The sequence below is a fragment of the Uranotaenia lowii genome, chromosome 3, assembly GCF_029784155.1.
Source record: "Uranotaenia lowii strain MFRU-FL chromosome 3, ASM2978415v1, whole genome shotgun sequence".
Taxonomy (NCBI): Eukaryota; Metazoa; Arthropoda; class Insecta; order Diptera; family Culicidae; genus Uranotaenia; species Uranotaenia lowii.
In genome coordinates, this window is record NC_073693.1 from 127861004 (window position 1) to 127933092 (window position 72089).

The following is a 72089-nucleotide window of genomic DNA, read 5'->3' on the forward strand; positions in this document are numbered from 1 at the left end:
TATAACTCGAAAACTAATCAAGATATTGGAACCAAATTTGGCACGGGAAGGTAGTTGGTTACGAAAAATATTTCAATGATTATTTGAGACCCCTCCCTCTTTCCAGTATAAAGGGGGAGGGGCCTCTTTCATATTTTTTTACATAACACAAAAACTAATAGAGCAAATGGAACCAAATTTGGCACGGGAAGGTAGTTGGATACGAAAAACATTTCTATGATTATTGAGATCCCTCCCTCTTTCCATTAGGGAGATATAAAGGGGGGAGGGGCCTCTTTTATAATTTTCTACATAACTCAAAAACTAATTATGCAAATGGAACCAAATTTGGCATGGGCGAGTGTTTGGGAACATGACATGTTCAAATGATTGTTTGAGACCCCTTCCTTCTTCCAGCGGGGAGAAAGGAAAGAAGGTGGGGAGTTTCATACAATTTTTACTGCATAACTCAAGAACTACAACAGCAAATGGAACCAAATTTGGCATGGAACGATATTTGGGTATGAATATTTGGCATCCCTCACTCCTTCAAAGAGGTGGATGAAATGGGGGAGGAGAGGTCTACTTAACAGTTTTCAGTATAACTGGAGAGTTGATCGAGCAAATTGAACCATATTTGGTATGTGAGGGTATTTGGATACGAGAAATGTTTCTATTGTAAATTGGAGCCCAACTTTTTTTTTCAGCGGAAAGATATTAAGGCGGAAAGGGGGGTTTCCATGCATTTTTTTGCATAACTCGAGAATTAATTGAGCAAATGAAACTAAATTTGGCATCAAAAAGTATTTGAGTACGAAAAATACTTTTTTTATGTCAAACAATTCCTTTCTTGCAATAGAATGATAGAATTGGGAATATAGGAAGGGAAGAGAAGGCTCACATTTAACTTTTTTTTATGAAATCCGAGAAATGGACAAAACTTAACATGGAAAATCATTTTGCTATGATTCTATGAATATCTGACACACCATACTCCTTTCAGTACATAGGAGACACATAGGAGGAGGGAAGTGAGCCCAATACAATTTTGTTAGCATAAGTTCTCAGTTTCTGCAAACGAAACCAACAAATGGAAATAAATATGGCATGGAAAAGTACTTGGTTACGAGATATGTTTCTACGAATGTTATAGACCCTTACGCTTTACAGTGTAGAGAGGGGAAGAAAGAAGAGGGCTCCTTATAAATTATGTTGTTAAGCTTAAAAACTTATCAACCAATGAAGTAATATTTGATATAAGAGGATTTTCGGGCACGAAAACATGGGTATGATTATTAAAGACAACAACCTCCATTGAGCAGGGGATGATGGGAAGGACAGGGAGGGGCTCTCTTATCAGTTTTTAGCATAAATCCAGAGAATATCAAACAAAAACAACCAAATTTTATAAATTAGATTTTTTGCGTACGATTAATTTGAGACCCTCCTTTTTCAGGGTGGAGTTTAAAGAAGCAGATTAAAATTATCAGATCTGTAACACCAATTTATAGATCAAAATTCAGAAAATTAGTTTTATTCATCTTTGTGTTGTAATTCGAAACTCCAACTGCAGCTCTCATTTTAAAGCGGTTTTAAAATAAAGCCAACAAAACAATAAAAGTTTGAATAATTTCTGAAAATATCATATGTTTTGGAAAGGTGTAGCAAAGCACACCGGGTCCACTAGTTTCTTATAAAAACAAATTGTTTAAATTGCAAAAAAAACAACAATGTTGAACATTTTACACAGCAAAAAAAATTGTAACGTTGGACGATGTAATTTATGATGATGTTAGCAAACCTATATATTTTTATTGATTTCGGTTGAAATATTACATCTAAATGATGAACACAATCCGAACGCGTCATGTTGTGTAATATTCCAACTTGCTATGTAGTATTACATCAAGTAGTCAGTGTTTATTCCAATTGACATTTTCAATAGTTTTCGTGTCGGAAAGTTCGAAACGGATTGTGGAGCTCAGGAGGATTTGTTCTGTTGGTAAGTCATATCAATTTTGGTAATACATCTAAGCAAAACTATTGGTAATAATTTATTAACATAATTTTCCTCTTTTAGGAGTTTTGGCCATCGTTAATCAGTGATACAAAAGAGTTCCGGTGAAAAGGAAATAAAAACAGTTATATTTGAGGTGAGTATTCTGCGTACAAATGTTTATACTCGCTGTAAACTTTTTCATTCAATGTTTACAGAAATGGAAATGGAAATGGACCGTTTGCAAACGCGAAAGTACATGACAAATTGCCTTCAAAAGGACAGATTAAACGGATATGGAACCTAGCCAATCAGTGTTTTTTTCGCGTGTAAATGTCTGGCTGAAGGTCGAATGCCCCCTTTCCAGTTTCCTTTTAAAGTAAGGATATGATTTCAACAGGATTACCAAAGGTCCACCGACGCACAAGTGATTGAATCCATTTTAATGCTTCTATCCTTCATTTGTTAGTTCGTCATATTATTCATGGAATAAAATTATCTCTTTAGTTTTTAATGGTTTGATTTACTCTGATAAAATTTTCTGAACCCATCCTACATACATACATAAGTAGAGGCCTAAATTATGAATCTTTAATTTGAATTGTCGAATTATTTCAACATATCAGAAATCATTCAAATTTTAAAAATGATGATGGTTAGTGATTTTATCACGAGATGTATTTTATCTCTGTACTTGATCATGTCTACTGCGTTACATATATTCAGTGTATTTTTCTACATCCAAAACGGGTAGTTACTTGGTACATCAAAACAATGTAATATTAGATACCTTTAGCGACTCAAGTTATGTGCACGTTTTTGATGTAATATCGCAACACTTTTTTTGCTGTGTATGTCATCGATCCGGCCATTGCTAAACGAGGAGAAGAAGAAGATCATTTTGAAGACATTATTATTATTTATTAATATCAATATCAAAGGAATGTTAATTGTAGTGCCAAACTCCAGGGGCAAAAAATATCGGAACTGGGTCCCGAGCGGAATAATCGCAATCTTAGTGTGTAGATAAGAAAAAATCCTAAATTTTAATTGGAAGTTTGCAGTAAATCTAGTGAAAAATAATGTTGATCAATAACATCCAGTATAAAAACATAGAAACTCAGTCGATCTCTTGATGTTATAGTTGCATGACATGTTTATTTTTAAAATGCTTGTTTCATTCATATTTTTCATCTGATCGCAATCATGCCCTCGACGAAGTTTGTAAGAAATGCACAATCTTTACCTTTGTTCAATGTATCAAGTGTCTTAATTAAATATTTTTAGCAATAATTATTTTATCTCCCATCTTAGTAAATTAATCATTTATTTTTCAATAGAATATGAAAGCTTTTGTTGCGTTGATAAATTGCTTCGAAGACATCAAGTTGCTATCGTTTACCGTTAAGCCGCTATTAATATTGATCGCTTCATTTGGTTCATGAAAAGTAACCTAGCTAGGCGAATATGATTGGTTCACACATTCAAAGAGGGCCCAGCTGAACGATTTTTCTAAGTTTGATCCTGTCACGACTTTGCGGAACGAATGAGTGTGGAACGAATGGTGAAAGAAAGGAGAAGACATTCACAGTCAACATGAAGGTCATCCTCTCCATGCTGAGTACATTTCATTGACTGACGAAGGAGATGAAAGTGACAGCTTTTTCTCTCACATTCAATCCGCTCTCTGTCAATGACTGTGAATGTTTCGAGCACTGAGTAAGCAGTACTCCTGGCGGATTGCTTACTCGCCTCAAATATCTTGAAAAACTACAGCCCTATCGTCACAGTTGCTTTTATTTGAAAGATCTAAGTTCTGAAACTGATCGATCGGATCTTTATAGTTTATTGAAAACCATCAAAGATGAACATTACATTTTTCTCGCAACAAACAATTCCAGGCTGGATCGCTTTGATGAGATGTTAACGGAAATTAAAAAAAATGATTCGATAAAGTTGATTGTCCAGACGAATGCCAATGAAAATATAGGCCTTTTGAAAGAATTTACTGTGATTGAAGATGAAAAAAGTGATTGGGATTCCTTAGACGAATCATGTCAGCGGATATTGATGAAACGAATCGTTTCGTTCCAAAAGCATGAAGTAGAACTGTCTGAATTGCTTCAGCTGAACGATGGATTTCAGAAGTTGTTACAGGGTGAAGTTTTGGAACATATAATTCAAAACGAAACTAGCTTACAAATTGGACCTGATTTACCAGATTTGACAAGCGAACTTTATCTTCCACGAACAATTAGGGTTGATAAAGATGGTTTGACAAGCGAACTTTACCTTCAACGAACAATGAGGGTAGATGCAGATGAATTGCTACGTCAAAAAAAATTAAGAATAGATAGTTTACGTATGGTAGAAGCTTTATCTAATATAGCTAGAATATATGGCAAATTTATTCCTGCAAAAGAAAAACAAATCAAAAATGCAGATTTTGATGAACGGAGTTTCTTGGAACAGATTGCCTCGTTCAACAAACCTCAAGTAATAGTTTTGTCCTCGGTTCCAGGAAACGGTAAAACTACTTTATGGACAAGCCTAGCAAGGAAAACAAAATCCATGTTTCCGACATATTGGGTGCTGTTTCTCAAACTACAGGATTTTGAAGGTTGTGAACAGGATTTCGAAGGTAATGAGTCAGACGCATTAGATCTCAAAAACAATTTTAAGTTAAATAAATTTGATGAAATGTACCTACAACAGTGCAGGATAAACTCCATTTGCAGAATCTTTGTTTTTCTTGATGGTTTTGACGAAGTGCCACATGTTGATAAAGATCAAGTACTGAAGTTTATCGAAAAGCTGTCCCAAAATGCTCACGTATTCATAAATACCCGCGAATATCGGGAAGAAGAATTAAAGGAAAAATTTAAATGTGCAAAATTTTACGATCTCTTTGAGCTTCCCGAATGCGATCAGAAAACAATGCTGGCCTTTTTATTGAATGTAGAAGTAAACAATATTTCTGAATCACTAAAAAAATTCATGGATTCAATTTTGAGCAAGCTTAACAAGTTGAGCCGTTTTTGTTATAATTTCGGAGTCCCTATACTACTCAGATTGTTTGCAACACTTTATCGAGGTTCAGTCGAGAATTTTTAGACGTCTAAAAATGAGGAAATACTCCAACAAAACCTCCACGAAACGATCAATATTGCGAAGCTCTATGAAGAGTTTATATACAGCTCATTTCTGAGCAAAGAAATGAGTGCAATAGATCCGCAAAAAGCGAAAAAACTTTTAAGGAATGAACTAAGCAGAGATGGTCTCAAGTACCAAGTATTTCTTGAAATGCATAATAAGCTAGGTATTCTAGTTATCTGCGGAAAGTCAAACATGAAAATATTCCCTGGGGTTGGAAAAATTTTAGAGCAGTTTAAAAACAAATACGAGCATCAAGATACGTTTCTAGTTTCGAAAATTTCTTCCCAAGCACCAATATTTATTCATCAATCATTTGCAGAATATTTTGCTGCAAGGTATTTTTTCGATTGTCTCAAGAGTATGGATCAAAAAGAAATAGATTTACACTTTCCAACAAACGAAACTGCATCGAATAATACCATACAAGGCATATACACGGATATTTTCATACATAAGGACGTTAATTCATTTACGAGATGGCAGAATTTGATAAAAATGGCATTCCCAATCAATTTATAAACGCATTGATGACCTTACCTAATTGTTTGGTGTGGGCTGGTCAGTATAATTGTACCAAACTAGTACGCCGAATGATTGAAATTGATCCTTCGATTATTAAAAGCTATCTTGGAGATGTGGCGCTTCCTATGGCAGCTTACTATGGAAATAATGACATTTGTGAAATTTTACTTGATAAAGGGGCTCCCTTTGATGATGATGATGTGTATTTTGGCCAGAGTCCGTTATACTTGTCTTCAATGAGCGGCCAAGTTGATACTGTTTCCTTTCTTATTGATCGAGGAGCCGATATCAACATTGTTGACACAGAAGGTCAAAGCGCATTACATGTGGCAAGCATGAATGAAAGAACAGATGTTGTTAAGCTTTTAGTTGAGAAAGGAGCCAAATTGAATCTTACAGATACAGAAGGCAACAGCGCATTGTTTTATGCTGTTGAGAGAGGTAATCTTGAAATTGTTCAAGAATTGCTGGACGGAAAAGTGAAGCTAGATTACAAAATTCTTGAATTCTCATACAAATCAAACGTTGCGGATTTATTGTTTGATTATGCAGTGAAAACTGATCGGCAATTTGCATTTGAATTTCTAAAGAGAGAAAATGAACGTAATAATGACTATGTATTTGAAGTGAAAATGGCATACTTCAATCGTTCTGAATTGAACGAATTTTATCAATTGGCCTGCAAAAGCCGCTCAAAGAAAATAGCACGGTGGATTATATCAAATGCTGAACCATTCAGTACCCTCGAAAATGCGCTTCACTTAGCTGTGAAAATGGGCGATGAGGAATGTGTTCGTGAGATTATCAAGAAAAACCCTGAAATGAATCTTAAAGATGGCGAAGGAAAAACACCTCTACATTATGCGGTGAACTCGATTCATTTGACCAAAATTTTGATGGACAATAAGGCTGATCCTTACGCCCTCGATGATTCCGGCCAAACTCCTCTACATTTGGCAGTTTTAGAAGGGTACATTCATTCAGTTAAACTTTTGTTTGACTACGGAGTAAATCCCTCAATTGAAAATTCAGATGGCAAAACAGCATTACATTTGGCTGTGCAAAAATGCAATGGTGAGGTAGTGAAACTTATTTTGCAAAATTCCGCAGAATACACTGATTTGGTCAATAAAAAAGACAAAAACGGAAACACTGCGCTTATTGTAGCTTCTCAAATCGATTATCAAAGAACAAATTGCATCCATAGTTTTTCCAGTGTTTCTAGCTTGGACTGGGCAGTGATTCACAAGGAACTAGAATCTTTAGAAATTTTATTGAATCATGGAAAGGACCGCAATGACAGTCCAATAGATAGGCATCGGGCCGGGGAATCGAAAGCTTATTATTTTTTAAGGCAAATTTGGAAAAGAGCTGCCGAAGTCACGGAACATATCATCCAGAAACATATGTCCGGCGACAAAACGCTTTTCGAAGCCTGTAAAAAAGATCAACAGAGAGATCGATGCCTACAAATTTTGCTTGAAAACGGAGCTGATCCGTATATATGTGATAAAACAGGTCGAACGGCTTTGCACTGGGCCGTGGATAACAAAAAACTGAAATGTGTGGAAATTTTGTTGAAGTGTGGAATAAATCCCAACAAAGCTTATGCTGAGGATCAAAAAGGTTTGCTCTGGGCTGATCAATTTGCAATTCACACGGGGCATCAAATTACACTTTACAGAGATGTTGCTAAAATAGAAGTAGCTGATACTTGTGTTAACATTCAATTAAATATATATTTATTGTATAGAGCTTTGATAGAACGAAATATTGAAAAGGTAAAATTTCTGTTGAAGCAAAAAATTAATCCGTCTACAAAAAATGTAGACGGAGAAACAATTTTTCATTTGGGTACACAATCAAATGATCCATCAGTTTTATTACATATTCTTAAGCACACTGTTCATACAAAATTTAAAACTGAATTTTTAGACAAAAGTTTTGGAAATTGCATAACAGAACTTTGTGAAGTCTGCAAGGAAAAGGAAGAAACAGATTGTCCTCTGAAAAAAATGTTTATTGACCAAAGAGTTAATCTTAATGAACGCGATAATCTAGAACAAACCGCTTTACACTTTGCGGTGAAGCAAGGAAATCTAGCGTGTGTTAGAATTCTTTTGAAGTACCAAATTGATCCACTTTTAAAAAATAAGTATGGACAAACTGCTTTACATTTGGCCGTAGAAAATAATAATCCATCATTGGTGAAAGTTCTTTTGCAACACACTCGTAAACGCTTTCGAGATTTTATCAACCTAAAGGATAACAACGGCAATACTGCGCTTCACCAAACATGTATCGGAGTATCAAAAATGGAATATGATTGCAGTGAACTTTTGATTAAAGTTGAAACTTTACACAAACGTTTAGAGTGTTTAAAACTTCTCCTGAACCACAAAATTAATCTGTGCATAGCTAACAATGAAGGTCAAACAGCTTTGCATTTGGCAGTTGAATCTAACGAACCATCAATTGTGGAAATTCTTTTACAACACGCTGAGAAACCTCATGAACTCGTAAATATGAAGGATAACAAATGCAGAACTGCGGTTCACAGTACAGTAATGAAACTTCAAAGAGAAAAATATATAGTTGAATGCATAGAAATTCTGCTTTGTAATGGAGCCGATTTAAATGCAAGCGATCAATACGGTAGTACTCCATTGCACTACGCATGGCGCAGAAAAGATCAATATGTATCCGAATATCTTGTGGAAAGGGGAGCAAATTTATTTTTTGCTAATGCAAAAGGCGAGACAGTCTTGCATTGGCCTTGGCTAGGTTTTCAAGAGTTTAGACAATTTAAGGCAATCGCCAATACACAGACTGATGTTGTTAACAAAATAAATATTTATGGACAGACAGCGCTTCATATCGCTTGTTCATCATCGGAGGATACAAAACAGGAGTTCAGGAGTTATGAATTAGAATTCTGGGCAAAACAACTACTAGCCATGGGTGCAGATCCTAATATAAGAGATCATTCAGGAAATACTGCATTCCACTTGGCACTAAAATCATCGGAATTATTGAGAATAATATTAGGAAATCTTCTTTTACAATACGAAGCAAATCCATCTCTTTCTGACGAATTTGGTCGAACCGGTTTACATTTAGCTGTTAAGTTTGATGCATTCCCTAACATGATTGAAGCGATATTAAAAAAAAATGATAAGCTCATTAATCAGAAAGACAATGATGGCAACACGGCACTTCACTATGTAAATGGATTCTTGCTTGCAGAAGCTATGATTGATGTTTTGTTCAAAAATGGAGCAGATGCCGATATACCTACGCAATGGTATAGGTCTAACTGCGTTGGATTCGGCAGTTATAGCGCAGAATTATCTCATTGTCGGATTGCTTATTTTAAAACGTCTATATCCATGCATAACCATCTCTGATATCTCGTTTCTAAGAACTTTGAATTCAGCTGACTTTAAATTGTATTACTATCCAAAGGTGGAAGAGATTTTAATGGAATGTTCAGAACGTATAAAGCACATTAATCAAAATAACGCATTAGGTGAAACAACGATTGAAAATGCGGTGGCAAAAATTGTAGCTGAACTGGAGAAATTGCTTATACCTGCGATGTGGGTTTGGAAACCAAGCCACCCCCCCTTCCCCCATTCCCCCGGTAAATAGATAAAAAAATTAATAAGCTTTTTTTTAATAGTAAATTAACAGCACAGTCAACTTGATTCAGGATTTATTTTTTATAATCTAAAGACGGAAGATGTTGCGGGTCAAATTACCTAACTTTTTTATTGTAGCAGTGAAAAGCTAAAAAAAAAGGATTTATTTTGAATGAGAAACCTGCCAAAATGTTAATCTTGTTTTACAAATCGTAGTTGCAATTTTTCTTTATTGAATTCTAAGCCCGCCTACTTTCTTAAGTAAATAATCATAATAATAATTTTGATCACTACAGTGGTAAAAAGCGGGTAAACTTAGTAAATTTTTACGCAAAGGTGATTGCATATCTAACAATTTTATTGGTAGCCCATTTAAAAATACTTAAACTCTCAATTAATGAAAAACTGCTGCTAGTTGTTTTTTTCATTTAACCCTTCATTTCATGATTTTTTATTTTTCACTAAAAATCATTTTAAACAGTTGAAAATGATGAGTACATAAAACAAATTAAAATAAACTACAATTTTTTACTTTTTCCATACATTAATTGTTGCAATTTTTTTTGCTTTATGAAACGAAGGGTCAAAACCTGAAATTGATTCCACTTTAATGATCCAATCAAAATGCCTTCCAATCTTTTTCGATCAGTTGAATAAAATAATATTTTAAAAAATTCAACACTCGGAGCAGAGAAAAGGAAAATTCTTGATTAAATAAGGCGCAATAATTTAGGTAATAAAAACTTGAAAAACAAAAATTAATACTTTAATTAATAAAAACTTGAAAAACAAAAATTAATACTTTAACGTAGTAAACTACCCTTCCGTGAAAAAAGTGGTCTTAAAAAAGTTGAGTTTTGAACAGAGTTTTAAGTTTTTGTATTATATGTAGTTCCAAAAAGGTTTTTCGCTTCTGAAGGATAAAAATTTCAAATAAAAATCATTTAACTAGCCGCCAATGAGAGTTTCATTTGAAAGAAATTTACCATTTCAAAACTGTTTCTTATAAAAAGGTCTTAAATCGATGTTTTTAATGATTCACGTAAAGATGATTAAAACACAAATAACACGGATTATTCCTAGTATATTTAATCAAATCAGGACGTAATGACCAATTTTAAATTGAACATTAAATTATCATCAACATTTTAGGATTTGACTGAGTAAAAATGTCAAGCAAGGTAAAATGGGGAAAAAGGTGTATAAACCGCGAAGAAATTCAAGATCTTCACTACTACACAAAGCAACTCTATGAACAAATACTTTCCTTTAGTGAAAATGTTCAGAAAACCGTTTGGATGTAAATTCAGAGACCACACAAGCTTTTAAACGGAGTTATGGTTTCTTTTGAACCCCCCATTCCATTATATTTTGTAAACAGTTCAGAAAAAAACTTATTGAGACTTATAAATTCATCAGCCATAACTCCAATTTCTGAAGTTGGATTCCTCGAAAAAAATCACACAAGATACGTCTCATTTTATTCAAAATTTTCATAAACGTAATATTGAATTGATATTAAATTCAATCGCGGTTTATGTGCCATTGTGCAAGGTAATGCTATTGAAATTAATACCAGAACTTGCCAATCAGAATGTCTATATAATTCAAACGCTTCAACAGGAATCAATTGATATTTATATTTGAGCTTTAGGGATTTGCTTATACGTATAGGGAAGAATAAGAAGTCTTGATTCGTCAGCTTTATCTCGATACTGAAATATTTGTATTTTAAAAGGACTCAAAGAAAGGCTTCTATTTAAAAATAAAAAAAAATTGCACCTTATAGTATGCAATGAAAATAAAGTAGTAGACAAACTTCAAGAATTCTATTTGTCTTACACTTATAAACTGTGAAATAAAAACTAATTTGGCCAAAAAAGTCAAAGGAACTTTTATTATAAGATTCTGCATGATTTTTGCCAAAGCTAAGGGTACGCTGATTTTTGTATCAAGTCTTCTTTAACATCAGTTCTTTTAGTCCCACGAAAACGCTTGTAGTAACTTTTGCAGCATATAAATTTGAAATTACTCGCTGTCAAAAAATGCAAAAGACGGCAGTCTGCAAAAATTTCCGAAAAATATGATGGAAATAAGCGAAAAGGGTCAAGTAACCCCATTACCCACTACGTTTTTCATTGTGATGGATAATTTTAAAAAAAACCGATTTAATACTCTTAACAGTGGATTGTAGCCTTTCTTACAGTCTAAAAAATATATTTGGATACACATGACACAAAATACTGAATAAATGATAGATTTATAAATTCTGAGTAATGATTAAAGTTTTCGAACGTGGTGAATCCTAAATGAATTTAAGAAATTAGGATTAAAATTTTTTCATAAGATGAAGGTATTTTGAAATAATTATAATTTTCACATAAATAATAACATAATTGTAGACTGATTCAAAAATTTGGAATGATTGAATTCTGGGATACCTTGTATGATCCCGTTTCTATGACATTATGATCTTATATCTATAAAATAGAAAAGGTCTTAAAAATGAAGAGTATAATTTTGAAAATAGATGCCTAACTATGTGTTTCAAATAATTCAACCTCTCAAGTAAAGGAAGCGAATGAATTGAAAAAAAAAATTAAGTAAATTCGCAACTGCTAGACTAAAATACGATGTTTCAACGTAGATTACAATAATCTATCGAATTAACTATAGATATTAAACATTTTGACAACTTTGAAATGTCAATATTATCAATTTTGTCATTTTGTCAATTATGTCTATTTCATCATTTTTGTCAATTTTGTCAATTCAATTTATTGTAAATTTTGTAAATTTTGTAAATTTTATAAATTTTGTAAATTTTGTAAATTTTGTAAATTTTGTAAATTTTTAAATTTTTAAAACTTTGTAAATTTTGTAAATTTTGTAAATTTTGTAAATTTTGTAAATTTTGTAAATTTTGTAAATTTTGTAAATTTTGTAAATTTTGTAAATTTTGTAAATTTTGTAAATTTTGTAAATTTTGTAAATTTTGTAAATTTTGTAAATTTTGTAAATTTTGTAAATTTTGTAAATTTTGTAAATTTTGTAAATTTTGTAAATTTTGTAAATTTTGTAAATTTTGTAAATTTTGTAAATTTTGTAAATTTTGTAAATTTTGTAAATTTTGTAAATTTTGTAAATTTTGTAAATTTTGTAAATTTTGTAAATTTTGTAAATTTTGTAAATTTTGTAAATTTTGTAAATTTTGTAAATTTTGTAAATTTTGTAAATTTTGTAAATTTTGTAAATTTTGTAAATTTTGTAAATTTTGTAAATTTTGTAAATTTTGTAAATTTTTTAAATTTTGTAAATTTTGTAAATTTTGTAAATTTTGTAAATTTTGTAAATTTTGTAAATTTTGTAAATTTTGTAAATTTTGTAAATTTTGTAAATTTTGTAAATTTTGTAAATGTTGTAAATTTTGTAAATTTTGTAAATTTTGTAAATTTTGTAAATTTTGTAAATTTTGTAAATTTTGTAAATTTTGTAAATTTTGTAAATTTTGTAAATTTTGTAAATTTTGTAAATTTTGTAAATTTTGTAAATTTTGTAAATTTTGTAAATTTTGTAAATTTTGTAAATTTTGTAAATTTTGTAAATTTTGTAAATTTTGTAAATTTTGTAAATTTTGTAAATTTTGTAAATTTTGTAAATTTTGTAAATTTTGTAAATTTTGTAAATTTTGTAAATTTTGTAAATTTTGTAAATTTTGTAAATTTTGTAAATTTTGTAAATTTTGTAAATTTTGTAAATTTTGTAAATTTTGTAAATTTTGTAAATTTTGTAAATTTTGTAAATTTTGTAAATTTTGTAAATTTTGTAAATTTTGTAAATTTTGTAAATTTTGTAAATTTTGTAAATTTTGTAAATTTTGTAAATTTTGTAAATTTTGTAAATTTTGTAAATTTTGTAAATTTTGTAAATTTTGTTTGTAAATTTTGTAAATTTTGTAAATTTTGTAAATTTTGTAAATTTTGTAAATTTTGTAAATTTTGTAAATTTTGTAAATTTTGTAAATTTTGTAAATTTTGTAAATTTTGTAAATTTTGTAAATTTTGTAAATTTTGTAAATTTTGTAAATTTGTAAATTTTGTAAATTTTGTAAATTTTGTAAATTTTGTAAATTTTGTAAATTTTGTAAATTTTGTAAATTTTGTAAATTTTGTAAATTTTGTAAATTTTGTAATTTTGTAAATTTTGTAAATTTTGTAAATTTTGTAAATTTTGTAAATTTTGTAAATTTTGTAAATTTTGTAAATTTTGTAAATTTTGTAAATTTTGTAAATTTTGTAAATTTTGTAAATTTTGTAAATTTGTAAATTTTGTAAATTTTGTGAATTTGTAAATTTGTAATTTTGTAAATTTTGTAAATTTTGTAAATTTTGTAAATTTTGTAAATTTTGTAAATTTTGTAAATTTTGTAAATTTTGTAAATTTTGTAAATTTTGTAAATTTTGTAAATTTGTAAATTTTGTAAATTTTGTAAATTTTGTAAATTTTGTAAATTTTGTAAATTTTGTAAATTTTGTAAATTTTGTAAATTTTGTAAATTTTGTAAATTTTGTAATTAAATTTTGTAAATTTTGTAAATTTGTAAATTTTGTAAATTTGTAAATTTTGTAAATTTGTAAATTTTGTAAATTTTGTAAATTTTGTAAATTTGTAAATTTTGTAAATTTTGTAATTTTGTAAATTTTGTAAATTTGTAAATTTTGTAAAATTTTGTAAATTTGTAAATTTTGTAATTTGTAAATTTTGTAAATTTTGTAAATTTTGTAAATTTTGTAAATTTTGTAAATTTTGTAAATTTGTAATTTGTAAATTTTGTAAATTTTGTAATTTTGTAAATTTTGTAAATTTTGTAATTTTGTAATTTTGTAAATTTGTAAATTTTGTAAATTTTGTAAATTTTGTAAATTTTGTAAATTTTGTAAATTTTGTAAATTTTGTAAATTTTGTAAATTTGTAAATTTTGTAAATTTTGTAAATTTTGTAAATTTTGTAAATTTTGTAAATTTTGTAAATTTTGTAAATTTTGTAAATTTTGTAAATTTTGTAAATTTTGTAAATTTTGTAAATTTTGTAAATTTTGTAAATTTTGTAAAATTTGTAAATTTTGTAAATTTTGTAAATTTTGTAAATTTTGTAAATTTTGTAAATTTTGTAAATTTTGTAAATTTTGTAAATTTTGTAAATTTGTAAATTTTGTAAATTTTGTAAATTTTGTAATTTTGTAAATTTTGTAAATTTTGTAAATTGTTGTAATTTTGTAATTTTGTAAATTTTGTAAATTTTGTAAATTTTGTAAATTTTGTAATTTTGTAAATTTTGTAAATTTTGTAAATTTTGTAAATTTGTAAATTTTGTAAATTTTGTAAATTTTGTAAATTTTGTAAATTTTGTAAATTTTTAAATTTTGTAAATTTTGTAATTTTGTAAATTTTGGTAATTAATTTTGTAAATTTTGTAAATTTGTAATGTGTAAATTTTGTAATTTTGTAAATTTTGTTAAATTTTGTAAATTTTGTAAATTTTGTAAATTTTGTAAATTTTGTAAATTTTGTAATTTTGTAAATTTTGTAAATTTTGTAAATTTTGTAGTTTGTAAATTTTGTAAATTTTGTAATTTTGTAAATTTTGTAAATTTTGTAAATTTGTAAATTTTGTAAATTTTGTAAATTTTGTAAATTTTGTAAATTTTGTAAATTTGTAAATTTTGTAAATTTTTGTAAATTTTGTAATTTTGTAAATTTTTGTAAATTTTGTAAATTTTGTAAATTTTGTAAATTTGTAATTTGTATTGGTAAATTTTGTAAATTGTTTGTAAATTTTGTAAATTTTGTAAATTTTGTAAATTTTGTAAATTTTGTAAATTTTGTAAATTTTGTAAATTTTGTAAATTTTGTAAATTTTGTAAATTTTGTTAATTTTGTAAATTCTGTAAATTTTGTAAATTTTGTAAATTTTGTAAATTTTGTAAATTTTGTAAATTTTGTAAATTTTGTAAATTTTGTAAATTTTGTAATTTTGTAAATTTTGTAAATTTTGTAATTTTGTAAATTTTGTAAATTTGTAAATTTTGTAAATTTTGTAAATTTTGTAAATTTTGTAAATTTTGTAAATTTTGTAAATTTTGTAAATTTTGTAAATTTTATAAATTTGTAAATTTGTAAATTTTGTAAATTTTGTCCTTTTGTCCATTTGGATAGTTGTGTCAATTTTGTGAATTTAATCATTTTTGACGTATAGTTAATTAGCCAGTTTGTCAATTGTTTACAATTTTGTAAATTTGGGTCTCAATTTAGTTAGTTTTGTCAATTTTGTCAATTATGTCTATCTACTATTTCATTTTTCTCTTTTTTCTATCCTAATTTGTCAGTATTAAACTTTATAAGAAATACTATGAAATGAAAGATATTAAATTATAGACAAATAGATTAATGATTGTAATGATGATGATATTATCCAATTGAATGAAAAAACGATTATATGCCAGTTAATTCATAGGAAAAGAACATTTGGAACGGCAAGTGGAATTGAATGATGCATAAACTTATAATCGACAATATTTAAAATATTCATTTTTTGATTTTTGTCTTTAACTTGTCAGGATACATGCTATTGCTAGATGAGTTGATCCTAGTAACACATTATTTTTTCCAATAAGCTTCAATTTTCCCTACCCAGCATGAGAGCAGCAATTTTACTTACTACTTAATGATCCCGCGCCGATCCTCCGGTGCATAGGGCCGTGGTAAAAGACCTCCACTGTTGACGATCCGGAGCCAGCGTCTTCACACTGGCCCCAGTCAAGATTCTCGTCGACAGTTCGGATTTCAGCGGCTAGGCTTCGCCGCCACGAATTTCTGGGTCTGCCTCTTCTTCGATGACCTTCTGGATTCCAATCTAGCGCCTCTCTGCAAATCTCGTTTCATCTCTTCGCAGCGTGTGCCCAATCCATCTCCACTTACGTTCCCGAATCTCGATTTCTAGCGCCTTTTGATGGACACCGGGCGATGTAGTTCCTCATTCGAGATCCAGTTGCCAGGCCACAAGCGCGGATGGATATTCCGCAGGCAGCGGTTTACAAATACTTGCAGTTTTCGCGTCGTCACCGCATATGTGCACCAAGTTTCGCACCCGTACAGCAATACGGATTTGACGTTTGAGTTGAAGATTCGGATTTTTGTTCGTGACCGCCAGATGTTTCGGAGACTCGCAAACGCAAATCGGGCCTTTCTGATCCGGGTTTCGATGTCTTTTCTGGTACCACCATCAGGGCGTTATCTGGCTAGCAGATACTGGAAGCACTTCACTTTCTCAACTTGTTGCCAGCTACCACGAAACTGGAGGGATATTCCTGTGTTGATCTCCATCGACTTGGTCTTTCCGACATTGACTTTGAGACCTGCTGCCTTGGAACTTTCGGTGAGGTCGTCGAGTTTGCTCTGCATATCTGGTTGTGTTTGCGCGAGCAAAACAATATCGTCCAGCCAGGTCAAGGTCGTTCAGTTGCTCCATTGTTGAAGGATTCCACGGCAATCCTCGGTTCGGTGCACAGTCAATCGATCCAATCAAAATCTCATCCATTACGATTAGAAAAAGTAAGCGGTGATAGAATACATCCTTGTCTCACTCCAGCAGTTATCGGGATTGGGTCGGACAAGACACAGTCGTGCAAGACCTTGCACGAAAATGCCTCGTAGATGAGATGGACTAGTTTCTCTGGTACTCCTCTTCGCCTTAGAGCCGCCCAGATGTTTTCATGGTTAATTCGGTCGAATGCTTTTCGAAATGAACGAACACCAGCAGAAGAGAGTCCTGCAATTCGTTGATTTGTTCCAATATGATTCGTAGCGTTGTGATGTGGTCCACACATGATCGTCGGATCGGAATCCAGCTTGTTGCCGTCGGAGGTGTAGCGTCGATTTTCTCCTGGATCCTGTTCAGGATCACTTTGCAGAGTACTTTGAGGGTTGTACAGATCAACGTTATGCCTCGCCAGTTATCGCATTCCTGCCAGGTCTCCTTTCTTCGGGACCTTTACGAGGATACCCTGCATCCAGTCGGCCGGAATGTTGCAGTATCCCAGATGTCAGCAAAAAAGATGGTGCAACATTTGTGCTGACAGGGCAGGGTCGGCTTTCAGCATTTCAGCAGGGATGCAATCGATCCCAGGTGCTTTGTTGGATTTCATGTTTCTGATTGCCGCTTCCATTTCAGCCAGCGAGGGCGCTTCCGAGTTTACGCCATTTATGCGACTTACTGTTGCGCTTCGAGCTGCAGATTCTGTTGGCCATCGCTATTCGTGACTCGGAAGAGTTGTTCGAAGTGCTCAGTCCATCGTTTGAGCTGATCTGTTCGATCGGTCAATAACTGACCTGCTCGGTCTTTCAGCGGCATTCTTGCATAAGTCCTTGCACCACTGAGACGGCGAGAGATGTCATAAAGTAATCGGATATAAATAAGTTAATAAGTTTTGAGAAAACAGAGGACTTTAAAAAAAAATTGTATTATATGTGTTCCAAAAGGATTTTTCGCTGCTAAAAGATTAATATTTTAAATAAAAAACTGATAACTTACCGCCAATAATCATTTCGTTTGAAAGAAATTTACCTTTTCATAATTGTTGCTCTTAATGGGGTTCTCCATCGAAATTTTGTGTGATTTACGTAAAGGTGATTTGAACACAAATATAACGGATTATTCCTTATATTTTATCATTTAAGGATGAAAATGATCAATTTTACATTTAAAGGATAATTATCATCAAAATTGGAGGTTTTATTTTTTTTTTTTTTTTTTAATTCAAATAAATTTATTAGGCCATTTACTTTTTGATCAAAGTTTTAGTGGGCCGAGGGTCAGGGGTTTTCTTAAGACTAGGGGGTGGTTGGAAGGGGTAAGGAGAAGGAAGGGGGCGTTGGGAGGGAATTGGAGTTTTTAACAATAACTGTTCCCTTGATCGGGTACCTGGGGGATCCTTTTGTGTTGCTACGATCATCTGCCTCGTCCGATGATTGAGCCGGTGAGGGTTGAGGGGTAATTCGTTTCCGAGGAGGAGACGCTGGTTTGAGGTTTGCAGTCTGTTGGTTTGTCCGCTTCTGTTGTGTTGGCTGCTGCTGTTGGTATTTTTCTTCGGTCTGTTGTTCTCTCGACTGTTGGTTGCGAATTTCTATTGTCCTTTGTTTTAGGTTGGTGCTCCGTCCGTCGTCTTTAGAATGCTGGCGAATGTTGGTTGTTTGCTGATGGTTTGCTGGATCAGTTTTCGGGCGGCGGCAATTGAGATGTACTTCTCGGTGCTAATTTTTATTGCTGCTGTTTCGGCTAGCCAGATTGGACATGCTCGATTAATGGGTGAATGGCCTTCTTGTTCACAATTCCCGCAGAATGGGTGATTCTTGCAGTCCTCGCTGTTATGGTTTTGTGAACTACACTTACTGCACGAAAGAGGGCTGGTGCAATTCTTTTTCGTGTGTCCGTACTTTAAACAGTTCCTACACAGTAGGGGCAGCGGGTAGTATAACCGAGTTCGCACTCGGAGAAATCCAAAGTGGATAAATTCCGGAATGACGGTACTACTGATAGTTAGTATCAGTGTAGATGTACCAATTATTCCAGTGGGCGTTTTTTTGGTTATTCTGCGTACGTCAATCACTTTTTGGGGCGACAACTCATCCAACAACACTTTTTCTTCCATTTCTAGGGCTTCGTGGCAAGTAACAACACATTTACGTTTGTTTAAACTGGGATGGCGTCCGATAATGATAGGAGTGCCATCAGTCAAACAAGTTAATTTTGCCAATTCTTTAACCTGCTCTTTACTCCTACACTTCAGCACATACCACTCATGTTTTTTCTCGAAGAACGCGCCGTCAATTTTTCCTCCCGCTTTTTGCTCCACGGATCGCCCAATCAAAAATGGGTTTTGTGGAAGTTTACATCCATCTGCAGCTTTCAGGGTCAAGTAATATAAACGTCCGTGCAGGTTCTGTGGATCCATCCAAGTTGGTATTGTCCTATCGGGGGGTTCACCCGGCGACGGACTCATCGCGCCACTCTCACTTTAAACTTTTAGTTCGAAAAACAATAGCCTTTGTTTAACGAGGACCGAACACGAAAGCGACCGGTCTCGTTGGAGGCTGAGAAGGAACTTCAAAATTGGAGGTTTTAACTGAGTAAAAAGTCAAACAAGGCACAATGAGTAAAAAAGTTTATAAACCGCGAAGAAATTCAATATCTTCCTTCCTACACATAACAAATCCATCAAAAAATGCTATCCTTTAGCGAAAACATCCAGAAAATCGATTGGACGTAGTTTCAGAGGCCGCACAAGCTTACGAATACGAATGGTGCCTTTTAAACTCCTAATTCCCATTTATTTTGTAAATAGTCCAGAAAAAAAAAATATTGAGACTTAAAAGTTTCGAACCAAAATAGATTTTTCTTGTGCAATGTTTTCTGAAGAGTCGAATGGAAGCGGTTTGAGCCGAGCTCCGAAAAAATGGAGTGTTGGCTTTTTTTTACCCCTAGTTCCCCTATATTTTTCAATTATTGCAAAAAAAGTATTTTTGGACTTGACATTTTTTAACCAGCTGTTACGTATCTAATGTGATTATTTTTCAAGAAATTGAATGGAGGCTGTTCGAGCCACCGCAAGCTTCAGAAAATGGAATTATGACTGTTTTATCCTAAATTCCCTTACATTTTTCAAATGGTCAAGAAAATGCATGTTCGGACTTGAAAATTTCGAACCAAATGGAACGTAATCCGTGTGATTTTTTTTTCCCAAAAATTATATTGAGGCTTTTTAAGCCACCGAAAGCTTCGGAATATAGAGTTATGGCTTGTTTTTTCCCTCAATTCCCCCTCATTTTTCTATTATTTCAGAAAAAAAGCATGTTCGGAGTTGAACATTCTGAACTAAATGGGACGCATCTTATCTAATTTTTTTTCCCCAGAAATTCAACGAAGTTATTTGAGCCACCGCGTGGATAAGAAACTGAAATTATTGCGATTTAAACCCTCAAATTTCTGAATAAATTGACACAAGTTGAGAAATGGAGGGTAAAACAGCCATAACTCCAGTTTCTAATCCGTGTAGGGGCCCAAATATGCTTCGCTGAATACCTCGAAAAAATCACCTGAGCTTTTTTTCTGAAAGAATTGAAAAATATAGGGGAATCGAGGGGAAAAACAGCCATAACTCAATTTTCTGAAGCGCGCGATGGCTCCAACAGTCTTAATTGGATTCCTCAGAGAAAATTGCATAAGATATGGCTTTTTTATTCAGGGATCTAATTTACGTCTTACTACAAAGAAAATGAAATGATAAAAGTTTGATTTTGATGTATTTTTGTAAAACAGCTACAAACTACGAAAAAAACAAATGCAATTTGAAAAACCCGATTTAATACACTTCACAGTGGATTGTAGTTTTTCTTACAGGCTGTAAATTATATTTGAACACATATGACACAAAATAATGAACAAATGAGAGCATTATAAATTCTGAAATTTGATTAAGGAAATTCGAATGCAGTAAATTCAAAATGAATTTAAGAAATAAGGATTCCAAAATAAGAATTAAAGTATTTTGAATCATTCTAAATCTATATATATAAAAAGAAATTTCCGTTTGTTTGTTCGTTTGTATGTTTGTCTTCAATAGGCTCAGCTGCCTTAAGAGCTAGAAAGCTGAAATTTGGCATGGGTGCTCATTAGGACCAGGAATGATGAAAAATGTTTTTAGATTTTCGGATGACCCCTTTTGAAGGCGGTCGTCCGTACAACAACGGTTTTATTCCCCCGAACCGAAAGTCATGGCACCCATTTTGTGAACCGACTTTCGTTTCCGTTCGTTTCGTTGGCGGGATTATTTTCACCATCAACATGGGCAGGCTATTAGAAACAACCATCCAGAGCTCACATGTAGTGGATAGCAAATCAAAGCTTGCTGAGCATTAAAAATTTGAAAGTGAAAATTTTGGCGGGTGTTTTTTGTACCTTCTACTGTTCAAAGCACATGCTACCGGTACGAGATATTTATAAGCCTACATTTTGATTGAAAAATACAACTAGCCTGTTAGGAATATATTGACTAGAATAGTAGTGGCTTTCAAAGTGCTCTTTACCGCTGCTGGGGGGCTTTGAAGGTCAACCATTTTTATATTTTTGGAATTCCTCATAGAGAAAGAAAAATTTTTAGATTCAGAGATCATAAGTTCAAGGCTGCGATTTTAATGCTTCAATTGGAATTTTAATGGGGGATTAGGAAATTAAAAAGATAATAAAATTTGAGGTTTTGAGTTTTATCCAATTCGATTTCACTGGCCAATTTCTAACTTTTGAGTTATCATTGATGACCAATTTTGTCGATTCTACCATCTATTAATGGGATGTTTGTGCCCATGAAAAAAGACAGAACTAAAAAAAACCTTTTTCATAATATTGATATGGTGTTTTCGGAATGATTTGTTTTCGATAACTTCAAAAAGCTATTAGTAGAACTTCCAACATTTAAGGTAAACTAAATTCAACAGTGCGAAATTGAAAAGCGAAAAAAATACACACATGCAGTTGAAAACATGCAAAGTGAGTTTTCAACATGCTCAACAAAATCATCCATATTGATAAGTGGGATAATCTTCAACAGATATTTTCAGTAGATAAGGGATGGAAAAGATAAAAAAGAAGTTTAATCTTCTGAAAATAAAACTATTAGGCCAAATCTCTTCAAGCTTCCTAAGAAATGATGTTTGTCTATATTTAGTTTTCAATATCTTAGTCAACTTGCTGTTTTTATACATCGGATTGGGTTAAAAATTGGCACATAGGGATTATTTGGGACAAACAATTGAATTCACTTATCCAAATTAAAGTCAGGGGTTGGCCTAGGGGGTCGTCCATATAAACTATTCACTGTTGATGCGATATTGTCGTTATTATACATCTATTTAAAGGAAATTGGTACACGAAATTTTGAGGGACGATCAATCGATTTCAGGTATTGAATTCAGCGTAAGGGGCCGGCAATAGGGTCGTCCATATTAACCTTACAATATTTTTTAAATATCGTCGTTATTATACATCGGATTGGGATGAAAATTTGCACACGGTAGTTTTCAGAGACGGACAATCGACTTCAGATATCAAAGATTGTATAAGAGTTCACCAAAAGGAGTTTAACTTTTTAGCAATAATTGCGTTGTTATGCGATGGTCGACTCGAAATTTTTACACGGGGCTTTTTTTTTTGGTACGAGCAATCCATTCCTGATTTCAAATGAAGTAGCAGACGACAGAAGAGGTGTTCGTTCAATATTTTTGCAATTATAACTTAACAATTAATTCGGAAATGCATCAGGAAAATATTTGGCTATTGACTTTCATACAAACTGTTCATAACATGTTCCAAGTTGAAAGCGAAACGGAGTTCGTATGGGAACAGCTAGTATTCATATAAATAACATAATTTACAACTAATCGGAGATTTTGTCAATTTTGTCAATTTTGTCAATTTTGTCAATTTTGTCAATTTTGTCAATTTTGTCAATTTTGTCAATTTTGTCAATTTTGTCAATTTTGTCAATTTTGTCAATTTTGTCAATTTTGTCAATTTTGTCAATTTTGTCAATTTTGTCAATTTTGTCAATTTTGTCAATTTTGTCAATTTTGTCAATTTTGTCAATTTTGCCAATTTTGTCAATTTTGTCAATTTTGTCAATTTTGTCAATTTTGTCATTTTTGTCAATTTTGTCAATTTTTTCAATTTTGTCAATTTTGTCAATTTTGTCAATTTTGTCAATTTTGTCAATTTTGTCAATTTTGTCAATTTTGTCAATTTTGTCAATTTTGTCAATTTTGTCATTTTTTGTCATTTTTGTCATTTTTGTCTTTTTCGTCATTTTTGTCATTTTTGTCATTTTTGTCATTTTTGTCATTTTTGTCATTTTTGTCATTTTTGTCATTTTTGTCATTTTTGTCATTTTTGTCATTTTTGTCATTTTTGTCATTTTTGTCATTTTTGTCATTTTTGTCATTTTTGTCATTTTTGTCATTTTTGTCATTTTTGTCATTTTTGTCATTTTTGTCATTTTTGTCATTTTTGTCATTTTTGTCATTTTTGTCATTTTTGTCATTTTTGTCATTTTTGTCATTTTTGTCATTTTTGTCATTTTTGTCATTTTTGTCATTTTTGTCATTTTTGTCATTTTTGTCATTTTTGTCATTTTTGTCATTTTTGTCATTTTTGTCATTTTTGTCATTTTTGTCATTTTTGTCATTTTTGTCATTTTTGTCATTTTTGTCATTTTTGTCATTTTTGTCATTTTTGTCATTTTTGTCATTTTTGTCATTTTTGTCATTTTTGTCATTTTTGTCATTTTTGTCATTTTTGTCATTTTTGTCATTTTTGTCATTTTTGTCATTTTTGTCATTTTTGTCATTTTTGTCATTTTCGTCATTTTTTGTCATTTTTGTCATTTTTGTCATTTTTGTCATTTTTGTCATTTTTGTCATTTTTGTCATTTTTGTCATTTTGTCATTTTTGTCATTTTTGTCAATTTTGTCATTTTTGTCATTTTTGTCAATTTTGTCATTTTGTCATTTTTGTCATTTTTTGTCATTTTTGTCATTTTTGTCATTTTTGTCATTTTTGTCCATTTTTGTCATTTTTGTCATTTTTGTCATTTTTGTCATTTTTGTCATTTTTGTCATTTTTGTCATTTTTTTCCATTTTTTGTCATTTTTGTCATTTTTGTCATTTTTGTCATTTTTGTCATTTTTGTCATTTTTGTCATTTTGTCATTTTTGTCATTTTTTGTCATTTTTGTCATTTTTGTCATTTTTGTCATTTTTGTCATTTTTGTCATTTTTGTCATTTTTGTCATTTTTGTCATTTTTGTCATTTTTGTCATTTTTGTCATTTTTGTCATTTTTTGTCATTTTTGTCATTTTTGTCATTTTTGTCATTTTTGTCATTTTTGTCATTTTTGTCATTTTTGTCATTTTTGTCATTTTTGTCATTTTTGTCATTTTTGTCATTTTTGTCATTTTTGTCATTTTTGTCATTTTTGTCATTTTTGTCATTTTGTCATTTTTGTATTTTGTCATTTTTGTCATTTTTGTCATTTTTGTCATTTTTTGTCATTTTTGTCATTTTTTGTCATTTTTGTCATTTTTGTCATTTTTGTCATTTTTGTCATTTTTGTCATTTTTGTCATTTTTGTCATTTTTGTCATTTTGTCATTTTTGTCATTTTTGTCATTTTTGTCATTTTTGTCATTTTTGTCATTTTTGTCATTTTTGTCATTTTTTGTCATTTTTGTCATTTTTGTTCATTTTTGTCATTTTTGTCATTTTTGTCATTTTTGTCATTTTTGTCATTTTTGTCATTTTTTGTCATTTTTGTCATTTTTGTCATTTTTGTCATTTTTGTCATTTTTGTCATTTTTGTCATTTTTGTCATTTTTGTCATTTTTGTCATTTTTGTCATTTTTGTCATTTTTGTCATTTTTGTCATTTTTGTCCATTTTGTCATTTTTGTCATTTTTGTCATTTTTGTCATTTTTGTCATTTTTGTCATTTTTTGTCATTTTTGTCATTTTTGTCATTTTTGTCATTTTTGTCATTTTGTCATTTTTGTCATTTTTGTCATTTTTGTCATTTTTGTCATTTTGTCATTTTTGTCATTTTTGTCATTTTGTCATTTTTGTGTCATTTTTGTCATTTTTGTCATTTTTGTCATTTTTGTCATTTTTGTCATTTTTGTCATTTTTGTCATTTTTGTCATTTTTGTCATTTTTGTCATTTTTGTCATTTTTGTCATTTTGTCATTTTTGTCATTTTTGTCATTTTGTCCATTTTTGTCATTTTTGTCATTTTGTCATTTTTGTCATTTTGTCATTTTTGTCATTTTGTCATTTTTGTCATTTTTGTCATTTTTGTCATTTTTGTCATTTTTGTCATTTTTGTCATTTTTTGTCATTTTTGTCATTTTTTTCCATTTTTGTCATTTTTGTCATTTTTGTCATTTTTGTCATTTTTGTCATTTTTGTCATTTTTTGTCATTTTGTCATTTTTTGTCATTTTTGTCATTTTTGTCATTTTGTCATTTTTTGTCATTTTTTGTCATTTTTGTCATTTTTGTCATTTTTGTCATTTTTGTCATTTTTGTCATTTTTGTCATTTTGTCATTTTTGTCATTTTTGTCATTTTGTCATTTTTGTCATTTTTGTCATTTTTGTCATTTTTGTCATTTTTGTCATTTTTGTCATTTTTGTCATTTTTGTCATTTTTTTTCGACTAATTTTTTTAATTTCTGTTATAGATTGAAGAGGAAAAAAAATCCATTTTTAAGATAAGAATCATTTTAATTGTGCAGCCCAGTATTGCAAAAACATCGAGAACAAATGGAAAAAAACCACACTTAGGGGAGATGAGGGCATAACGAGCACCCGAGGCATAATGAGGAACTACGCTTTTCTACGAAAGTGCGTATTTTCTCAAATAAATTTTCAAGAGGATTTGTTTCGTACTTCCTATAGTATTAATTTTTCACAAAAAAAGGAATCTCCTTATCATCTTTACAGAGATATTTAAAAAAACTAGCTTGGTTCTCAAGTTACGAAAATATTATAATTTTTGAAGCACCACGAAATAAGCTCTTATTGTCTTAAAATAACCTTGATCTATAATGTACGCACTGCAACATGATGTACACGTTGTTTCTCAATTTTTTACCATCAAAAATTTTTTGATTTTTCACTTTTATCAATTTTAAAACACGTTTTTACTTAAATTTGTTGACTAGAGGCATATAGAGCACCATATTATCGAGGCATAATGAGCATTTTCTGCCGTAGAATCTAGCAACGAATTAAAATTGATTTATAGCGCCACACCTTGACTAGTTTTCATCCGACAATTTAGCCTATTGGTAAGGTGTCGGAGAGGTAATCAAAAGACTAGAATTAGATTTCAGTTCGAGGTGATTTTTTTCCATTCACAATTCATGATCGATTTTTTTATTGTTACATTATACGGCTAGTAGCATCATCCTCCGAACAAAGCACTTAATGTATGAGCGTGCGTGAATTGTTTGTATTCTACAAAAAGACCTAGATTATTTTGTTATTGCTTTGTTTGATGAATCTACGACTTACCTGACTTCATCGAATTGAATTCGCTGCTAGATTCCCCGGCAAAAACGCACATCTGGCTCTGATTAATGGTGCTCATACTGCCTCAGGGGGGGTTCTCATTATGCCTCCACAGTGGCTGGTTTTCAGCTTTTTGCAAAATTTTTTAAAATGCATTTTTTAACGTTTTCATCTAGTTTTTCACGTTTCAGCCCGTTAGGGAATAGGCTTTTCAAGTGTCTGAACACGAAACAATAATGTAACCTCCATATTATAGCTATTTTCTATGGTTAAATAAACGTTTTCCTTAAGGTGGCCATTATGCCCCCATCTCCCCTATACACACAAATACATATATATCGCCAGCACTCGTCGAGCTGATTCGATGTAGGAACCTATCTATCTACGTGCTATAATTAATGGTCTCCAAAACCGACCGATAACTATACCATTCTGTAAAAATGACAAAAAGGTTATGAGTCAAATATTTTGACAGAATGGGCCTTAAGAATTTTTCGAATAAGACTCACAAGTCACAACTCGTTACTTTCATGCAGTCCGTGGGATTTATTATTTGATAATAAAACAGGCTCATCGTTTCAAACGTAACGTTCAATTCCTATCCTTTTCACATTATTAAATATGAGTCAATTTGGAGCCTTGTAAACAATTTCCTTAAATCTAATTCTTAAAAATGTTATGGAGCTTAAACCGTTAGTTAAATATTGTCAATTTAAAACAAAAAACAATAAATTGGCCTTATTATTGACTGAAACACCACCTTCCAGCGGTTTCTCCCCAGAAAACTCTCTTATTCGAAATATTTCGGCATCTCCTGTTCCGCAGATGAAACCCGAGAAGCAATTGCTGCTGCCAAATGGCTTTGTGGATCATTACGGTTATTATTATTTCATTACCATCGAATATTATCCGGTCAGCGATATCTTTTACAACCGCAACCGCAACCGCGCGAACAGAAGGTATCGCGTCCAGCTGATGCTGATACGGAAGAGTTCAACGTGTGAATTCGAGGGAACGGAGGGGTTAAAAATAAAAAGAACAAACTTGAACGAGAGAAAACGCACCACGCAAGAACAGGATCTGCTGCTGCAAGGCGTTCCAGATTTATGAATGGTTTGGCTCAACGAAAGGCGCGCATGTGTATGAGCCTGTAGAGTATGAGTTGATATGAATACGACCTCAAATCAGTAACACCATCGTCAGGCAGAGCCACGCAGATCTTCGCCGGGATCAGTTACTTACTTTTGGATCGCTCAGTTGATGGTCGAAACGCCTTCCAAGAACCGCAGAACTTCAACCAGTCCACGCTTGGGGCGTATTTTTTATCCAGCATCGCGTTCCAGAAACTTAATGGCAGGGTTGTTCCGTAAACGGCTTGTGGAAGTATGGATTATTAAGCACTTATATCTACATATCTACATCTCTCTTTCCTTGAAATCTTTCCGAGGAAGCTCGAGAAGAAAACACACCTCAACAAATTGTTCATTCATGCTCGCCCAGGATCTGCGTGTGTGTGCTTTAGCGCGATCCTTGGGTACGAATTTGGAGCGATACCTGCCATATAGTGAATGGTTGTCAAGTTTAAAATAATTTCAGCTGATCGCCGAGTTTGACTTTTGCAAGTAAATAAAACGTCGCTTTTGATTATTAGAACCGGGAGGCGGACTAAAGGAGCAGTGCCATCACTTGACTTCAAGACTCGAGTACCAACCTGCCTTAGTTGCACAATATCGGAGGCTGCGATCTGACACTGAACGTCAAGATGTGCTACCAGAATTACAATATGCCATTCCGGTTTTAAAGCCCAACCATCCACTTGTGATGTTGGGCGTCACGAGAGATGGCAATCTATCCGACCAAGACATGAGGCACACACCACGCTCGGGTTGTCTGTCTGTCGTTGGTGGCGACCTCTTGAAATAGATCTTGAATGTGGTTTGATTCAACTACCGGTAGATCAGCGATAAACGGGAAATGAGTCACATGCGAAGTTTAAGCTGCACCGTTTCGAATCATTTCATCAGTTAACCTAATTCAAGCAACTTTTGAGTGATAAACTTAAATATCCATCAAAGGTAGGTTCAAAATATTAAAAAAAATCCTTCTCTGATAACTATGTATGTTCAAATTAGAATGATTTATAACACGAAAGCTGTGCGGGGAGAGATAAATCGCACAGAAATCAAAAGTGAGATTGTAAACACATAAAAGTTAGTGAGAGCATTCACATCCACTGATGAAGAGAATTCCCTTCTCAGGACAAATCTATTGCGCACTGTGTTAAGGAGAAATCTGAGAGCTAACCAGTAAAGCAAATCGAGCAGATCTGGCAATGATAACTGGTTTATCACTTGTTTAACACTTAGCGATAAATATGAGGACGCGATGACTTCTCATCCCTTTCCAATTTCGATCAAGATAACTCGTCCGAAATTTTTTTCTCTCGGTCATTTCTAGTTTTGAGAATATTCTCCGACAAAACTGGAAGCGATCGAAAGAACAAACACACTGTTAAAAGGTTCAGCGCGCACCAGCTGACCAACGAAAACGGCCTCAGACTTATAGATTTCGCTGCCCCCAAACGAATGGCCGTACGCAGTACCTTTTTCCAGGACCGCCTCCCACACAAGTACACCTGGAGATCACCGTACCAAACGCAATCACAGATCGACCACGTTTTGATAGACAGCCGACACTTCTCGGACATCATCGACGTCAGATCCTGTCGAGGCGCCAACATCGAGTCAGATTAACATCTGGTGATGGTGAAGATGCGCCCAAAACTCTTCTTAGTGAACAACACGCGAAACCGGCGCCCGCCTCGGTTAAATATCGCACGACTAAAGCAACCTGAGGTCGCGGCAGACTACGCGCAATCGGTCGAAGCAGCGCTGCCGGCAGAAGGCGAGCTTGACGAAGCCCCTCTCGAGAACTGTTGGAATACCATCAAGACAGCCATCAACAGTGCTGCGGAGAACGTCTAGTTCGACAAGGAGTGTTGGAGGGTGATGGACGCGGGCGGCGGTAGTGCAAAGAGGCACCCGTCGAAATGTGGAAGATCACTGACAGCAGAAGAGGCAGCGAGTCCGACTTTTCCAGGAGAAAAAGCGCTGCCTGGAGGAGGAGGAGCTCGAGGAGCTGGAGCAGCTGCATCGTTCCCAAGAAACACGAACGATCAATTAGAAACTTAAGAAACTTCGTGCCGAAACATGAATTTATGCTGAGATAAAGACGTGGGCATCCTGACGGACAATCGTGAAGTGATCAAAAGGCGCACATGCAGGATATCAAGACGGTGGTGGAAGGTAAATCTCCGGCGTATCCACACCCACAATTCAGCCTCTGTGCCAATGGCGGCATCATTGGTACAAGGCATCATTGGTACAAGAAGATAACGCGACCGGTGCTGATTCGATTTGCTCCCACCGGCATTAACCTCCCAAGTTAACCGAATTGCGTATGTCTGAAAGAAACAAAATAAAAACGAATTCACGTCCCTCCATATCGCATCACAAGACGAAGAAGGATAGAAATAAATACCGGCCAACACCAGGCAGCCAGCGAACCGAGCACTGTGCGTGTGAATGTAGCAAAAGCAACAACAAAAACATTCCTTCAATTCAATCCGCCGCGCCGGCAAACAACCACGGTAGAGCTGTGTGTGTGTATGTAGTAAAAGCAACAACAACAACATTGCTTCAATTCAATCTACCGGCAAACAACCACTGGCTAAGCTGCGCATGTGTAGCAAAAGCAACAACAGAAATATTTCTTCCACTGGCCAAGCTGCCCGGCTTTGGCAGCTGTGTATATGTAGCGTGTGTATGTAATAGCAGGCAGTAAGCAAAGCACAGTTCTCATTCAATGGGTTTCCCGTTCCTTCACTCCCGTTCCCTTTCCCGTTTCCTTCACGAGACAAAGGAATAAATTGAAAGGAGACCAAACGCCGGGAAGCCGCCGTTGTGCGTTTTTTTGTGATTGATCGGTGACATAAAGCCTATGACAAATATCCCTCGTCCTTTATGAAGCTTGAATAGTGCACTGGTTAAGGTGTCGGACTGGCATGACGATATAGATGGTAACTAGAGTTCGATTCTCACTACGGCGCTGTGATTTTAATTTTTATTTTCTTGTTTCTGGGATGAATTATCCAATAGGAAAGAAATCCCATAAAATGTTTTTCTTGTTTTGCTTGAATGTAGTGGTCATTATTTTGGTTGGGAGCCGAGTCCTTATGCCAGTTACGGTTTTTCAAACATATCATCTTCGGCACAGTGCACATTTCAGCGCATTATCGGCACAGAGATATGCTAAATAGGCATTGGATTTTTGCAACCTCTTCTATGGGTGCACCGACGTAGAGGAGCCTTTCCCAACGATGAGTGAAGTTAAGGAAGCCATTCGCCAGTTGAATAGAAACAAGTCGGCTGAAAAGGATGGCATCGCAGCTGAACTCATCAAAATGGGCCCCGGACAGGTTTGCCGATTGCCTACACCGGTTGATAGTCCGGATCTGGGACATAGAACAGCTACCGGAAAAGTGGTAGGAGAGGGTAATATGCCCCATCTACAAGAAGGGCGAAAAATTGGACTGTGAGAACTATCGAGCGATCACTGTCTGTTGAGGACGTTTCGGATGTTCTTTAGCGGCAGCGTTTTATTGGCGTAGCTAAAAGCTGATTAATTATTTTATTAATTTAAAGTTCATGATTGGATATAAGTAAACTTACATTGCTTAACCTCCAAATCTATCTTCCTCAACAAATTGATTTTAGCAACTGATATTTTACTCGTGACGAGTTCTAAAGAAGAATATAATTTTAATTTAGATAACATTTTAAGCTTTATGTACTCACATTTGATATAATCAAAGAAAACTGGTTTTAAAAATATAAGTTTAGTGAAAGTATGTGATTCACGATTCGCGCGTTCTTGCAGACCAATGACGAAGCTCTTTCGATCGTTTCCACCAACTCAGTCTCTCGCCTTAAGTGTCAAACGATCACAGTTTTCCATCGGTGTCGGATCAATGTTTCGATGGGGGCAAGGGAGCGACCAAAGATGCGGGAACACTGTCCTTAATGCCGCCTACAAAGTGTTGTCCCGAATCCTACTCCGCCGCCTAACGCCACAAGCAAACAGCTTTATGGAGGGATGGTCAACGACGGCCCAGATATTCACATTACGGCAAACCCCAAAAATGCCGAGAATATCAAGTCCCTACGCACCATCTATAGCTGCTGATAAGAACCATCTATAGAAGCTGATAAGACTGATCAAGGCGACGATAGATGGAACGCAGTGCTGCGGATTTCGGGTGAATTGTCGCGCAGGGGGCTTCGACAAGGTGATGGTCTATCCTGCATGATGTTCAACGTGCCGCTAGAAGGTGTTATTCGACGAGCGGTGGGAGAAATGCGGGGCACGATTTTCAACAGATCCAGTCAACTTATCTGCTTTGCTGATGACATTGATATAGTCGGCAGATCATCTTCGGCGGTGGAGGAGATCTACTGCAAATTGAAACGCGAAGCAGGAAGGATTAGGTTGATGATAAATACGTCCAAGACGAAGTGCATGCTGGCCTGCGGATCCGAGACCGACCGAACCCGCTTGCCCAGCATTAACAAGATTACAGTCGACGTCGCGACGCGTCGACGAGCTGGAGATAGTCGAAGACTTTGTCTATCTCGGCTCACTGGTGCATGGTGACTGCAGACAATGACACCAGTCGTGAGATCCGGCGGAGAATTATCAGCGAAAGTCACGCCTTCTATAGACTCAACAAGCCACTGCGGTTGGGAAGACTAAGCCCTCGCACGAAGTGTAATCTGTATATGACGATCATTAGACCGGTTGTTCTCTACGGGCACGAGACATGAATATTGCTCGACGAGGACCTGCGTACACTCGGAGTATTCGAGCGACGAGTGTTAAGAACCATCTTTGGCGGCGTACAGGAGAACGGAGTGTGGAGGCCAAGGATGAACCACGAGCTCGCGCGATTCTACGGCGAACCCAGTATCCAGAAGGTGGTGAAGGCTGGCCGGATACGCTGGGCGGGACATGTTGCGAGAATGCCGGACGACTGTCCTGCAAAACAAGTGTTCGCTACGAATCCGGTAGGAACAAGACGAACGGGGGCGCAACGAGCGAGGTGGTTAGACCACCGAGAAATTGGAGAACGGTTGCCATGGACAGAGTGAATTTTATGGAATTATGTTCGTCAAGTTATGTCGTGGGACAGAATACTATGTAAATAAATAATATGAAAAAAATTCTTTTAGTTCAGTAGATTTCAGCAGTTCTAATGATCGGTGACTAATAATTGTGTGTGACCCATGATTGTGGGGGGACTGTATTCTTCACTTTGATTCACTGAAAGAGTCTAACTTCAGTTTTTATTATCTCCAAAACAAAATTTTTGAGAAAGATCCTGTTTTAAAAAATTGCTTAAAATTCTGTGAAATAGCAGATTTTTCTGTGATTTCGACAACCTTACTTTAAACAACTCATTCATAGAATAAAGATTATAATAAATTCTAGTTTCTTATGAATCACGATAAAATTTATTAATTTTTAAAATTATGGAAACATTAAGTACCGTCAACTGGGGCAACATACTACAATTTTCAACTTCAATGGCTTTTAAAAACTTAATGACCACAGATAATCATACCTCTTGTACATAAAAAGTTTTAAGGTTGGTGGGACACCTAATTGGCGTAGTCATGAAAATTGTTGGTTTTACCAGTTATTTTAAATTTCCAAAATCATACGAATTTCACCCAACTAAGAAAAAGGGGTAAGCTGCAACAAACTCTGTTATTAATAAAAAATCTAATGAAAACGATTAAAAATTCATAGTTTTTGATACATTTGTGATGTCATAACGAATTAAGCATTAATTGCAGTAATTTTTGGAATTGTACGAATTAAATGTTTCATTTTTTCCTTCAAAAATGTTTTTAAGGGAAAGGTGTAATTTTGCTGCATACCTTTAGGGGTTAAAATACTACAATATATTCTATTAGCTTAAATCATGAAAAAAAATCTTAGGATGGATGAAATTTTTATGTTAACAAACGCATAATGCAAAACAATCATATCCCAGCATATGGAAACTAGAATTATGAGGTTTAGTTCTGATTTGCATTTTGTTGCATCATGCCCCAGACAGGTAACTGAATTATAAAAACATATACCGTCAACTGGGGCAACATGCAACAATTTTCAACTTCAATGGCTTCTAAAATCTTAATGCTTACAGATTATCATACCTCTTGTACATCAAAAGTTTTAAGTTTGAGGGGACACCAAACTGACGTAGTCAGAAAAATTATTGCTTTTACCATTTTCTTCTAAATTTACAAAAACATGCAATTTTCACCCTACTAAGAAAAAGGGGTAAGTTGCAACAAACTCTGTAATTAATGAAAAATCTAATGAAAACGTTTAAAAATTTATCGTTTTTGATACATTTGTGATGTTAAAACGCATAATGCACCATTTGTAGTATTGTTTGGTGTTGTTCGAATTCAATTTTCCATTTTTTTCTGTCAAAATTTTTTTAAAGAAAAAAGTGTTACTCTGCTGCATACATTTAGGGGTAAAAATTCTACAAAATATTCTTTAAGCTTAAATCATGAAAATAATTCTTAGGATGGATGAAATTTTAATGTTAACAAACGCATAATGCAAAATAATCACATCCCAGCATATGGAAACGCGATTTATGAGATTTAGTTCTGATTTGCATTTTGTTGCATTTTGTTCCCAGACAGCTAACTGAATTATAAAAATATTTGTTTAAAAAAATTTAGCGATTATTCGAAAAATATTTATACACCAACAGTGTTGGTATAGGATAATGAAAGCAATATAAAGTTTGTAGGTGATATCATTAAGCCAATCCGTCATACTTGGCAAAGTTTTTTACGACACTGAAAAATGTAAAAATTTGTACATTTATTGCTCGATTTTTTAAATTTTTTATGGCAATCAAAACCTGAAAAAACTCCTTCACGATGTTAAAAACGATGTCATCATCAATTTGTAATCATTGAATGATAACTTTATTACAGTATATTGAAATAAAAATTGAATGAGTGTTGTGGTATACAAATGTTGCATCTAACCCTGCTTTTGCATGTTGCCCCGTTTGACGGTATTTTAAAAAAAACTGGTGATTGTCCGAAAAATATTTTTACACCAACAGTGTTGGTTTAGGATAATGTAAGCAATATAAAATTTGTAGGTGATATCATTAAGCCAAACCGTCACACTGGGTAAAGTTTTTTACGAAAGCGAAAAAAGTAAAAAATTGTACATCTATTGCTTGAATTTTTAAGCTTCTTAAAACTCTTTCACGATGTTAAAAACAATGTCATCCTGATTTTTTTTATCATTTAACGATAACTTTATTACAGTATATTGAAATCAAAATTAAATGAGTGTTGTTGAAAAGTATCGATCATCCAAAATCTGGACGCATTCTTTATTATACCATAGCGCTCCTAGTTGTCGGATCTAGATTTTTTTGACAAAACTTTGTTTGGAAACGTTTCCTCTATCAGTGCTAAAAATTTCATAACGATTCGTTATGTTCCAATAAAGTTTCACGTAATGGAAGCCGCGAGGCGAAAATTTATTTTGGCTGCTTCGTTTCCAAAAATTTTACAAAGTCACTGGTCGGGATCTCCGCCAAGTTCAAATTCGTTTTCGCCGATAAGTTAGCAAGAAAGTGTTTGATCTGGCTAGATATTTGCAGCTGCGGACGAAAAACCCCGATTTTTGTGAAAAACAAGACCATGGACTCCGAAATGTACAAGGAGGAGTGCCTTAAAAACCGTTTTTTTTTCGTACATTAGATCTCACAAAGGACCAGACGGAGCGAAGTTGGCCTTGCTCGAGTGCAGTCGCATTTTTTTCCGCGGTCGCGTTTTATTTCGTGATTTCTTTAAATTTATATTTCCCTAACCATTTTTCAATAAGTTAAACAGCAGTAAAGTCTTTTATTTATATCGTTCAATTCATAGATATAAAGTGGGTTCAGGTATCAGAATGGGGGTAGGCTGAATAGCAAAACATTAAGTGGAGTGAAATAAATGTTTATCGTGATGGTTTGTGAAGTTGGTGAAAGTGGCCGTATCAAAGTGGCTGGTACTACGCTTTCTGGACCGGTCCAGGACCATTCTTAGAAGACACCCTGAAACTCTTAACTCATTTGGAACAATAAGATAAGTAACTGTTTTTTTGTAGTGAATGAATGTAGTGAATGAATTTATTCAAGATGTGTTAGAAGTTCGGTTTCCACGATCGAGGAATTTTGAATGTTTTTTTTTCCAGCAGGTGGTCGTAATAGCCATCGATTGCTTTGATCTTAAAAATACTCGATGCAGAAATCCGAAATACATAGTTAAGCATTTTAGACCTTATCATAATTTCACGCCATTTTTTTTTTAAAATAACAATTTGCATTTTAATTTCTTTTGTGAGGGATGCGTGCGCGTGAGTGTGGTCCTGTATTGATTGCTGTTATTGTTAGTTAATCAATGCGTTACTGAACGTCAATCATCTAGCAGTTACAAAATAAGCATTTAAGTTGTTTCAAAAACTATGCATTGAAATTTAAATAATTTTGATAAGATATGTGAGAACAGTCCAAACTCAAATGTAATATTCTATATTTAAATTATTATTGCGGTGAGTATAATGTTGGTAAGTATCGTAAGTTCCTTATTCCTTAACAGCATTTATTGTATCAATATTCCATATAGACTTTCCCAAATGACATTAATTCATATTTAGGTCTTTCCATATTCAAAATATTATATGAAGCGTTTGGTAGGGATCTCCACGCTTCATTCTGCCCCTGTATCCTGTATCTTTCGCGGTTTTCATCACATGGTTGGCCTGGCCGTAGTAATATCTGCAATGCATAGGAATATGTAACAGGTAATACGCTGAAAAGGAAAATGATAGACGCAAGTCTCCCATTTTCCAGGATGCCTACATGTTTTGGCCATGTTGATGTAAGAAAAAGAAGAAGAAGAAGTACATTAGATCTCACAAAGGACCAGTTAAGTTTTCGCCAGATTTGGCAAGCTGCCACTACAGCTAAGAGGTATGTAAAGTGGTATCGGGCCAACGGGTAGATTTTTTCGAAAAAGACATCAACCCACCCAACTGCCCTAAATTCCGCCATATCGAAAAATTTTGGGCAATTGTCAAGCAGAAGATGTAGAAGAATGGTAGAAAGACTCGGAATGCAATTGAGATAAAGAGATTGTGGAGCAAAATGGCCGCTGAGGGCAGTGAATAGGGTGTCCAAACTATAAAGAGTGGTTCTTTACAAAAAGATCGAAATTTCATCCAAACAACATCGGAATAATTTTTTTCTTTTTTTCCTTTGAAGTGCAATAAAATCCCTACACTTTGATTACAAATCATTGTGATTTCGTTTACATAGCTCTGAGATAGACCCTTTTTAATGCGTCCAGATTTTGCGTGATCCATGCTTTATACAAATTATACCCTGCTTTTGCATGAAGCACCGTTTTACGATATTCAAAAATTTTCCAAAATTCTGCTCCTGTGGAAAAGGTCATAAACTTTCAAAACGAAAGCTTTGGTTTCGCTGTTTTTAAAAGCCAAAAAAAAGAGGATTCTTGTATGTATCCTTCGCAACCTACGATCTTTACTATCTGATAATACTTTCAGTTAAATCTCATGATGGTTTTACATCGTTTTTGACAGACTTTTCCGGCAGAAATTCCATTATAAACGTTCTTCATTTGAGATCCAGTTATAAGGCCACCAAGCGCGGACTCAGCAGGCAGCGGTTTGAAAAAAAGCATAAAGTTCCAAAAAGTTCCTCTAATAGCTATTTTTGTGACATGTCAATCGCACCCACACAGTATAAAAGTTACACATTAGGTCTCAAATAGCCTTCTGTGAACTTCAAGTATCAAGCAGTTCCTCAAATAACCTGCTGTGAACTTCAAGTTCCAAAAAGTTTCTCGAATAGCCTTTTTTTGTGACATGTAAATCGCATCCACACAGTATAAAAGTTACAAATTAGGTCTCAAATAGCCTTCTGAGAACTTCAAGTTCCAAGAAGTTCCTCAAATAGCCTTCTATGAACTTCAAGTTCCATAAAGTTCCTCGAACAGCCTTTTTTGAGACATTTCCGCCATTTCATGAATACGGAATGTGAACGAACATCATCAAAGGGCATATAATAAATAAATCATTTTTGGAGCTTGGAAATTGTTGAAATGTACAATTTATTTTGAACCTTCAACTCAGAACAACTTAAAGCTAACTCGCAAATGATTGTTTTTGAAAAGAGTAAATATTTTGACTTTATAAACTTTCGTCCAACTGTATTTACTTACCACGAATTTGTCACACATAGAAAGTCAGTTGAAGCAGTTCATTAATTAAATATCAAGTTAAACTCAAGAATTTGTATAATTTTATGCTTAACAGTTATAAACATGGAATTCCATTTTTTTAATCGATATTATTATAACCGATGATTGATTTATATGCCGTTTCTTAATGTTTCTTAGTAATAATCAACATACGTCTTTGCTGCTGGCCGCTGGCTGCTCTTGCGGGTATTCTAGGAAGCTTATAACCACTTCGAATTTTAGCTGCCGGCAAGGCAACATCTAGGCGTGGCGTCGTGGCAGCATGTTTGGCTATCATCTCGGAGGATCGGGTTCAAATCTGGTACCAAGACAAATTTTCTCCATTAGTAAGCGAATCAAATAATTGTGTAGCAGAACTGGCGTGCGCGCCGGCATGTATCGCTCAAAGTTAAAAACAAAGCAATTAAATAAGATCAATTGGGGGAGGTGATGGGAGGAATAAAGATGGATGCCGAGAAACCGGCAGCACCACATGGGCTGGTAGTGACCAAAATAAGAGAGAATTATTTTTTGTTTTTGCTGATTAAACGTTTACTTGTGGGCTGAATAGAAGGCCGTTCAAATCTGTAATGGAACTTCAAAGTTTCAATAAGAACTTAAATTTTGGGCTGAATAAAACGAACTTCAGCACATTGATTATGCTGATTAAGCTGTGTTCGACCTTTTTAACGAGACTTTTGGTTGCTTGGGTTTCCATGGTCTTGTTTTTCATAAAAACCGGGGTTTTCCGACCGCAGCTGCAAATACCTTGCCAGATCAAACACTTTCTTGCAAACTCATCAGCAAAAAACGAATTTGAAATTGCCAGGGACATCACCCCGACCAGTTCAGTACACCACTGCAGTGGCTTTACAAAATTTTAGGCCAGAAAGCTGCCTAAAATCCATCTTAACGTACGTTTCGTCATCCATGAGGATGCATCCGTCGAACTTCGTTGGGATCTGGCTACTAAATTCTGCTTCAATGTCCGGTTTGGTTGCTTACTGGTCCTTCGAAGGTGCACCGGTCGGCGTTGAATTTCTTGGCGATGTCGTAGTTCGACTACCCTGTGTTTGCCTTGATCGTTCTCAACGCCTTCAAATGGAGTTTCCGATACTTAATTCGACTATAACGCTTGATATGAACCTGACGATCGTTAGAATTTATCTCACGGAAACGTTTGAGAATGCTGCACACGGTTGATTTGACTATTTTTTAACGATTTCGCGATTTTTGAACCCGACCACGTCGGGTTTTTGACTTGGGTGTCCAAAATTAATTTTCGTCTCGCGGTTTCCATCACGGGTAACTTTTTGGAACAAAACGAATCGTAATGAAATTTTCAGCACTGATAAAGGAAACATTTCCGAACAAAGTTCTGTCAAAAAATTCTATATCCGACAACTAGGAGCGCTATGGTATAATAAACAATACGTCCAGATTTGTAATGATCCATGCTTTAATACGGATTTGACGATTAAGTTGAAGATTCAGATTTTCGCTCGTAGAAAAATCTGGCGTGACTGCCAGATGTTTCGAAAACTCACAAACGCAAATCTGGCTTTTCCGATCCGAGTTTCGATGTCCTTCTCGATACCACCATCAGGTGTAATCTGGCTGCCAAGATACTGGAAGCACTCCACTTTCTCAACTTGTTGCCCAGCTCTCACGAAATTGGAAGGATTTATTTATTTTTTGTTTCCCACCGACTTAGTCTTTCCGACATTGATTATGAGACCTGCTGCCTTGGAGCTTTCGGTGAGGTCATCGAGTTTGCTCTGCATATTCGGTTGACTTTGGGCGAGCAAAACAATATCGTTAGCCTGGTCAAGGTCGCTCAGTTGCTCCTTTCGAAGGATTCCACGGCAATCCCCGGTTTGGTCTACAGTCTAACGATCCAGTTCATTACGAAAAAAAAAAAGATTAGTGGTGATAAGACACATCTTTGTTTCACTTCAGCAGTTACCGAGATTGAATCGAATAAGACACCGACGTGCAAGACCTTACACGAAAATTCTTCGTACTTACTTTCGCCAACTGCAACGTTGATATTAAGTTGCGAATGCATTCGAATGCCAGAAAGATGGTGAAACGACTATAATCGAAACAAAAAAAAAAACTACTCACTCATATTTATTTATGATCTAAATTCATTCAATCTTTTTTTTGCTCATATGTAGGTATTTAATCTTCAAATAAACTGCATGATTCATCAACATTTAAACTTCTCAATTATTCTGCTGACGGTTCTAAATACTCAACGAAGATTATGCAGAAAAGTTTATTAATTTTCACTGCAAATTTATGATCTCCAGCACACTATCATCAGTAAAACACAGAAATTTGTTCCGTTATTATTGTCTTATTATTGTTGCTTGTGAAAACATCTACATTGAACCGGGGCAAAAAGATCGGGGACAAAAATGCGTCAATAAAGAGATAAATTTCATCCCATTTATTCATAATTAACGCACGCAAAGCCAACTGTCAGGAAAACACTATTTTCCGGCCCTCGCGCTCGTCGTCGTTCGGTGACAATGCCATTTTAATGTCACCCAGAACCGGAGGAATCGAGAAATCGTTCATTCGGGAACCGCGGGACAGAATGATTTTTTTTTCTTCGTCTCAATGGCCTCGGGGCAATTATCGGCCGATCATCGAGAAGACCGACGACGCTATGCAGCACCCCAAAGCGCGCCCGGGAGACTTCAACGAGTGATTCCGAGAACATTAACGGACGACCGGGGAGACGCGACAATAAAAATGTATCACTTGTCATTTGTTGGGCGTCGATTAAATAATAGACATTGTTGGTATTGTTATGGCACCGAGCTAGTTTTTCGGTACCGCCGTTTTCTATTCAAGTAGACATTAGCAAACGAACGCCAGTCAGAGTCTGTTCACACCCCTTGTTTTCTTGGTCTTTTTTGTTATCCTTGCAACAAGTCATAGTTATTAACAATACCTACAACTAACGACTGACTTCACGTCTGCCAACAATCGTGAAAACGTCGTCCTCGTTGATGGTAATGTTTTATATTTCGATGCCTTTTGCATGATCTATCTTTAGAGGAGGCGGTACCATTGCATGCATGCTGGCTCAGCTAACGATTATGTAATGGATAGCGAAAATGATAACAAATCTAGTTGTTAACACCCGTTTGAACTTGGAGGAAACATAAAACTAACAAAAGTGGAGTGCTTGAAATAAAGCTCGAAGGCACATACTGTGCGATATCGAATTGGAAATCTGGTTCAAACATTATTGATTAATTGTTAATCATTTCTGTCGAGGAAATCAGATGAGAAACGACGTTGAGCAAGGTGTTCCACTGAATTATTCCTTTGAATACCTACACGCTTTTCAAGATAACCTGATGTCTAATACAACTTTCATTACTTATATTATGAAATCGCTTGTTTCATCTTTGTACCTGAAAATATTCAACTTTCGAAGGTGATGGAAAGTATTAGAGAAACATGAGGGATCAAAGAAAGAAAGCGGAAGCGGAGATTGCGGGTTCAAGTTCTGCCGGTGAGCCGTTATATCTTTTTCGAAATACAACCTTGCTCATTCCGGGGCTATCGGGCCGAATAGGCCACAAGGCCAAATGGGCTATTCGGTCGACGGTTATCCAGCCGAAGGCTGTTAGGCCGAAAGCACGCAAGGCCGAAAGGATGTTCGGCCGAATGGTCATAAGGCTGAATGGATATTAGGCCAAATAGTTATAAGGCCGAATTGTCGCGAGGCCGAAAGATCGTTAGGCCGATCGGTCGTCGGGTCAAATGGTTTAAGGGCGAAAGGATGCTAGGCCGAAAAATTGTTACTCCGAATGATCAGAGGGCTGAATGATCGTCATAAATGATTGCTAGGTCAATAACAAATCTTTTTCACTTGTCTGCATGCTAGGCCGAATAGTCTTTAAGCCTAGTGAACATTCTGCCTAACGAACTTTCGGCCTAGCATTCTTTCACCCTAACGACCGCTTGGCCTTGCGACCATTTGGCCTTACGACTATTCGGCCTAGTGACCATTCGGTAAAAATGACCATTCGGCCAAAGGACCATTCGGCCTAGTGACCATTCGGTCTAACATCCATTCGATCAAAAAAAAAAAATAATCGGCCAAATAATCATCGGCCTAATATCCCATTCGGCCTATTGTTCTATTTGGCCTAACATCCGTCTGCCTTTTAACACATTCGGCCTATTGACCTTCGGCCGAACATCTTCCGGTCTATTGGCCTTCGGCCGAATGTCCGGCTCCCGCTCATGTTGTAGAGATGTTAATGCCACTTTCTGTGATTTGAAAATTTTCAAAGATTTTCATATATTTTTAAAATATTAACAGAGTTTGTTTACGATATTTTTGAAAACATTTTTAAAACGATAGAAGATAATTGATTTAAAGTACGACATTTAAGTATTGAATAATGAATGTTCCTGTAATAAATGTTCATACAATAAAAAGATTTCCAACATAACTTTTCTTAGAACTTTGCAAAAAAAGTTCATCAGTAAAATTTTTATAAATTATTTTTTTAACTTTTGCTTCATTATTTTTATGAAAAGATGTTCTCTGAATACATCATTTCTTATTCTTATATTCATCACTGAAGAAGAAATTTGGATTCCAGCATTCCAAATGCGTTGAATAAAAAAAACGAAGAGATAATGAAAAAAAATATATTTTTTAGTATTATCTTATTATAATGGCAAAAAAATTAAATACAATAAAAAAATTAATATATTCGATACCGGGACATAAAAGAAGGAATTTTGGATTTGATACGAAATTTATTATGGAATTTCGAAAAACCGTTGTAAAATTAACGTAATTTATTTAAACAAATTTTTAATGAAAGTTATAAAAATATTTAAAATAAAAACGAATAGATTTTTCAAGTAAATCTTTTGAAAGAGTAATAAAGTAATAAGATGAAAATAATTCTTTTCAATGATAAATTAATCTGAAAATGGGTTCATACTTCGCCTTCAACTCCGTTCTCCTGTACGCCGCCAAAGTTGGTTCTCAACACTTGTCGCTCGAATTCTCAGAGTGTACGCAGGTCCTCCTCGAGCAATATCCATGTCTCGTGCCCGTAGAGAACAACCGGTCTAATGAGCGTCATATACAGGTTACACTTCGTGCGAGGGCTAAGTCTTCTCGACCGCAGTTGCTTGTGGAGTCCATAGTAGGCACGACTTCCGCTGATAGTTCGCCTCCGGATCTCACGGCTGGTGTCATTGTCTGTGGTCACCAGTGAGCCGAGATAGACAAAGTCTTCGACTATCTCCAGCTCGTCGCCGTCGATCGTGACCTTGTTATTGCTAAACAAGCGGGCTCAGTTGGTCTCGGATCCGCAGGCCAGCATGCACTTCGTCTTGGACGTATTAATCATCAACCCAATCCTTCCTGCTTCGCGTTTCAGTTTGCAGTAGATCTCCTCCACCGCCGAAGATGATCTGCCGACTATATCAATGTCATCGGCAAAGCAGATAAGTTGACTGGATCTGTTGAAAATCGTGCCCCGCATTTCGGCCACCGCTCGTCGAATAACACCTTCTAGCGCCACGTTGAACATCATGAAGGATGGACAATCACTTTGTCGAAGCCCCCTGCGCGATTCGAATGAATTCAACAATTCACCTGAAATCCGCACACAGCACTGCGTTCTATCCATCGTCGCCTTGATCAGTCTGATCAGCTTCCCGGAAAAGCCGTTCTCGTCCATGATTTTCCACAGATCGGTACGGTCGATCGTGTCGTATGCGGCTTTGAAGTCGATGAATAAATGGTGCGTAGGGACTTCGTGTTCCCGGCATTTTTGGAGGATTTGCTGTAATGTGAATATCTGGTCCGTCGTAGACCGTCCCTCCAAGAAGCCGGCCTGATGACTTCCCCCGAACCTGTTTGCTTATGGCATTAGGCGGCGGAGTAGGATTCGGGACAAAACTTTGTAGGCGGCATTAAGGACAGTGATCGCGCGGTAGTTCTCACAGTCCAATTTGTCGCCCTTCTTGTAGATGGGGCATATTACCCCCTCCTTCCACTCTTACGGTAGCTGTTCTATGTCCCAGATCCGGATTATCAACCAGTGTGCGATGCTTTACTTCCCAGCCGACTTGTTTCTATTCAGCTGGCGAATGGCTTCCTTAACTTCGCTCATCGTTGGGAGTGGCTCCTCTTCTTCGTTGGCTACGCCGGCGGTGTACCTTTCCCCACCGTCTTGATCTCCTGCATGTGCGCCGTTCAGGTGTTCATCGACGTGCTGCTTCCACCTTTTGATCACCTCAAGATTGTCCGTCAGAATACCCCCGTCCTTATCCCGGCACATTTTGGCTTGCGGCACGAAGCCTTTGCGGGATGCGTTGAGTTTCTGATAAAACTTTCGTGTTTCTTGGGAACGATGCAGCTGCTCCAGCTCCTCGAGCTCCTCCTCCTCCAGGCGGCGCTTTTTCTCCTGGAAAAGTCGGACTCGCTGCCTCTTCCGCTGTCGGTGATTTTCCACATTTCGACGGGTGCCTCTCTGCACTACTGCCGCCCGCGCGGCATTCTCTTAGTCCATCACCCTCCTACACTCCTCGTCGAATCAGTCGTTCCGTCGAGATCGCTCCACATAACCGATGACGTTCTCCGCAGCACTGTTGATGGCTGTTTTGATGGTATCCCAACAGTCCTCGAGAGGGGCTTCGTCAAGCTCGCCCTCTGCCGGCAGCGCTGCTTCGACCGATTGCGCGTAGTCTGCCGCGACCTCAGGTTGCTTCAGTCGCGCGATAACCGAGGCGGACGCCGGTTTCGCGTGTTGTTCACTACGGAGAGTTTTGGGCGCATCTTCACCATCACCAGATAATGGTCTGACTCGATGTTGGCGCCCCAACAGGATCTGACGTCGATGATGTCCGAGAAGTGTCGGCTGTCAATCAAAACGTGGTCGATCTGTGATTGAGTTTGATACGGTGATCTCCAGGTGTACTAGTGTGGGAAGCGGTGCTGGAAAAAGGTACTATGTAAGGCCATTGGATTGGAGGCGGCGAAATCGATAAGTCTGAGGACCTCTGAACCTTCCAATTGTCGGTTTGAATTCCTCCTCCTCGCCGACCTGAACTTTGAAATTCCCGATGACGATCTTGATATCATGTTTTGGGCAACGGTCGTATTCACGCTCCAGCTGCGCGTAAAATTCTTCTATGTCGTCACCGGTACTTCCGAGGTGAGGGCTGTGCACGTTGATGATGCTGATGTTGAAGAACCGGCCCTTGATTCTCAGCCGGCACATTCGTGAGTTGATCGGCCACCACCCGATCACGCGCTTTTGCATCTTTCCCATCACTATAAAAGCTGTTCCAAGCTCGTGTGTGTTGCCGCAGCTCTGGTAGATGGCACGACCATCTGGGTACGTTCGTACCGTGGAGCCCTTCCAGCATACTTCCTGCAGCGCTAAGATGTCGAATTTGCGGCTCTTCAATTCGTTGGAGAGCACGTGGGTACTGCCCACAAAATTTAGAGAACGGCAGTTCCATGTTCCAAGTTTCCAATCGCTAGTCTCTTTTCGTTCCGTGGGTCTTTGCCGATTTCCATCCGAAATTTGTTGTTCTTTGTTCGTTGCTCATGTTTTTTGTAGTCACAGGCTCGCAAGGCCCGCAGCTAACCCCACTGTCTCGCAAGAGGACCGTCGTGATGTTGCTGTTTTGGGTCCCGAACACCTCCAGTACGTTGCACTCCGCACGCCGCCCCTGACATGGAGAACAGACGCGTACGAAGCCCCCTTACTCAGTCACATGCGACCAAAGCATCCACCGGGGTTGAGTACCCGATCTCCGCTAAGGTTGCTCGCACCCCAGCTAGCACCACGGAGAGGGAGAGAATCGGAGTTGCAGACAAGAGGTTATATGATCACTACCCGAAGGTTGGGTATATGGGGTCTCGAGTTGCACATTGTCTACCGTTTACTAGCCAAGGAACTCATAAAGCGCCAAAATTCGGTGCGGGGGCTACAATAAGGAGCATTTCAATCAATAGTTTGATCAGGTTTTTTCTCAAATTATCAACCGTTTTCAAGCAAGGACATATTGTTACTGCATTTCAAGCTAGTAAGCAATCATATTTGTCGAAAAACGGACGGATTGAACGGATGTGTTGAGAAAAACATTGGAAGGCTAACTTCCGTTATTTACGTTAAAAAAATAAATTTTTAAACTTTAATATCTCTGAGGATGAAATTTAATGAAGATTTCACAGTTACACAAAGATTTGGAATAAGAGCTATAGAAGATGTTTAAAAAAAATGCTTTCCGAATCTTCCTACCAATCTTCTTCATCTTCTGCTTGACAGTTGCCCAATATTTTTCGATAGGGCGGAATTGAGGGCAGTTGGGTGGGTTGATGTCTTTTTCGACTAAATCCACCCGTTGGCCCGATACCACTGTACAAACCTCTTAGCTGTAGTGGCAGCTTGCCAAATCTGGCAAAAACTTTACTGGTCCTTTGTGAGATCTTATGTACGAAAAAAAACACGGTTTTTAAGGCACTCCTCCTTGTACATTTCGGAGTCCATGGTCTTGTTTTTCACAAAAACCGGGGTTTTCCATCCGCAGATGCAATTACCTTGCCAGATCAAACACTTTCTTGCTAACTTATCGGCAAAAACGTCACCCCGACCAGTGGCTTTGTAAAATTTTTGGCCACGAAGCCGCCTTAAATCAGATTTCACGATTTTTGAACCAGATCACGTCGGGTTTTGACGTGGGTGTCCAAAATTAATTTTCGCCTAGTGGCTTCCATTACGTGAAACTTTATTGGATTGGAACAAAACGAATCGTTATGAAATTTTCAGCACTGAGAGAGGAAACATTTCCAAACAAAGCACTGTCAAAACACTCCAGATCCGACTACTGAAAGCGCTATGGTATAATAAACAGTGCGTCCAGATTTTGGATGATCCATGCTTTAGCACCGACCCATACCGCTTGATCAACTGTTTCGAGTTGCGTCGAATTGAGCCGTTTAGTTCCGCTCAAGATCATTTACCCTAGTCAATTAGTTACTCATGCGGACATCGATTCAGGCTAGTATTTTTTTTCTTTATTCCAAAGTCCCATAGAAAACTCTGTAAAATCAACAACCTTCAAAAAGCTAACTGGAAGTGATATAGGAATGTAATGGAACGTAATTTGGATGTAAAAGTTCCACTCAATTCAATAGAAGATATTGATTTGGCTGTAGAAAATTTGACAACTTCAATAGTCAATGCTACAACCGCTTCTTTACCCAAAGTGAAACATAAATTGAATCAACCTTTGATAGATGATGATCTTCAGTTTTAGATACGACTGAAAAACATTCGTCGATGCTAATATCAACGAATTAGATATTGCGACCTTCAAAAAGAGATGAAACGTCGATCAAATTTTATTCGTAATGAAAATTTTGCAAAAGCAGTAGAGGACATAAAACCCTACGAAGAGCTATTTTGGAATTAACTAAAATTGTAATAACCCGCAAAAGCCGATACTTTGAAAGATGGAGTTAAGCTACTTTTTCTTATGCAGAAACAGCTCAAAAATTAGCCCAACAAGTTGAGTCTACTCATAATTTTAATTTAAACGTTGTTTGTTTAATTGATACTTTAGTTTCCTTTGAACTTGATAATATATTTGGAAGTTCTTCCGAGACAAATATTGATGACCTTAAATCAATTTTCAAAAAAATTTAAAATATAAAAGTTCCAGGGTAAGATGGGAGCTTTTAAATTTTTATAAAAAGTTAACTGAAAATACTTTTAATATTTAATTCCAAATCTTCAATAAATATTTTCATTTGGCTTAGTTTTGCAATAAATGGAAAAATGCCAAAGTAACTCCAATTTTGAAACCTGGGAAAGTGCTTCAGAGTTTTCGACCAAAAAGTTTGTTTCCTTCTTTAAGTAAACTGTTTGAGAGAGTTATATTGAATAGAATGATGATTCACATTAATCAGAAATCTATGTTCCCTGATGAACAATTTGGTTTTCGTCATGGACATTCTACTACACATCATTGTGGTGGATATGAGTACAAATAAGCAGTTAGATAAAAATTAAATTATAATATTCAAATAAATCAAATAAATGAATGTGGTGGATATGAGTACAAATAAGCAGTTAGATAAAAATTAAATTATAATATTCAAATAACGTTTAAATCTGTTAGTAATAAATGATTATAAACGTTCTCTGGCAACACGGAATGTTATTTATCATTGGGCCTATGATTCGGTAACGCATTCATTGATCGAATTAGATGTGGGTGTCAGAAATTGAGCAGAATGAATCTTATTAAGGCGGTCTTGAAAGTCTGTGTGCGAGGAGAAAGGATGATGCAATCGAATGAAAAAAAACGGTCATTCTTTTGGCGTCTTTTGGGAAGAAAAGTTTGTGCGCGAGTGGATAAGATACATTAATGAGAAATTCCTTCTTCGGTCACCACAATGGCGTAAGTCATGCTCCCGGAATAAAGAAAATAAAAATGACAGGTTGATAAGTTAAAGTGTGGTTTATATAATGTGAAGAGTGGAAATATGTAATAAAAAAGAAAGTGTTTGGAAAGTTTAAGCCTGGCGATTAACAAGTGTTCTGATTTGGATGGAGATCATCTATATGTTTGACGACGGCTGCAAAATTCTGAGCTAAGTATTTTTTAGTTGTTTTTAAGAAATCAATATCTTATTCACTGCACCGATATACATATGTTTATATAAGTGAGCACAGGTAACGCCATGATTTTTCGGTATTTCCGGGAAACAAATAACAATTTATTCAAGTTAGATAATTCGAAAAATATCGATGAAAATTGAAAGGCAGAAAAAGGCCTATATTTTCTTGACTGGATAGTGGGTTCTATCTTCTAAACTTTGAATCTTGGAAAGTTTATACATATATCTTCACTTTAAGGCCATTGGTAGAATTCTAAAATCACTTTTGAAAATGGAACCTTTAATATAATGGTTTGTAAAAAGATTCTTAAAAGTTTCGAAAGCTTCCTCACTTTTGAACACTTTAATGAAAATTACTGTGTTCCAATTTTGTTAATTTATCCTGCTGATTAATCTTATTGATTTTTCAAAAAAAATATTTAAAAATTCATCAGAAAAAGTTGATTAAATTTAAAAAAATGTGTTTTTAACGCCTTTTGGAGTTATTGTCAATCTATGTTAGGAAGTTAACAAACCATTGACTACAAATTAAATTCATTAAAAAAATTGGGTGCAGATAAAAATCATGAAAATATCATCTGCATGGAAAAGCTTGTTCTTTATTTCTACTATTATCATTCTTCACCTTTAAAAAAAAATTATCAATCATAGAATGGATTACTTTATTTTGCAAACAAATTTTTTCATAAATATATAACAAAAAATAATCTATATATATAAAAAGCAATTTCTGTGGGTTTGTTTGTTTGTTTGTCCTCTATAGACTCAGCCGTCTTAAGAGCTAGCGAGCTGAAATTTGGCATGTATGTTCATTAGGACCAGGAATGATGAAAAATGTTTTCGGATGACCCCTTCTGAAGGGGGTCGTCCATACAAGACAAATATTGTTTCGCGATATTGACGTTATTTTTCGTCGGATTGTGATGAAAATTTGCACATGAGGGTTTTGAAAGACGAGCAATCGATTTCAGGCATTGCATTTTGGGTCAGGGGTCGGCAAAAGGGGTCGTCCATATTGACTGTTTATTGTTTTTGCGATATTGGCGTTATTATACATCAGATTGAGATGAAACTTTGCACATGGGAGTTATTAGGGACAAGCAATAGATTACGCTTATCCAAATTAAAGTCAGGGGTCGGCCAAAGGGGTCGTCCATATTAGCAATTCACTGTGAATGCGATATAATAGTTATTATACAACGGATTCAGATGGAAATTGGCACACGAGAGTTTTGAGGGACGGGTAATCGATTCCAGGTATTAAATTCAGTGTAAGAAGTCGGCAAAGGGGGTCGTCCATATTAACCTTTCCATATTTTTGCAATATTGTCGTTATTATACATAGAATTGGGATGAAAATTCAGGGACGGGCAATCGATTTCAGATGTCAAATGTTTTGCCAGGGGTCGACGAAAGGGGTCGTAGACATTTATTAAATTTCCACTGTTTTAAGTAATATTGACGTTATTATGCAATGGATTGCTCAGGAAATTTGCACACGGGAGTTTTGAGGGAAAGGTAATCGATTTCAGATATCAAAGATTGTATAAGAGGTCAGCAAAAGGGGTTTATTTTTTGACAATAATTGCGTTGCTATGCAACGATCGAGTCGAAATTTATACACGGTGGTTTTCGTCGCGGTCAATTGATTCAGGTTTTCAAATTAAGAAGCAGACGTCAGAAAAGTGATCGTCTAATATTTTTGCGATTATTACTTAACAATTTATGCGGCAGTGCATCTGGAAAAATGCTTGGCAATTGACTTTCATACAAACTGTTCATAACATATTCCAAGTTTAAAGCAAAACGGAGTTCGTATGGGATCAGCTAGTAAAATATAAATATAATAATATTATATAAATAAAGGATAGAATCCCAATTTGATATTCTATTAAATAATTAAGTTGGCCGGACTTAACGAATCGATAATTATATTTCTTACACAATACGCACCAAGGTTGAGCAACCATTTTAATCATCGACTGAAATTTAGCTGAAAGTATTATAAGTGAGCTGCACATTTTATAGTCTTCATAAATAAATTAATTAATTAATTAATTTATTTATTATTATTATTATTTATTATATTATCATTTATTAACGTAAAATTATAGAAAAACAACTTTAAAAAAAAATTGAAAATGGAATTATGAGTAATCATTTGAATACAAAGAAAAAAGAGAAATTCTGAACGTCCAATCCAGATTAACTTGATAAGTTACGTCACTAAATATAAGTAAGTACGTAAAAGTTTGAGGATTCTAATTTTTTATGTAGTTTGTTCTTGTATTTCATGTATTTTAATTGAAAAATGCCTTGAAAAGGGCAAGTCCTCATGGAAGTTTAAATGAGTTGAATTTAAAGACGATGTGAAGAGGACAAGTTCCCATAAAAGTTAAATAAGTTAAACTAAAATACGGCTTGCCAAGGACAAGTCCCCATAAAAGTTTGAATGAGTTGAACTAAAAGATGGCTTGCTAAGGACAAGTCCCCATGGAAGTTTTAATGAGATGAACTTAAAGACGGCTTGCTAAGGACAAGTCCCCATGGAAGATTGAGTATTTTGAACTAAAAGACGGCTTGCTAAGGACAAGTCCCCATGGAAGTTTTAATGAGAAGAACTAAAAGACGGCTTGCTAAGGACAAGTCCCCATGGAAGTTTTAGTGAGAAGAACTAAAAGACGGCTTGCTAAGGACAAGTCCCCATGGAAGTTTTAATGAGATGAACTAAAAGACGGCTTGCTAAGGACAAGTGCCCATGGAAGTTCGAGTATGTTAAACTAAAAGACGGCTTGCTAAGGACAAATCCCCATGGAAGTTTAAATGAGTTGAACTAAAAGACGGCTTGCTAAGGACAAGTCCCCATGGAAGTTTTAATGAGATGAACTAAAAGACGGCTTGCTAAGGACAAGTCCCCATGGAAGTTTGAATGAGTTGAACTATAAGAAGTCTTGCAGAGGACAAGTCCCGATTATTTAACCTAGAATCAACTTAAAACGGCATGCAAAGGATAAGTGAAATTTAGATGTTTAACGAATTCCATTTTGTAGAGATTGGACTGAAAGATGAATAACAGAAGACAAGACTTCATAGAAGCTCGAATAATTTAAACGACTTGCTGAGGACAATTTTTAATAATTTTCCGTAAACGAACTGAAAAATGATTATTTCTGTTTTATTTAATACCTGACAATTATTTTTATGATCATAAAATATTTATTCCAAGAATACATTTGTTCACCACAAATACTTCGAAAGTTGTACCCTACCATTTATCCATAAATTTGTAAAAGGACTACGACCACTTTATACGGCTTTCGTTTTGTAAATTTTTTGAACTAAGACCCGCAGTTGGACAATGATTAATTCTCATAAACTTAAATAAACTATAGCTCGTGTTAAAGTATTGAGATGTTTCACGGTTTAAAACATTCTCAAGATAAAATGAACCCAAACTGAACATTTGATATTCTATTAACCATAAGTAAAATCGTTTGAAATCTTTGATAAAGTTCTTAAATGAATAAAAATTTTCATTATCAAATATTAAAAAAAAAACTTTCTTCAGTGATGTTAGAAAATATTATGATGTTATCTATTCAAATTTCTAAAAAAAAAAGATATTAATTTTTTATAGCGTTGTATCTCGAAACAAGAATATTGCAAATGTTTGAATTCAGAAGAACAAAATCTTCCAAAATAGCTATTAAACATTGGTACCAAAAATACTGTTACAAAAAAATGGTTTACAATCTTCGTATAAAACTGTTTGAGCCATAGAAAATAAAATGTGATTGAGGGAGGAAAAGAAAACAGTTTCATCCAACTTTGTTTGCTTAGCGATTAAAAAAAAGGGATTTTCAAATGCTATGATAAAAAAAAATATATATTTTCAGTAGTAAAATTTAAAAAAAACCATTAATAATTGTTCAGAAACATGTTTAAAACCAAATGTGTACCCCGAACCTTTAAGAGTAGAGGAAAGGGCGAATGTGGTGGATATGAGTACAAATAAACAGTTAGATAAAAATTAAATTATAATATTCAATTAACGTTTAAATCTGTTAGTAATAAATGATTATAAACGTTCTCTGGCAACACGGAATGTTATTTATCATTGGGCCTATGATTCGGTAACGCATTCATTGATCGAATTAGATGTGGGTGTCAGAAATTGAGCAGAATGAATCTTATACCGTATTTGTTTATGCCGAGTGTTGCACTAGTGTTGCACTGGTGCACCACTAGGTGCTGTCAAACTGTTTGTTTATTCGGACGGTGTTGCACTGGTTTTGACCTGTCGGAGTTCTGCTTACGGACGGTGGCCCACCGATAATTTTGCCAGTGTTGCGAGAGAGCGTGTGAGTGAGCGAGGTAGCAATACACTGGCGAGGATTTGTGTTTGTTTTTATCGGGTATGGTGGAACACTCCACGAGTGGAGAAAACAAATACAGTATTATTAAGGCGGTCTTGAAAGTGTGTGTGCGAGGAGAAAGGATGATGCAATCGAATGAAAAAAAGCGGTCATTCTTTTGGCGTCTTTTGGGAAGAAAAGTTTGTGCGCGAGTGGATAAGATACATTAATGAGAAATTCCTTCTTCGGTCACCACAATCATATGTATAATAATATGATTAATGCTAGCAAATCTGAAGGTTATTCAACTGGTGTTGCTCTTCTAGATATTGAAAAAGCTTTTGACAGCTTTTGACTAGCCGAACTTTCAGTACATTTTGGGTTATTTCCCAAAGTAAATATTATTTTTATGATCTAAAACAATTGTAAAAAAGTCTTGAGACGTTTCATAATATTGAAATTTGAAATTTTCCATACAAATTTTGCAGCGGTCTCATTCGCATGAACATTTAGGAACACTTTTTTTTTCTATCATACATAGCTTATCAGAGAAGACAGAAAATCCAACCAGGAATGCCGCAAAGAGCAAATTCTTCCGAAAATAAACTACATCACTTAAAAGTAATGAATGAGCCCATCTCAATAACACAAAACTTCACCCGAGATGGTCGCACTAAATTCCGGTAGCCGAGTTGTCGTTTTGTAACATGTCTTTCGAGGTGCTGGTTGATCGTGCATACCGGCTGTCTCATTTTCATGCAATACGATGATTAAAAATGCTGCGCTAAAGAGACGAAAGAAGGCAGCAAAAGGCAGTAGTAGGTACATTGCTGCTATAAAGATGCATTCCGCCGTATCTCTCGCGCATCGTTTGCCTTCTTTTTTTTTTTTTGGTTAATTCATTCTTCCCGAAAGGTGTCTCATTCAGATTTCCTCTCCGGGTGATGACGACGTTCTGAATGGTGGTCACATTTGTGATTTAGGACCCTAGCTGGGTCAATTCGGCGGTCCGATGAAGCATAGCAGCAACCACAAACAAAAAAGGTAAACAAAAAGAGCAGTCGTTTAATCTTACATTAATTTTCGCAACCGACAACCGGGAGCGGTGTCTCGGAAAGGTGCAATTAAAACGTTTAGAGAATTGATGGCGTGTTTTTGATGGGGCGTTGGCGATTTTTTTTTCTCGTTTAAGGTCTGCGGAGCTTGTGATTTCGGGAATTCAGATCAATTTGAGTGCCTGCATGTGGGTTTCTGGGGTTGCGATAAAAAGAAATCGACTGCAATTTTTCGATAATTTAGGTTAATAAAGGAAGAATGCGAGTTTTTCGATTCGTTCCAAACTGGTTTCTGATAAAAGAATATGCAAAGGCGTGGAGAGATGAGAGAAAATGTGGAAGAATTCTTCGGATATTTGCAGAACTTTCAATGGAGGGTTTAAATATTTGAACTTTTTTACGTTATACATACAACGCATTTAAAAATATTTCATCTGGTAGTGGTGATACATCTATTTAAAGCAAATTTACTGGTTTTGGAAAAAAGTGGTAGTATTTTTTTCATTTTAGCACATTTTAAAATTTTGCCATGCAAATACATTTTCAAGACTTGTTCTTTAACAACACGTGTTGTAATATCGGATGCTGTGATGCAAAAAATAGCAATATTTTTTTCACGTACGACTGAAACAGAAACAGTGCTGTAAAAAATACAACTCCCAAAGATCTTGAACACATTTTTCCATGGTAAAATTTTGAAAATGTTAAATTTTCTACCACTTTTTCCCAACACCAGTGAACTTGCTCTTACAACACTTGTTCTATTTTCGTAGGCTGTGAAGCAGAAATAGCTTAATTTCTATCACGTTCGGCTGAAATAGAAACAGTGTTAAAAATTCAACGCCCAATGATCTTGAAAGCATTTTTGCGAGTAGAAATTTTCCTTGAATTACGATTTGTCATGCGAATCATTAACGACTACCCTGGTTCTTTTTGGAATATATGCATATAGATGATTGAGGTTGTAATCTTGTAGGATTTCGCTCAATATGCGATTGGAAATATATTTATATACGACTTGGCTAGTGAAGTAGACAATGTACAACTCGAGACCTCATACACCCAACCTTCGCGTAGTGGTCATATCACCTCTTGTCTGAAACTCCGATTCTCTACCTCCCCGTGGTGCTAGCTGGGGTGCGAGCAACCTTAGCGGAGATCGGGTACCCAACCCCGGTGGATGCTTTGGTCGCATGCAGAATGAGTTAGGGGGCTTCGTACGCGTCTGTTCTCCATGTCAGGGGTGGCGTGCGGAGTGCAACAGCGTCCTGGTGGTGTTCGGGACCCAAAGCAGCAACATCACGACGGTCCTCCTGCGAGATAGTGGGGTTAGCTGCGGGCCTTGCGAGCCTGTGACTACGAAAAACATAAGCAACGAACAACGAACAACAAATTTCGGATGGAAATCGGCAAAGACCCACGCGACGAAAAGAGACTAGCGATTGAAAACTTGGAACATGGAACTGCCGATCTCTAAATTTTGTATGCAGTACCCACGTGCTCTCCAACGAATTGAAGAGCCGCACATTCGACATCGAAGCGCTGCAGGAGGTATGCTGAAAGGGCTCCACGGTACGAACGTACCCAGATGGTCGTGTCATCTACCAGAGATGCGGCAACACACACGAGCTTGGAACAGCTTTTATAGTGATGGGAAAGATGCAAAAGCGCGTAATCGGGTGGTGGCCGATTAACTCACGAATGTGCCGGTTAAGAATCAAGGGCCGGTTCTTCAACATCAGCATCATCAACGTGCACAGCCCTCACCTCGGAAGTACCGGTGACGGCAAAGACGAATTTTACGCGCAGCTGGAGCGTGAATACGACCGTTGCCCAAAACATGATATCAAGATTGTCATCGGGGATTTCAACGCTCAGGTCGGCCAGGCGGAGGAATTCAAACCAACAATTGGAAGGTTCAGTGCGCACCAGCTGACCAACGAAAACGGCCTTAGACTTATAGATTTCGCCGCCCCCAAACGAATGGCCGTACGTAGTACCTTTTTCCAGGACCGCCTCCCACACAAGTACACCTGGAGATCACCGTACCAAACACAATCACAGATCGACCACGTTTTGATTGACAGCCGGCACTTCTCGGACATCATCGACGTCAGATCCTGTCGGGGCGCCAACATCGAGTCGGACATTATCTTGTGATGGTGAAGATGCGCCCAAAACTCTCCGTAATAAACAACAAGCGAAACCAGCGCCCGCCTCGTTTAAATATCGCGCGACTGAAGCAACCTGAGGTCGCGGCAGACTACGCGCAATTGGTCGAAGCAGCGCTGCCGGCAGAGGGCGAGCTAGACGAAGCCCCTCTCGAGGACTGTTGGGATACCACCAAGACAGCCATCAACAGTGCTGCGGAGAACGTCATCGGTTATGTGGAGCGATCTCGACGGAACGACTGGTTCGACGATGAGTGTAGGAGGGTGATGGACGAAGAGAATGCCGCGCGGGCGGCAGTAGTGCTAAGAGGCACCCGTCGAAATGTGGAAAATCACCGACAGCAGAAGAGGCAGTGAGTCCGAATTTTCCAGGAGAAAAAGCGCCGCCTGGAGGAGGAGGAGCTCGAGGAGCTGGAGCAGCTGCATCGTTCCCAAGAAACACGATAGTTCTATCAAAAACTCAACGCATCCCGCACAGGCTTCGTGCCGCAAGCCGAAATGTGCCAGGATAAGGACGGAGGCATCCTGACGGACAATCGTGAGGTGATCAAAAGGTGGAAGCAGCACTTCGATGAACACCTGAACGGCGCAAATGCAGGAGATCAAGACGGTGGGAGAAGGTACATCGCCGGCGTAGCCAACGACGAAGAGGAGCCACTCCCAACGATGAGTGGAGTTAAGGAAGCCATTCGCCAGCTGAATAGAAGCAAGTCGGCTGGGAAGGATGGCATCGCAGCTGAACTCATCAAAATGGGCCCGGACAGGTTGGCCGATTGCCTACACCGGTTGATAGTCCGGATCTGGGACATAGAACAGCTACCGGAGGAGTGGAAGGAGGGGGTAATATGCCCCATCTACAAGAAGGGCGACAAATTGGACTGTGAGAACTACCGAGCGATCACTGTCCTCAATGCCGCCTACAAAGTGTTGTCCCGAATCCTACTCCGCCGACTAACGCCACAAGCCAACAGATTCGTGGGAAGTCATCAGGCTGGCTTCATGGAGGGACGGTCAACGACGGACCAGATATTCACATTACGGCAAATCCTCCAAAAATGCCGGGAACACCAAGTTCTTACGCACCACGAGTGGTGGGCGAAATGCGGGGCACGATTTTCAACAGATCCAGTCAACTTATCTGCTTTGCCGATGACATTGATATAGTCGGCAGATCATCTGCGGCGGTGGGAGAGATCTACCGCAAACTGAAACGCGAAGCAGGAAGAATTGGGTTGATGATTAATACGTTCAAGACGAAGTATATGCTGGCCTGTGGATCCGAAACCGACCGAACCCGCTTGTCCAGTAATAACAAGGTCACGATCGACGGCGACGAGCTGGAGATAGTCGAAGACTTTGTCTATCTCGGCTCACTGGTGACCGCAGACAATGACACCAGCCGTGAGATCCGGAGGCGAATTATCAGCGGAAGTCGTGCCTACTATGGACTCCACAAGCAACTGCGGTCGAGAAGACTTAGCCTTCGCACGAAGTGTAACCTGTATACGACGCTCATTAGACCGGTTGTTCTCTACGGGCACGAGACATGGATATTGCTCGAGGAGGACCTGCGTACACTCAGAGTATTCGAGCGACGAGTGTTAAGAACCATCTTTGGCGGCGTACAGGAGAACGGAGTGTGGAGGCGAAGGATTAACCACGAGCTTGCGCGACTCTACGGCGAACCCAGTATCCAGAAGGTGGTGAAGGCTGGCCGGATACGCTGGGCGGGACATGTTACGAGAATGCCGGACGACTGTCCTGCAAAACAGGAGTTCGCTACGTATCCGGTAGAAACAAGACGAGCGGGGGCGCAACGAGCGAGGTGGTTAGACCGAGTGGAGCGTGATCTGGCGAACGTGGGGTGCTCGAGAAATTGGAGAACGGCCGCTATGAACCGAGTGAATTTTAGGAATTATGTTCGTCAAGTTATGTCGTGAGACGGAATACTATGTAAATAAAAATAAAACGATGATCATGTTTTTTACTCCTGACCTCAGTAAGGGTTTTAAAGCTTTTAGGTATTACGAAAAAGCAACCCTTTCCAAAATATTCAAAAATGAATGAAAAAAGTGATCAAAGTTCCCCCATTTTACGGTAAACAGGAAGATACCGTTTCTCGACATGCTTCTCACACGACAGGAGGATAAGACAAAAATAACAAGCTGATATAAAAAAACCTATCGCCAGTGGCCGCTTTTTGGACTATTTGTCAATTTATCCACTTCACCAGAAAATTAACGTCGCAAAAAACTTCACCAGTCCTGTTGATCGACTATCTTCGAAAGTAGATGAGAAAACCAAAATCGAATTGATGGATTCTCATCGCAAACTAAACAATTATCCTATTTAACTGTGACATAGGTTAATTAACAGTCGAATATTTTAAAAAAACAGGGGATTTGGTTGAAACTGAGCATTACAAATACTAATCCATCTCGTATATTCCTGGATTAACCGGCAAAATAGGGAAATTTTTAAAAACAAACTTTTCATCGATAAAGTTAGCTACGAAAACGATTTCTAAAATAAAGCGGATTTTTTTAAAAGTAAACGAACCGGTAAACATATCTTGCAATAACTGCGATTCTCAATATATTGAATTGACAACGAACACACTTAAGGAGGAATGGCCCTGAAAAACTTTGCCCAAGACCGTAACTTCGTATCTTATTATTCAAAAAAAAAAAAATTAGCTGTTAAACTGGGGTTTGTCTCCTGGAATTGAAAAACAATCAATTTAATTGACATCACTGCTGTCGTGAAGGTATTGCATGAAAAGTAGTTTTGCAATGCGGTGATGTCAAATGAATTTATTGTTCACAATGCAAAAAGACATGCCTGCATTAAGCACCTAATAACTTTTTTGCCCTATTACATACGAAGTTTCGACCTTCGTCAAAATTGTTAAGTGGATAATTTCTTTTAGAGATTTAATAAATTCACATAAAACCATCAACAGGCTCAGCTCCACAGAAGAAACCAAAACGATGTTGATATTTCAGTTAAAAATATTTAATTTCCCCAAGCCTAATTTTGTAAAGAATTTCGAGAATTTTCATGTATTTTTAATCGGAGTTTTGTCGCTTGGGGTAATCACCCCGATTCTTTTAAAAGAAAGGCGTCAAATAGTGGACAACTACCTGCGTCTCCTGGCTTGAACCAGCCTTAGCCATGATTATCCCCGAAGTTTTATGGCCTTTTAATAGTGGACATTTTTGGCAGTCGTATGTTTTATGGGGTGCGATTATGAGTTCCGGACACGCAAACTTAATTCAGGAACGTTGTTGATATCAAAGCCCGATAGTTGGGCGTGCTTTTTTCACCACCAGCCCAAACACTTTCCATTTCGTAAGTGTTTTCCATGTTTTATGCTTTTTTTATGAGGAAAGGATTGTGAACCAGCACAGTCATCTCACGATCGATGTCATAAAGTAGATTTTTTTTTGCTGCCCTAAGTGTGCCTACTCTTGGTGTAGGTACTTGGTGAATGGAATTACCTTTCCCGGGCAATTTATAGCAAATATCCATCCCATCTCCTATAAGAGTAAGTAGGTTCCTACCATTGATCGGGGTAGATTGCGCGTAACTCCAGGAGCCATGTACAAGCGATTAATATACAATGATTGCATGGTCTTCATATCAACGAACTCCTCTCGGTCCCGTTTAGCCAACCGTCTCTCGTAATCAACCTTGTCCATTCACAGACTGATGAGGCGATTGAAGCCGGTGTCCGGAGTCCGGGAGTTCATCATCAGCGCAAACTCAACTGCATGCTGGCTGCAGCATGCAACATCCCGACATCAGCCCATCTCGACCCATAGATGATGGCGCATGAACAGCGCAGAAAAAACGCCAGCAATGTAGAGTATGCGAGAAGATCTCCTTCTGATGGTTTCGTTTCGCTCCTTTCTTTCCCCATCAACGACGAACGTCTGCTTGCTGCTGGAGATGGTGATCTTCGATTGCGTCCTTCCATCTGCTCCATCAACCCAACCCGTTCTCCGATGTTCTTTCGATTCAGCCAGTACCTGTCCTGTGTTTGGCGTAAATCAAGGCACTTCCCCGTTCAATCAGAGCACGACGGCATGAAATAAAATAAAAATAAATTTATAATAATAATTGGAAATAGCTTCTGTATTCCGGATAATTTATAACGCGACGTTTTACATTATTACTCACTTGTTCGTTGTTGGGGCAGTCAGTTGGGTTCTGAAGATTCAATTTTCTCTCGATGTGATGTTCGCCCACTTGCTTGGGTCCGTCGGGATAATTTTCTCGAGATCAAATCGCGCCACAACGATGAAGAGAATCATGTGGAATCAGTCCGAACGATGGGTGGACGGACGCTATTGGGAGATGTTGGAGGAAAAAGGCTTTTACTTTTCTTCATCGAAACGGCAAAGGCTTGTCGTGGATTGCCGGGATTCAACAACAACGGGACCAGACATGGAGCTACGGGAACCCACGAAAAGATGAGTGCGTCGTCTTCGAGACGATGTTCCGGACCATGTTTCTGGAAAGTCTCGCTCCGGGAGCAGGTCCAGAGGCAGGGAAGGTTTGTTAGTCTTCGCGAACAGACATGTTTTGATGTGTAAGGTCATAAACGGTGTCTCGAATTCTGGATGCTGTATGCGGTGAGGTAACAATCACGGCCCGGTTCGGTTTCAGTTTGTGATAAAGAGAATGAACTTTAGAGGGAGAGAATCAACCAGCAACAGGAGGCGCCGTAACAGAGCACATTTGTCCAGACGAACCAGTACATAACCGGCTGAAGATGTTGACATGGGCCAAAGTGGTTATTTTACTCAAATACTAGAATACTCGCGAGCATGAAACTTCGGATACAATTATCGGAAACTAGATTCGAATTCGTAAAATGTTTGGTTGATTGCATTTGAATATTCTCTGAACCGATCATTTTCATCGGTTAAATGGACTCAACTATTTTAATATGGATTTATTTGATGTTCTTCACCCGAAATGGCCATTTGGATCGTCGAATAATCGCTGCGAAAACTGTCAACAGTCCAAATCATAACGACGAAATTTCTCCACAGAGGTAAATTTTGTCTTTTCTTTAAATCAAATTAATCGCTTTTAAATCATGAATTTGTATTTTCGTTTACCAGAACGATTGTGCAAGGACAAAGCTTTCAGTACTGAATAAAAAACCAAACTGGCGGATTACGAGTGGACAACAGTAAAATTTAACTTCGCAGGGGGGGTCGAAAGTTATGCAGGAAAGGCAATCTGCATCAACGCAAGACTGCGAGCAGCGGGCTTTCCGGAAGTAGGAAGATGCCGTGGCACAAATGCTGGTGGCATAGCGGAGTGTCTATTCTCCATTAAATATGGATATGCGGTAAGTTTGCGAAAAGTTTTTTTGTTCTTGGTATCAATAGTAAAATGATAATCGTATTCACCCAACTTTTATTATCAATAGAATTCTGATTAGATTTGCCTAGAAAATGCATCTAGAATCCTTTGCTGGAACGGAAGTCAAAGCCTACAATTTCGACTGCAATGAAATTCGTCTCAAGCGGTAGAAACAATGTCCGGCATTTCCAATGGTCACTTCCCGGGAAGATGTGCTGCTCCGAATCGGAGGAGGGGAAGGCAACTAGAATGGCGACTGAACACTGTACGAGATGAATGATCGTCTGGATAGCTGTGCTTTTTCCAAGCGATTCCAGTAAATCAAAAGTGAGTTTTCTTTCTGGGAATCAAATAGCAAAATTTATTTTTGTGGTTTTTGTTATTTCAGTGCGAAATATCTCCGAAGAACTTCAAAATTCAGCTGCAGGTGTTTCTCCACGATAGGAACAGTTCGACGTTTTTTTAAGCCCCGGAACTATCTGAATAAGGTAAAATAATTGTTGCAACAGTTGTTTTCTGCCGTATTCTCACGGAAAACATTTTGCTCCTACTGCTGTATAAGGATCTGGTGATGACCCCAGCGTAGCAATCCCTGACCAATGATCAGAGGTCCTATCAGGATATTGAGGTGTCCGGAGCCTTTCTTGAAGACAGAAAGCATCAAACCGGTGATTGAAACTGGCTGCGGTAAAATATTACTTCGGCCAAACTGACCGAATCGGAACATCGGAGAATTTTTTCATTACTTTATCGTGATCGCATAATGTCTAGTACCAAAGATATCGCCAGGAACTACGGTATAATTTCGACAGTCAACAACCAGAATATCCAAGGCTTTTTTTATTAGTTGTAAACTAACCAAGGCTTCGAGGACAATCCATGAGAAGAGGACTTCAGCAATACGGTCTGCAGCAAGCAGAGAATCATTAGTTGCTAAATAGTTTATCAGAGAATGCTGAAATGCTTCAATCAACATTCATTCATGGTGCTAAAACTTGCATCGATGTCAAAATAGAGGCCACGAGAACCTGACATCAAGCATACTTAAATTCTCTCCAATTATCTGGAAGAAAGTGAAGCTTTCAACAAACAATCCCATCCACCAACCTTATCAAAATGAAACATTACTCTGTAAGGCCGTTCCCATATCGTACATCAGGCGGTGAAACTTCTGGTGTCGGAAGTCGTAATCCGACTGGGGATTGCACGATCTCGATTCGGTCTATCTCGACAAGTGCTAGAGGCTGATCTGTGCCAAATCAGCCCCCGATCAATGCTCTCAAAAAGCTTACCTCGGGAGCTGATGTGGGGCTTGCAAGAAAACAGTTTTAACTAATGCTATTCCACCTTTTTGCTCAACGAGATTTGTACCATATTAAGGAATCGGTCCCTGTACAAGACACTGCTGGAAAAACTGAAGTTCTTTTCGACGACAAAGCCGCAGTTGGAGGCGAAAGCATTCCGGATGCACCGAATGTTGCAGCGCTTCCAAATGGCAATCAAGGGAACTATTTACGATTTTGGGAAATATTATCTTTCATCAAATCTAAAGGCTTGTACATAATCTTATATCTGAATTTCAATCTTGAAACCAAAAATGAAATCTAGAATATAATCTGAAATATGAAACTGAAATTAGAATCTAAAGCTGAACTGAGAAATCTAATTGTGTCTCTGTTTCGTCTGTTCAATTCCAGGGCAATGTGGAGTGAGACGAAATAATACCGGATGGTGATGAAAACATGAACTCCGACCTTCATAAATAACAGACCCAAAAATCTGCCTATGATTTTTTATTGCTTAAATTGCTATAGTTGCTTCAAAAACTTGATTTTTAAAAACCTTATTCAAAGCCACAGAACAAAACTGTGTTGCACGCGCCGCTGTGTATTCAATTCGCGCCTAGCAGCCGAACACACCCGAAAGCAGCCGAAGACCGAAAACACACCAATACTTACAGACACTTTGACTGAAAAGAAAATCAAAATGGACTAATCAAAATTTGAAAAAAAATTAAAAGTAAATTTTTTTGGGTGAATGAAAGCTCAAAATATGGTTTTAGACTTTTTGTTAATTTTCAATGAAAATTGGCCTTTTTGAAAAATTAATGCTAATTTCAGCCTACGATTGGCGCGTTATAACGAGCGCATGGGCCGTGATAGAACATACCCATAGAAAGCATACCTTAGCGAGTTCAGTATGATTTTTTAGCATTAAATCATAGTTTAGATTCTCCTCTATCGATGTATCAGAAAATATTGTCTTATTCGTTTTTTTCTGCTTGGTGACACCTTATTGAAAGTGTTTTAAAATTTAGATCTAAATGAAGAAAAACCTAAATTGTGAAATTATCACGACACAGGGGCATTTTAAGGAAAAATTCATACTTGCCATGATCAATCACAGCATTTAAAACAAATTGGTAATATTTTGCAGGCTTGAAATGTTTCAGATTCTTCAAAACAAGGATGGCACGTAGGGGAACATGCCCTATTATGCGCCGCCTAAGCGAATCGCTGATTTTCTATGCATTCCACGTACAAATTGTGTTAAAAATGGGTGAAATCGTTGAAGAAAAGTGTTTTCTACAAATGCTTATAATTTTTTATTACTCAAATTGCTATAGTTGGTTCAAAAACTTGATTTTTAAAAACCATATTCAAAGTCATAAAACAAAACTGTGTTGCAAATACGCGCCGCTGTGTATTCAATACGCGCCTAGCAGCCGAACACACCCGAAAGCAGCCGAAGACCGATAACACACCAATACTTACAGAAACTTTGAATGAAAAGATAATCAAAATGGACTAACCAAAATTTTAAAAAAAGTTAAAAGAACATTTTTTGGGCTGAATTCACGCTCATAATATGGTTTTAGACTTTTTGTTCATTTTCAATGAAAATTTGCCTTTTTGAAAAATTAATGCTAATTTCAGCCTACTACGATTGGCGCGTTATAACGAGCGCATGGGCCGTGATAGAACATACCCATAGAAAGCATACCTTAGCGAGTTCAGTATGATTTTTTAGCATTAAATCATAGTTTAGATTCTCCTCTATCGATGTGTCAGAAAATATTGTCTTATTCGTTTTTCTCTGCTTGGTGACACCTTATTGAAAGTGTTTTAAAATTTAGATCGAAATGAAGAGAAACCTAAATTGTGAAATTATCAAGACACAGGGGCATTTTAAGAAAAAATTCATACTTGCCATGACCAATCACAGCATTTTAAACAAATTGGTAATATTTTGCAGGCTTGAAATATTTCAGATTCTTCAAAACAAGGATGGCACGTATTAGCCACATGGGGTGTTATATGAACTTTTCCCCTACAATTTGCATCATCATCGGTTTAGTCACTCTTTGCATTGATTTGTAGCAATTCTTACTGTTCTTAGGTACTCATTTAATAACCGATTTTCATGGGGTAATTGAAAGCTTTAAGGGTGTAGTGTAAAACTTGTAATTTATATAATAATAGCTGTTTCCTTGATGATTATAAAAAAATATAAAACTTCTTAATAAAGTCACAAATTTTTTACACTTTTTGAAGCAAAATTTGAATTTTCATGGTCAGTTATTTGGAAAGAATGATATCCAACTATCTCATGAATATACCTAGCCGTAAGTCAAAATCATGATTTTTTTTATCTGATTTCCTTCAGGTGAAAACATTTCGCAATCTCAGTTCATACGACAGGAGATGTTTAATCAATAGTCCAGAAAGACACATAAAAAAGGACAACACAGCATAATTTGAGATGCCGCAAAAACTTTGCTCCCGGACAACTGTTGCGTGCCAAGTGTTTATTAAATGCACTCTTCCGTCCTATGATTCGAAAGCGAGAAAATCGCGCAATAATTGCTAACTTAAAACAGAACGCGCAGACTAAGTGGGGTCGAACAGGTAATACATGATCTTCAGGTGTGTCATTTGTTCGATAATTGTTTTTAATTTGAGGTACCGTAAACTGGGGGAACTTTGATCACTTTTTTCAATCCTTTTTGAATATTTTGGAAGGGGTTGCCTTTTCGTAATACCTAAAAGCTTTAAAACCCTTACTGAGGTGAGGAGTATTAAACATAATAATTGATTGCAGTAAATTCAAACGACATTGGTGATTATGATTAAATGTTTGTTACAAAACCAGATTTCGAGATTCGGGGTAACTTTGATCACTATGGTTTTTACGTGTCTCAACATCTTCAAATTTATTGTGTTGATGCCATTTAGCACAGAAGGTTCAAAACATCGATAAAAGTAATTTTTTGTGTGGACTCAATTGACTTTTTCAACGTTTTCTTTAAAAATCAATCATACTGAAAAGGTGGACAATGTTGCTGCATACATTTAGGGGCAAAAGTTATAAACATTTCTCAATATTTGTTTGCCTCAAAAACAAACAAAATTTTACCTTCATGCAATTACCTTAGTCCTCGCACAGTTTCCATCTTCTTTTTTTCTTCAAACTTAACCATTTGATAGGGTTTTAAGCCATTTTTCTATACTGGATTTTTCATGGAAAATTACCGTTATTTTTTTAAAATCCAAAATTTTTCATCAAATGACCATAAAAATAACACTTAAACTTAATCTAAACCAAGAAAAAAGATGAACTTTCACACAAAACAACCCATTTGCTCCTAAATGCTTAAATTTGATCAGGAGAGATGTTTGTTTATGAGCCTTCAAAAAACCCGATATTTTAAGATTTTAAAATTGTATTTTAAGTAATATAAAAAATCTTCGAATAAAAACAAAATTTAGCTTATTTGTAACTCAATTCATGTGCTTTCAAACATAGTGAACAGTTTTTAGATATTTTAACTTTATACTTAGTTAATGATGATTATCTTCAAAAATTTCATGTTGATCAAAGTTACCCCGCTGATCAAAGTTCCCCCAGTTTACGGTACATTTTTTCAATCTTGAAAACTAAAACAGTAAAATTTTAACAAAATTAAACATTTGTTCTGCCAAAAAGTTATCTGAAAAAAACATGTAACAGTACGAATACAAATACAATGAACCTACCTATTTGAAAGATTTTTCAACTTTAAACACAGCAGTATAGAAATCAAAGCCTGTCAGCAAAAAAAAATGTCCTCACATTCGTGCCAGGAAAAATCTCATATAAAAGAATTTTTACCGTGACATATGTCGATTGCAGATTCGCCTTTTTTTCTATTTGAAAGCGTGAAACGGGGAAAAATCGGAACATGAAAACAAAATTTCTTCGCAAATGTTTTCCAATTTTTCGACTACTGGCACGCGGTTATTGTTGTTGGCCACTCAGATGTCACAGGGGTACAGTGAAAAACCATAAAAAGTGCTCGTCCCTCGATATGGTTTGAAGAAAAAAGGAAAAGTCGAAAAATAAATCCGATGACGGGTGCCATATTTCATGGACATACGGAAATATGTAGGTCGTCGGGCTGAAGAAAATTACATATGATTTTTCTTTTCTCATCCCTCCCTTGCCCCTGTCAGCATATCGCTGATAATATTTCTCCTGGGGTAGAAAGCAGCCAGCCAAAATCTTCGATCCTAATAATTGTAATGAGTTTAAGCGCTCCACATTGTTACGTAGAACCAAAGATTTGGTGAAAGTCGAAAAAAATAGTGTTGGGGTGACCGCTTCTGCCCTGAAATACACATAAAAGCCTGGAAAGCAATCTCGGGTAAAAGAATTTCGCCTCTGATCTGATTAACCTTATTTATTGGACCAACTTGGACTAACTTAGTTAGGAAGAGAGCAACTATGATAACTTTAGCTGCGAGAACTCTTTCCCGTTTTCTTTTGTTGTTGGTTTGATTTTTTGCTCCGATTTCTTCTCACCTCCGTCGGGTTTGATCTTTTTCTATCGTCCAGACGGCGAAAATCACTTGCTTATCTCAACTGACTGGTGAAAAAGCGCGTTTTCTTTTTTGCTCTTGGTTTTAGCAGACCCTCAGCGCTTTCATCGGAGCACTATTTTAGCGGAATCCTTTCCTTACCCATTGGAGATGTTGTGATTTTAATGCTGGACGGAGCAGGGGCGTCGGAATTGAATGTTTTTTTTTCGATCTCTAGAAGTAATATTTATACAGGGTCTGGCAATTGAACTGCTACATTACTTCAACAGTAATTATTTCGTTGCACACGAAACAGCATTGATCGACCCCTCGTCGCTTTGTTTACATTAAGTCTTAGCTATCATTGGGTGTAAGTGTTACTTTTGTAATTAGGTGTTATTTATCCGGAAAAATGGATCTCGAACCGAAACGTAGGATTGTGGTAGGAGGCAGTTCCTAGCGGCACAAGGACGTAGTTCGTGAGCTGTCCGATAGAAGTGTGTGCAGAAGTTTTGCAAAAGTGCCAGAAAACGGTACGGTGGGGATGACGACCTACTGTGGTGACATCTGCCATGGCGAAGATTGTCAAGAAGCGCTTTAAGAGAAATCCACTAAATTGACAGAGGATCTCAACATATCGGATCGAAGTCTCCGTCGGATCTTGAAAGATAAACTTCAGACCAAGCCCTAAAGGATCCAAAAGGTTCAAGACCTTACGGTGAAGCAGAAACAAGAACGGGTGAAAAGAGCGAAGGCTCTGCTGAAGAGGGCCACGGAAGGAAGATTGAAGAATATCGAGTTTACCGACGAGAAACTCTTCGTACAGCAGTTCGTGAATAAGCAGAACGAAAAAGTTTGGTTGCCAGACAGATCACGAAGCCATGCCGACTTGCTGACGGCCTCCCGGCAACAGAAACCAGCACCGGTGATGGTTTGGGCCGGAATCACCCGTGATGGCTGGATTCCGCTGGTTTTTATCTCTGAAGGAGTGAAGATCAACCAAAATAGATATCGCAAAATAGTTCTACAGAATGTCGTCGAATCGTGGGCACGTCAACGTTTTAGTTCCAGGGATTGGGTTTTCCAACAGGACTCGGCATCGGCTCACAAAGCGAAGAAAGCCCAACTTTGGATTGCGCAACATTTTCCAGGGTTCATTTCGAGCTACGAGTGGCCGGCGAGTTCGCCAGACCTGAACCCTATGGCCTTCGCTGTTTGGAGTATGTTGGAGGCCGAAGTCTGCTTTAAGAATCATGAAGGTGTTGAGGTCCTGAAGCGACATCTCGTGGCATAAAGTTTCACTGAGAACCATTATGTGTGTGTTCGTTTTTTAAAAGATTTCCTTTGGAAAATTAATAAGTTATCACAAAATTATCAGCAGGCTCGGTTATACAGAAGAAATCAAAATTATTTTGATTTTTCAGTACAAAATATTCAATTTTCCCATACAAACTTTGAACTTAAAGTTTACTCAAACGTTACTTAAAAATTCTGCAAAAAATCGTGAATTAGTTTAAAACCAAAACGAGGCTTTTTGGACCCCAGGGTTTGAGAAATTCAAGAATGACCCCAATACGACTCAGTCTACTTATCATATAAACCTTAAATCATTGAAATAGAAATGCTGCGTGAAAATGTTTATACACCAATGACAAAATAAACTCTTCAGAAAACACTTTTCATTAGCACTTGGTTCAACTTACGCATTTCCATGATCGCTGGCCTGGCTACCCAAGCAACCAAAAGTTACGTTTTAACGTTAAGATGGAACTCCGAAGTTCATATTTGGCTGAAAAACTGTTCTACGGGAACTTCAGGTACTTCCATCGCCCTTTGAAAGGTTTAATTATCGATAACAGAACTTCTAAGCGCTTTTAATGCAACTTATTTCAAGAAGGTCGATAACGTTCGCTTTAAACTTTTCAACGAACCGTTAAGATACTTCTAGATGTTTTAAAAAACTTTTATGGGAATTCTAAGCGACATGTTAAAAATGTCTGTCAATTTTTTGTCATGGTATTTATTTTATTTATACTAGCACTGATATTTACAAATGGAATTCAAGAATTTTCGAATGTTTCTAATCAATGTTAAGAAATTCGAATAATTTTTTGATAATGATAATTTTTTCATTTAGATATTTATTAAATGTACTGAAAGTCCTTCGAACGAAATAAGGTACAATCTATTGACCAACCCATTCAATCATCTCAAATGACATTAAGTATGAATACTATTTATTACAGTGGCAATGAACTATTGCATGATTGGTCGAGAGGCTGGTGAGTTTCATTGCAACCTAGAGAGCAGCGGTTCAATTCCCTAGGCGTAAGTAGCTTTTGTAATCAAAGCAATATAAATGAAATCGATGAGATAGACCATAGTAATCTGTCAACTGGTTGTCAGAGCAATCAGTCATCCGGATTTTTTTCGGCATTCTCTACAGCCACCTAAAGGAACTTGAAAGTAACTTTAAGAACTTAAATTTTGGGCTGACTAGTATTGTCTTCAGACAAGAACGAGAGCTGATTAAGCTTCTATGAAACCTTGTGTAGAGGATATAGATGGAAAAGTAGAAGATAGAGAAATTAAATAGAATAGAGCATCCATATGCATACAAAACAGAAAAAGTTCTGAACGAAAAATGTTCTCTTTATCAATTTAAATCCAGAGAGTAAAAACCCATGGGAAATTTTGGTTGCCTGGGTAAGTAGAACAAGTTCTACTTTGCCAATGGTTGGTACTTGGTGATGGATATAGGCCATTGTGCAAGTGCCAAAAGAATGATGCTTAGAATTAGTAGTTCATTCACAATGCATACGACTCATACTCTCCCTTTGAAAAAGATCAATGACATCGCCACAACGTCCTAGTAATCAACGGGGAAAACATAAAGAGATGTTAGAAGGATCTCTTTGAAAATTAAAGGCAGGTGAATATCACCTTCCAGGTTTCTAGATATTTTCTAAAAAAAAAACCTATTTCTATCTACACAGTAAACGAAAATTACCGAGTTCGGTAATTTTTTTTACCGAAATCCTAACATGTGTAAATCGTTAAACTGGTCGGTAATTTTTTCGGTTAAAAATAAACGAACATCGGTAAATGAAGAATCGATTCACCGATGTTCGTTTATTTTTTACCGAAAAAATTACCGACCAGTTTAACAATTTACACATATTAGGATTTCGGTAAAGAAATTACCGAACTCGGTTATCTTCGCTTACTGTGTACACACTTTATCTTTTCTCCTGTTGTCGGGACGATTTCGTCCTGTATTTTAAACAGCTGAAATACCAGGACCATTTTAGGACAGCAAAACCGCTCAGGAAAGCAAATGTCCAATTGTTCTGCATGGTCGAAACGAGGTTTCCCTGTGAGTTAGAAGGACTTGAAATCATCCGATAAGTTAAAAACAGTTTCCTCCTGGTATTTAAAGGGAAGAATGGATCGTTTCCTTTCCAGTATTCCCAATTCATTCTACTTTGAAATAATGCCAATATATTGTTTAGGCACAACCAGAATTATTCAACTTAACTGTAAGGGTTTAATTAAAGTTTTTCTGTAAATAATTTATTGGAAAATTAAATCTTTCCTATCACATTTTCGCCTACGCAACAATGCGTCTTTTCATCGCAATCAGACTTGATAATCGTCAGTTTAGCTCCGATTTCAACTTGCGAACCCCTGTAGCGAAAAGGTTTGACTACTTGGTGAAGAAAAATAATATCACGAGTTCGCTAGTACAAGCTATTAGTGTTAGTTTGGTTGAATTTAGATTAGGTCTGAAATCAACTTGCGACCCCTCTTGCGAAAGGGTTGGACTTGTAGGTAACGAAAACTAATGTTGCGAGTTTGCTAGTACAAGCTTCTAGTGCTAGTACCGGTGGAATTTAGGTTAGCTTCGCTTTAACTGGAAAACCTTCATGCAAAAGGGTTTGCATTGTAGGTGACGAAAACTAATGTTGCAAATTCGTTAGATCAAGCTGCAAGCGTTAATACCGGTAGAATATGTTTTAGCTAAGATTTCAACTGGTGACCCTTATAACTAAACGGTTTGACTTGAAGGTGACGAAAACTAGTGTTGCGAGTTCGCTCGTACAAGCTACTTTTACTAGTACCGATAGAATTTAGCTTAGCTTCGATTTCAAATAAAGATCCGTCTAGCAAAAGGGTTTGACTGGTAGGTGAAAAAAACTAGTGCTGCGAGTTCGCTAGTACAAGCTACAAGCGTTATTACCGGTTCTGAGTGACGTTCAAACGACATAACATTTATCATTCCTGATCGTAATTGATTGCTTACTAGACTGAGTCGATTTGGGGTCATTTTGGAATTTCTCAATCCCTGGGTTCTCAAAGGCTTCCTCTTGGTCCAAAACTCATCCATGATTTTTTGCAAAATTTTTATGTAACGTTTACATAAGTAAATTTGAACTTTCAGGTTTGTATGGGAAAATTGAATATTTTGTACTGCAAAATCAACATCATTTTTGTTTCGTCTGTGGAACCGAGCCAGCTGATGGTTTTTGTGCCAAATTATAAAATTCCTAAAGGAAATTTTCCGCTGAACAATTTGCGGTAGGGTGCAGGGTGCCTAGCGAGGTATTGCGTGACTACTTTTCATGCAACACTTCGGGGCTCGATTAGTGATGTCATTTGAATTTATTGTTAATCAATGCGAAAAGACATACCCCTGTTAAACAGCTAATAACTTTTTTTTC

At 36.5% G+C, this 72089-nt stretch overlaps 1 protein-coding gene across 1 annotated transcript; it reads left to right on the plus strand.

Annotated features, from left to right (window-relative positions):
- Positions 1 to 6101: 6101 nt before the first annotated feature.
- On the plus strand, positions 6102 to 59976 carry LOC129752594 (putative ankyrin repeat protein RF_0381). Its single transcript, XM_055748369.1, has 3 exons — positions 6102 to 7279; positions 7589 to 7959; positions 59860 to 59976. Exons 1-3 carry the CDS (start codon positions 6286 to 6288, stop codon positions 59974 to 59976), a joined length of 1482 nt encoding a protein of 493 aa, XP_055604344.1. The 5' UTR covers positions 6102 to 6285.
- Positions 59977 to 72089: the final 12113 nt, after the last annotated feature.

Bases quoted from the DNA above. Each gene is read 5' to 3' on its own strand.
- LOC129752594 (XM_055748369.1), top strand. From the start codon at position 6,286: ATGGCATACTTCAATCGTTCTGAATTGAACGAATTTTATCAATTGGCC. The intron at 7,280-7,588 runs GTTTGCTCTGGG...CTGAATTTTTAG, and splicing joins TTATGCTGAGGATCAAAAAG to ACAAAAGTTTTGGAAATTGC. The intron at 7,960-59,859 runs GTATCAAAAATG...GTCCATTCACAG, and splicing joins TTCACCAAACATGTATCGGA to ACTGATGAGGCGATTGAAGC.